The sequence below is a fragment of the Typha angustifolia genome, chromosome 7, assembly GCF_048772165.1.
Source record: "Typha angustifolia cultivar Huaian chromosome 7, ASM4877216v1, whole genome shotgun sequence".
NCBI classification, from domain to species: domain Eukaryota; kingdom Viridiplantae; phylum Streptophyta; class Magnoliopsida; order Poales; family Typhaceae; genus Typha; species Typha angustifolia.
Window position 1 is genome coordinate 13,266,640 of NC_133245.1, and position 62,984 is coordinate 13,329,623.

At 40.4% G+C, this 62,984-nt stretch overlaps 6 protein-coding genes and 1 pseudogene across 7 annotated transcripts; 4 read left to right on the plus strand and 3 right to left on the minus strand.

The window, feature by feature from the left end:
• Positions 1-4,478: 4,478 nt before the first annotated feature.
• Positions 4,479-7,835, minus strand: LOC140762341 (uncharacterized). The gene is made up of 2 exons (XM_073100077.1): positions 5,721-7,835; positions 4,479-5,647 (listed from the first exon to the last, which is right to left on the minus strand). The coding sequence occupies exons 1-2, from the start codon at positions 7,699-7,701 to the stop codon at positions 4,518-4,520; spliced, it is 3,111 nt and encodes a 1,036-aa protein (XP_072956178.1). The 5' UTR covers positions 7,702-7,835; the 3' UTR covers positions 4,479-4,517.
• A 14,954-nt stretch (positions 7,836-22,789) lies between these two features.
• LOC140763255 (protein NRT1/ PTR FAMILY 5.2-like) lies at positions 22,790-27,141 on the plus strand. Of its 2 annotated transcripts, XM_073101360.1 has the most exons (4): positions 22,790-22,976; positions 23,125-23,342; positions 24,557-25,110; positions 26,040-27,141. In XM_073101360.1, the coding sequence occupies exons 1-4, from the start codon at positions 22,856-22,858 to the stop codon at positions 26,908-26,910; spliced, it is 1,764 nt and encodes a 587-aa protein (XP_072957461.1). In that variant the 5' UTR covers positions 22,790-22,855; the 3' UTR covers positions 26,911-27,141. The 2 variants fall into 2 exon arrangements, with proteins under 2 accessions (XP_072957461.1, XP_072957463.1); XM_073101362.1 differs by lacking the exons at positions 22,790-22,976; positions 23,125-23,342 and adding an exon at positions 23,397-24,391.
• A 2,161-nt stretch (positions 27,142-29,302) lies between these two features.
• LOC140762781 (protein NRT1/ PTR FAMILY 5.2-like) lies at positions 29,303-34,337 on the plus strand. Its single transcript, XM_073100727.1, has 4 exons — positions 29,303-29,511; positions 29,905-30,122; positions 32,122-32,693; positions 33,211-34,337. Exons 1-4 carry the CDS (start codon positions 29,391-29,393, stop codon positions 34,088-34,090), a joined length of 1,791 nt encoding a protein of 596 aa, XP_072956828.1. The 5' UTR covers positions 29,303-29,390; the 3' UTR covers positions 34,091-34,337.
• Positions 34,338-35,995: 1,658 nt separating this feature from the next.
• On the plus strand, positions 35,996-37,469 carry LOC140763524 (protein NRT1/ PTR FAMILY 5.2-like; annotated as a pseudogene).
• A 503-nt stretch (positions 37,470-37,972) lies between these two features.
• Positions 37,973-44,119, plus strand: LOC140763274 (heterogeneous nuclear ribonucleoprotein 1-like). Its single transcript, XM_073101386.1, has 2 exons — positions 37,973-38,306; positions 42,625-44,119. Exons 1-2 carry the CDS (start codon positions 38,085-38,087, stop codon positions 43,720-43,722), a joined length of 1,320 nt encoding a protein of 439 aa, XP_072957487.1. The 5' UTR covers positions 37,973-38,084; the 3' UTR covers positions 43,723-44,119.
• Positions 44,120-47,063: 2,944 nt separating this feature from the next.
• On the minus strand, positions 47,064-54,864 carry LOC140762577 (uncharacterized). The gene is made up of 2 exons (XM_073100451.1): positions 52,714-54,864; positions 47,064-49,425 (listed from the first exon to the last, which is right to left on the minus strand). Exons 1-2 carry the CDS (start codon positions 54,747-54,749, stop codon positions 47,130-47,132), a joined length of 4,332 nt encoding a protein of 1,443 aa, XP_072956552.1. The 5' UTR covers positions 54,750-54,864; the 3' UTR covers positions 47,064-47,129.
• A 1,932-nt stretch (positions 54,865-56,796) lies between these two features.
• Positions 56,797-60,516, minus strand: LOC140763563 (protein unc-13 homolog). The gene is made up of 5 exons (XM_073101811.1): positions 59,871-60,516; positions 58,851-59,732; positions 58,267-58,725; positions 58,001-58,187; positions 56,797-57,904 (listed from the first exon to the last, which is right to left on the minus strand). The coding sequence occupies exons 1-5, from the start codon at positions 60,381-60,383 to the stop codon at positions 56,958-56,960; spliced, it is 2,988 nt and encodes a 995-aa protein (XP_072957912.1). The 5' UTR covers positions 60,384-60,516; the 3' UTR covers positions 56,797-56,957.
• Between the last annotated feature and the right edge of the window lie 2,468 nt (positions 60,517-62,984).

Here is a 62,984-nt window from a genome sequence, read left to right on the forward strand (position 1 = left end):
AGGCCTCACCAAACAACCTCTTGGTAGGCTCATTTCTACAACCTTTACATGTAGGAAATCTATGCCATCTACTCAAACGATCGAATTAACTGGCCATCAGGAGATAACCACAAACCTCCTCAGTGGCCTCATCCCATCTAGCTTGACTCATACTTGTCTCTGTCAGAGAATAATTTTGTTGGTCTTATCCCTCCAATATTTGAAAACTTGCACGGCTAAGATCACACAGCTGTGATCCTCGATCTCTTATCCAACACCTTAAGTGGTGGAAAACTACCAAACCAGTTAGGATACTGCAGTAAATTGCATTATTTGAAGCTGAGCGAGAAGTAACTCAGTGGAGACATACCTACCCAAATGGGTGATCTTAAGGATCTACAACTCTTACTAGAACTCAGCGACTACTTTCTTAGTGGGAAGTTGCCAAAACACCGGGGTTATCGGCCTTATCATCTACATGCATCCTGGCATGGCATCATAGAAACCCTCCAAGTAGGGCCCTCAAGTATCTGCTTAGATTTTTAGTGATTCGATTGACCATGGTGAATTTTTATAGAATTAAAATCAGGGTTTCATATACTAGTCGGCTTAATAATCAAGCCGTTCGCTCGATTGCTAGTCGTGCTATTCAAAAACAACTAGCAAGGTATGGACTGAAAGCTGCTGATACTTTTAAGCCTAAACCTTTCACACAACAATTTTTCTGAGTATGCAGACCAATCACTATCGAACAATTTCATAAAATCAGATTGTGTCAACGAATGAACGAAGATATTCATCAGGGAATATGGTGATGTAAAATTTACTAGTAAATTGCTATCATAAATTACATACGACTCTTATGTATCCATGGTCTAATAATTTTGAGGAGATGGAGTCAGAGATTACTAAGATCTCTGCAATCTTAAATTTTCATGTTAGTCCTTGTAATTGCTAATATATCCAGTTAACCCATATGTTTACATTTTTCTTACTCCATTGTCTGTTTTAATGGTTTTTTTTTTTGTTGAATGTGGAGCTTTATTCAGCTGGTCTATCCCCTAAGTAGGGTCAAGGCATCTGCAGAAAGATATTTACACAAGTATGGGGGAATGGGATTGTCGGATCCCAACATGACTGATTTTACCCCAGTCGACTGCATGATTGCCTTCACTTAGTATATGCATCAATAACTAAACTCGGAGCCTCCATGGACAATCGACTTCTGCCTTCATAAATCTAACCAACTCGTGAGAGCCAGACTTGAACTCCACACAACTAAGCCCACTCGTCAGAGCGCCCATCCCTCGGCGAGAAGCGTCGAGTCTCCTTGCGTAGGCTCCCAAGTCGCCTTCAGTAGCGAGCCATCAGCCTCCCTCAACTGTACTGCTTCGACCCCCCTAGTAGTCGCCATTCGAGAAAGCTCTGTCCACGTTCCCCCTTGACCCACCCTGGGGACAGAGCCAGCCAAGTACCCCGTCATGACTTGGCTAGTAAACTCCTATTGTCCACCGGTTTAGCATAATCCTGCGCTAGCTGGACTGCCCGACGTGCCACTGCTCTTGGCTGGTCTTCTTCCCCCATGTGTTGTGCTCTGATACCAAATTTATTGTGCTAAAATGCTGAATGGATGGATGCAAAAGCGATTTTCAATTTCTTCAAATAATTCCAATGTGATAGCAATATATTTGGATAAATCAAAATATTAGCAAACTAATATCAATACCAAAAAAAATCTTTAACGAAGGTGCTAAGGATAGAGAACTTCTAAACACTCAAAATAATCACAAATAAGAACTCCAAATGCAAACCACAAAAAAAAAAAAGAGAGACAAGATATGGTTCGACGATGTGCCTACATTCACGGGCAGAGCAATCTTCAATGCACTATGCAAATCATCAAATACAAAGAGTTTTCAACTCTAGTATCACTCTAAACAATAGTCGCTCTTCTCTCCAATGTTTTCCTCATGCAAAATGTTCACACTCAACTCTAAAATCAAAATATTTTTATTTATATGGCTGACTAAAAGTTACTGAAAATCTAACCTAGCATGGCATTAGAACGCCCCAAAACTCTAATGTGGAGCGTAGGAGGGTGTTCAAATGCTTGTGGGGCCTGCAAAGTGTAAATCCTCTTAAGAAATTGCATTTGAACGCCCCTCGAAAAATTGCACTCGAACACCCCCAAGGGCCCATTCGAACAACTCGAGATTGTCCTCTCGAAAAATTGCATTCAAACGCCCCCCAAAGACCTATTTGAATGTTACGACACAACAGATCTAAAAAGTCTAAATTTGAATCAAACTTCTTACACCCTGAACACCCTGGCATTCCGAAACCTCCTTCACATATTTACAAGAGAAAAAGAGGTGCTCTGTACTTTCCGTAGGAATGCCACATAAGGCACAATTCTATTGAGGCCCAATCCGGATCGCATGCAGATAGGCCCTGGTTGGGAGTCTGTCCCAACTGATCTTTTGTTTTGATGGATGTTAATTCACATTAGTTGAAAGAGGTATGGGAAATAGTAAAATACCCACTGCAGCACCTGACAGGAACTTTCTACGGTTGGTAGTGGGGTACTTCCGGACTTAGCAGCCAATGATTGCCTGCCTAAACAGTTCCTTTTTTTCTTTTTGTGGTGCTGAAAAGTGTTTTGAACTGTATAGGCAGCCAATCATGGGCTACCAAGTACCATGACTACAAAAAGATTTCTGCATTCAGACTTGCAGATGATTAGGATTGTCCTTTCCATAAATGGACCCATTAGGAATTGGGTTTTAGAGTCCAGACCAACACTGCAACATCCATGTAAACAAGTTCAGTTTTCGGTTGTCATCTTGTTGTTATATTTAGTTTTGACGAAGCATAAGTTGCCCACATTCCAATACAGTTTGAAGGGTCTGAATCATAGAAGGAATTTAAAGAATATAAGAAAAATAAATGATTTAGATGGAAAACTCTTAACATGAAAAAAGAAGTCAGTTATTGTATTATTATTTCTCTATCAGTATTTTTAATTATCTCAAGTTACCATTTGTGATTGCATCTACTTTATTTATTAGCTCACGAAGCATTTTATTCTATCAAGATATAGCATTTTATTACTATCAAAACATAGCATAACAACGTAGATATCCACTCTATAATAATGCAAACTAAATATTGTCAAAAATAATTTTGTTATTACTAATCTCGCATAAACTATATTCAGTTTACATCGTGAAAGCTTGTAATACACCTTAGAATTTGGTAGACATTTTAGTTATTTGAGTAAATTCATAACCTCTGTATATGCCAGATAGTTAGAATTAATTGTACATTCTGTAATTTGTCTTTATTGTCAAGTTTACTCTACAATAAAACACTATTATGTGACAAGTGCTCGCCATTTATGACATTTAAAACAAATAAATATTATAGAATAAGTATGTCGGATCCATATTCATAGTAGAAGTACACTAGTGTGGGATGTTTAACAAAAATAAATGACATGGGACCACAACACTCTAGATCATACAATCATTTAGGGGATCACAAACTCTTTTTGTTTCATAAATAAATTACACACAGGAACCTGGATGTCCATGTCATTAGACAAAAGTTGACCGAGCTCAACACAAAGAGAGCAAAAGTTTAAACCAGCTAAACTTTTGTGACATTCCATCTCCTATATCTAGAAAAAGGATGTTGGAGGATAAAAAGCGTGCATGTAGGATAAGTAACTTCTTTCAAATAGGTTAGATATTGAAAACATTACCTTAAAAAAGAAGAACTAGAGATGACTTCGAGATAAAAGGAGACACTACGAAATCTCTCTCTCTTTTATCTCAGCTTGGGACAATGCTTCACCTAAACCTAATTTGAGAAGACGACGTATTATAAATTTTACACTAAAATAAGGTCCCTCGTCTACTACAAACTCTGCTACCTATAATATCTAAGTGAAAGATTTGTTTCAAGGGGTCGTTGCCTACCTCCTCATCTCCTAATTGTGCATTAATACTTATGATTATTGTTATTTGTTTGATATTGTGCCTTAGAGTTGTTCTTTGTCTTTAACTAAGTATTGAGCTTGTGTCTAAGATCATCGCCCTATCTCAGTTTTCTCTTCTAGTGCATCAATTTGTAACCTGAATATTGAAGCTTAATGAAATGATCACTCTACATACTTTCTCTAAGAAGATTATGATTTTGAGAAGAAAATTAAATAGAAATGAGAGAAGAGGGATTTGGGTTGAGCGAGAGTAATACCTTGCGTAAAATGGTTATTTTCTCTAACCAATTCACAATTTCTGTTCGATTTCACCGTTCAATAGTTTAGGGATTGCTAATGTCAGGTTTTTTTTTTCTTCGGGCTTTCATTGTGATACTATGCTATTGTCCGGGGAGTACAAGTATAATTTCTTTTTTCTTATCTTTTCTTCTTAGAGAAAAGAGACATGAAAAATACTATATCTTAGAATTACAAAGAGTTTAGAGGAATTTTAATCCTTGCATCTTTTCGTAGAAACTGATTAATTCCAAGATACTCATTACAACATCTTTAATTTTCTGGAGATCTCGACTTGCATATTATCAATGAACAAAATATATGCAATTCTCCAGGATTTCTTAAAAAACAGAACTCCAAAAAATAACCAAAACCCAAACACAAATCCAACTACAACAAAGACATAGATCCATACTGTGTCATCTCTGTCGCCACTTTCATTGCCTTTGCTTGGTGGTTGAGCAGAAGCCGTATCCATTGTACAATTCTTGGTCAGTGGAGACCCACACAATTCATTGTTGCCAATGTAGCTTAGGTTGCTAAAGGTTTCTAGTTGATTTCCTGTTGGTATTCTTCCCCTCAAATTGTTGCTTGACAGGTTCAAGATACCAAGAAATGACAGTTTAGAGATACTAGGAGGAATTGTACCTGACAACTGGTTACTTGACAAATCAAGGAATTCTAGCCATTCCAAGTCTCCAATACTTTCTGGAATCCCACCAACCAAATGGTTCATCGATAAGTTCAGAAAGAGTAATCCAAAAAGATTGGTCAACTCTGTGGGGATCTCATGTGACAGTGAATTGCTTGATAGGTCGATGCCATTAACAAGTGCAAGATTTCGCTGGAACGATTGCTCTGTCCCTTTCCATTCTACTGTGATGCTGTCGATGTAAGTGAAAGGGGAGTTACCTATACCTTTCATCATCCCTTGTTGCCTTATGGACATGGAGGTAAGGTTGCTAAAACCATTTGGTATACTTCCGGTGAGATTATTATGAGCAAGGTCCAACAATTGTAGATTGCGAAGTTTTGACAGCTGTGGAGGAATGGCACCGTGGAATACATTAGAACGTAAGCTAAGGATCTTGAGTGATGGAAAGCTATCCCCTATCCATGTTGGGATTTCTCCGTAGAAGGCGTTCTGCCCGATGTCTAGAACAGTTAAACTTCTGTAGGATTTTAATACTGAGGGAAACTCTCCTGTAAAATTATTGTTACTCAAGTGTAACGATTCAAGAGGATGAAAATTAGTTCTCTTTGAGCTAGGGATCCTTCCGAAGAGATTATTGTCTTCCAAATAACATTGAGGAAACTTTCCTGATAACCGATTGCTTGAAAGGTCGAGCATTATCAATGACTCCATAGTACATATGAGTGAAGGAACAGTCCCTACAAACATATTATCAGTCAAGTTAAAGAATGAACAAATATTGCAACTTATTCAATTCTGGTGGAATCGCACCTGTCAACTTGTTGGAGGCTAAGCTCAGATATTGTAGATTGGTAAGGCTCCCAAACGCTGCAGGAATCCTACCGGAGATGCTATTGCCATCTAAGTGCAAGTAACTGAGATTCTTGCATTCTCCCCAGTCTGACGATAGTGTACCGGTCAGCCGATTTCCGGTAAGATCCAAGTATGACAAATTTGGATGAATTCCAAAGGCTTCAGATATGTCGCCAGTGAAGTGATTCCATTCTAACCGGACCCGAAGCAGCTGTGAGCAATTCCGCAAGCAGGGCGGCAGCCGACCGGAGAAATTGTTGCTCTTCGCGGTGAAATACTGGAGGGCGAATCCGTTGCATAGTCCCTGAGGCAATTCACCTGTAAAGTTATTGTTGTCGAAGCTAACATATTCTAACTTTCCATTCTGGCCTAACTCTGGGGGGATTCTACCACTGAGGTTGTTTGTAAAGACTGATATGGCCTGAAGATTTGGAAGCTGGGCAATGGTGGTAGGCAACTCTCCTTCCAATTGGTTGGTATCGACGTCGAACTCTGTCAACGCCATCAGGTTCCCGATCTCCGCCGGGATCGCGCCAGTGAGATTGTTGTAGAAGAGTGCTAATCGTTGAAGCTGTTTCAGGTTGCCAATGGTCTTCGGGATCGGGCCGGAGAGCGAGTTCACCGTTAGATCCAGGTTGGTCAAGTTAACCAATTCCCCGATCTCCGGAGGGATCGGACCGGAGAGGTTATTGCTGTAGAGGAAAAGGATTGTTAGCTTTGTAGCCAACCCGATCTCCGGCGGAATTTGCCCGGTGAACGAATTGTTTTGTATCTGAAAGAATATGAGTTCAGGCCAGTTCTTGAACAAGTCCGGTGGGATCCCTCCGGAGAGCAAATTGCCCGAGATCCCGAACTCCCGCATTCTGGTAAGATTGGAGAAGGATTCCGGCAAGCCGCCGGAGAGCTGGTTATTGGACAAGTCAACAAAATTGAGATTAGAACATCGGCCGAGCTCTGGAGGAATGGTAGAATTCAGCCCTGCTAAGTTAATAGTAAGGCGTTCAAGCATCCGAAGCTGGCCGAGAGAAGAAGGCAGCTGCCCACCTAGTGGGTTCCCAAAGATTTCCAGTATCCGGAGCCCCGAAACGGATCCAAGCACCGAGGGGATCCCACCGGTGAGGTTGTTTTGCCCAAGACGGAGGTCGCGGAGCCCCGAGAGCTTCGCGAGAGAGACCGGAATCTCCCCAGAAAAGCCATTGGTGGTAAGGTTCAGGTATTGAAGGTTGGGTAGATTGGATGGCAATGAATCCGGAATTGGGCCTGTGAGATTATTCTCTGAGAGATCAAGGTAAGTGATGTTTCTACACTCGAGTATAAATGGCGGGAACTCCAGAGTTAGGCTGTTTAAGTATAGAGACAGGTGTTTCAGGGCCGGCATGAAGGAGAACTTGGAGTAGTCTGGAGTCTCTAAGTAATTAGCTCCGATGTCGAAGTAGACTACTCTTTGGAGACGGCTAAGTTGGTATGGGATGGCACCAGAAAGGCTGTTGTTGTAGAGCCGGAGGTCGACGAGGTTTGTGAGCTCGCCGATCTCTGGCGGGATGGATTGGCCGAAGTTGTTGTTGCCAAGGTCTAACGAGGTGAGCTTGGAGAGGGCGGACATGTTTCGAGGAATGGATCCTAGGAGGAGGTTGCTGTTGAGGTTGAGTCTGGTGAGGTTTCCAAGGGAGGAGAAGTCCAACGCATCCAACGTGCCGTTAAGGTTGGAGTCGGGCAGTTCAAGTTGCACGACGCTGCCGGAGGAGTCGCACTGGATTCCGAACCATTTGCACGGGCTGCTGGAGTTGGAAAGAGACCACGAGCTGAGAGAGGTGGGTTGGTATAAACTAGACTTCCATTTCAGAAGTGCTCCTGCTTCAGTCTCTGCACTTGTTGTGCAGAATGATGAGAAGAAGATGACGATGATGAGGAGAAAGAGGAGGGTGTGGAGCGGTTTCATGGTTAATGGAGAGAGTTGTTTGCTGCAGTGCTCTCAAAACTTTTGGTTTAACGAGGGGAGGGGAAGGCAAGAGCAAGTCAGACTAAGGTTGGGGAAAGGTATGAACTGTTTCCGCGTGGACAACGACTAACGGATTGATTCGCGGTAGGAAGTCTGGATAGGAAGACTGGCGACTTTGGTGTGCCGTGTGGGTCAAGAAAAGCACTTATTACTGAGCGTGATGTTTTTAGATCTCGGATTTAGCCGTTTCCACACTCTCCAGTCATTTTTTTTTTGTGAAAAGGAAGCTGATTAGCTTATATATTAACACTCCCAATCAAGTTAGGGGCAGTGTCAAAAAAGAGGAGCTTACACAACTCTCGGGGGAGCTCCTCAGCAGGTTCAGGTTGGAATGTTGCATGGCCCTCTTACTCTGCTAGGCAGCTCAATTTGCAACCCTAAACCTTAACCACCCCGAGACTCTCCATTAGCCAAATACACTCACCCACAACCTGTCGCACTCTCCACGGGCTGACGGCCTCCGAGCGCAAACATTGCACCACCTCACTCGAGTCGAGCTATAGCTCGAGCTCCATGTGTCCTTGCTCCTTTGCCATGCGGAGCCCAAGTCGGACTGCATGAACCTCTGCTAGCAAGGCCGAGTCGACCGGAGCCGGCTCCCACGCCATGGCAAGCAAGCCCCCGATATCGTTTCCCAGGACCGCTCCGGCCCCGCCGTGGTTGGCCCCTACGTCCCAAGCTCCATCTGTATTGAGCTTGACCTTCCCCGGCTCCGGCCCCGCCGTGGTTGTCCGAGGAGGCTCCGGTCCATGCTCATTGCTATATTCCTCCACCTGTCGCACTGCAGCCCTTGCAATCACTCTCGAAGGCTTAACCACTCCCCTATATCCCACCTAACACCGTTGCTTCCAGAGTGCCCAGGTGGTGAAGGCGATAAGCGCCTTGGTGTACAGATCCCTGCTCCGATCTGCTTGCTACTTAACGTCCAGCCAGTCCATGTTGACCTCGGCAGATGCTTGCATGGTGTCCAGAGCCACCTCCTTGACCTGCAGCCAGGTTTCGCGACTATACCGACATGCGAACAAAAGGTGGTCGACTGTCTCCGGGAATAGTCCGCAAAGTCGACAGCAGTCATCCACCCCTAGCCTGAGGCTCCGCAAGTAAACCATCGTCGAGATCCTATTCCATGCAAGCTTCTAACAAAAAGTCCTAACCTGAGGGGCTACCCGCAGCCGCCACAACTCCTTCCACCCGCTCCAAGCCTCACCAAGCTACGGTAGTAGGAAGTCGTAGGTGGCCTTGCAGCGTGGCTCTCCCTTTGGGTGCGACCACCATTTCCACTGGTCCGATGTGGTGGTGGCCCCCATAGGGAGCGAGTTTATTTCAAAGGCCAAATCCCACCCCACTGCACTAGCCAACCTTTCCGTCTGACCACGGCTTGCATTTACCAAGCCCTCCACCGTCAACTCCTCGTCCAGTAACGCCGGGTGTATTATCCGCAGTTGCTTCGTCCACGGAATGGGCGAGGTCCATGGCTCGACCGTTGCCTTCGTGGTTCTCCCGTTCGCCACCACCAACTTCTCGCACCCGAGCTTTAAGGTGTTAGCCACCCGACAGAGGGATCTCCACACCCAGGAAACCTTAGCGTTTCCTCTAGTCTCCCATGGATTCAAAGCACCATACTTGTTAGTGACAATCTCAACCCATCAGGATCTATCCACATTTAGCACCTTGAACACCAGCTTTTCCCCATAAAGCCGCCCGGGCCAATTTCATCTTCCTAATCCCTAGTCCGCCGACCTCTTTCGGAGTGGTGACCACCTCCCAGCTGAGAAGGTGGAGCCCACGGCCCTTGTCGTTGTGCCACAGGAACTCCCTCGCGATCTTCTCAATAGCATCCAGCACCGAGTCCGGGAGCCATGTACAACTCATCCAGTAGCTCGGACTAGCAAGTAGGGTGGTCTGAATGAGGGTCAGCCTTCCGGCAGTGGAGAGGATGTTGTGTTTACACCCAGCAAGCTTCTTCCTCACCGGATCGACCAGCGAATGCCACCTGTTCCGGGTCGACGAGCTTGGGCAGAAGCACCTTGAGCCTCCAGACCAAGATCTTGGAAATGATCTTATAACTCACATTGCATAGCGAGATGGGCCGAAAATCTTTAACCTTGCTTGGCTGCTCACACTTCGGAATTAGTGTGATGAATGTTTGACCCCACTACTGCGAAAGAGTTGCATGGGTGAAGAAGTATTCCACGGCTTCGCAGATGTTCGGGCCCATCTCCGACCAAGATCGACGATAGACCTCGGCCTGCATGCCATCTGGCCCAGGCGCCTTACCCAGTGGCAGGCTCCACAGTGCCTCCTTGATCTCTTCTCTGGAGATCGGGGACTCAAGCATCGCGACCTCTTCAGCGGAGATCAATGCCAGCTCCGGCCACTCCAATGCATCACAATTGATCCCATTAGCCTGCCCCCAAAGCTCGGAGTAGAAAGTGTTGAAGGCTGATGCAATCTCCAGTCACCCTCGACGCAGAGGCTTGAGATCCGATTTCGTTTTTGCCGGATGGTTGCTGTGAGGTGAAAGAAGCCCGTGTTTTGGTCCCCCTCTTGCACCCACTTTAGCCTCAACCGTTGAAGCCATTTGATATTAAGCTGCCGGCTTACCGTCGTATGCTGGTTGTAGAGGCACCTTAGACTGATCAGTGCAGCCTCACCTAGTCCTCTATCTGCATCTTCTTCTTCCAAGGCAAGGATCTGAGCTTTCACTTCCTTCAGCTTGGCTTCCACGTTGCCTACAACCTCTTTGCTCCACTTCTTCAAGTTTTGCTTGAGGATGCAATTTTTATGCAAAGGCATTCAAAGGCCCTCCCGTGGCTCTGCAGGCCCAGGCATCGCTCACCACTTGATGGCATCCCTCCAACTCTAGCCATAGTATTCAAACCGAAACGGCCTTTGCAGTTGGTTCGCCATCCTCGGCATCATGAGCAAAGTGATCCAAGTGTTGCACCTTACTACAGGGGTGCCGACTCAACCACTCCGAGTTCGCCACCGCTCAATCTAGCCGACTCCATATCCTCCTGCTACCTTGTTGGTTATTACACCAAGTGAAGGGGATGCCTTCAAACCCCAAATCGTAAAGGTCGGTCCTCTCAATGAAACTGACAAAGGCCCTAGCCTTCGCATCTAGTCTCACTGTCCCGTTGCTCTTCTTCTCCTCCAAAGAGACAATGGCATTGAAATCCCCGGCAACTAGCCAAGGCACCTATCCCACCTTGAGAGTGTCCAGCTCTGCCTACAGCTCCCTTTGCCCCTCAAGGTTGTTAGTAGCATAAACTACCGTTAGGGTCCATGTGGCCCCTTGCACCGGCGAGATCACGAGGTGTGCTGCGTACCTAGACACCGCCATGACATCCACCCATCCCAACTCTTTCTTCCACAGTAGTATAATACCACCTGATTGACCGATCGTCGGGACGGTGAACCATTGCCAGCATCTCCCCAAGGCCCTAGCCACCTTCCTGGCCTTGTCCCAGTCAGCATGAGTCTCTAGGAACCCGATTAGGTCGAGCTTGTGTTCTCTGATTAGGTACCGACAGAGGTCTAAAACTTCTTTCTTCAAGGTTCCTCTACATTCCAGAATATGGCTGTAGACATTAGAAAACAATTGGGTAATAGTGTTAACATATTCGACCTTTTTTCGAAGATGAAACCGGCTCCTGTTCCCTCGGAGCGTTGTCCTCCATGGCCACGAGACCTTCTCCCTCTTGCTTGCCATGGGCTAGCAGTAGCAGATGCTAGTTTGCCAGGTCCACCTCCATGGCCCCTTCATTTGCACCCCTCTGGCTATGTGTGAGCAGCAATCTGACTTTGTCCACCATGGCAGAGTGGCTGGCCTATGCGCTCCTTTGCATGCCGTCATCGGGCGTGGAGCTGACCGTTGCGACACCATCCTGGTAGAACCCCTCCTGATAATCCCCACTTGCAAGATTTTGCCTGGCTTTGCTCCCCACTGTCTGCACAGTGGCTGTCTGGGCGGGTCGGTGGAGACCGGACCCCAGGCAGATGGGAAGGCCGTTGATGATGACCCCTCCCAAGTCCGCCAGGACGTCCACACTTGTTGTGTGTTCAGGAGCCCTCACCTCCACTTCACTGTTCAGCATTAAAATGGCCGCCTGTGTGTCGCTTTCGAATGGGTCGTTGTAGTTCCCAACTACATTTTTCCCTGCTCTACTAGTCATCATGGCTTTTGCTGAGTACGGCCCAGCTAAAGTCTTCCTTTGGCGGGAGAATGTCGCTCCATGCTGTTGGTGGTTTGCACTGGCCTATTTTGATGTGCTCAAGATGGTATGGTTACTTGCCACCTTGGCCTTACCCTTATTTGTCGTGGTCAGCACTTTTTGTCTCCGCTATATGGTTTGGCTGACGTGGGTGATCTCCCTTCTCGTCACGTACTCACCTTGTCCCATCTGCATGAACTGACTCCACAGCCTTCAGCTTTTATTGATCGCTACCACCCTCATTGGTTTGCTCGTGCCTTTGCTAGCCACTTTCCGGCACTTCCCTTGGAACCCCTTGGCCCAGATGGCTTTTAGGGAACCCGCTTCCATCAGCCCGCCTCCTCTCCTCGGCACAGCCATCCACGTAGTATGGGTTTGGAGCACTCCGCACTGCTCTTCTTCTATTCCGTTGCACAGTGCATCAAGGGCCATAAGTGGACACACCTTCCTCTCGGCCGCTCAGCTCCCCTTGGCCATGTTCCTCCACGCCCGAGCTAAACTCGGCCTGTTCTCTTTTCCTTTTTGTGCTCAGGGGCTTATCAGTTTGGCAGTCCACCACTCGGTGCCCCACTCTACTGAGTGGTAATAGAAGAGCGGTATGCTCTCGTGTTCTACACATTGCTCCAGTTCATCCTCCTTCGAACCTAGCCAAATCGCAGTCTTGAGCGGTTTACTGAGGTCGATCTCTATATAGTCCCTTGCGAATCTGCTCCTAGTGTGATCTAACGTGGTTTCGTCAACTCGGAGCGGTGTGCCAAAGTACACCACCAGCGGGATAAGGGACTCTAGCTCCCAATACTCCTTGGGCAAATTTTGCAGTTGGATCCATACTGGTGCCGTCGTGAAAGCTTCCGCAGATGGCTGAAAGTTGTTTTGCCACAAGATGAGGTTCAAAACCCTCCCCATTATGGTCCACAGCCCATTGACCATAACATATTCCAGATCTTCTTTCCTCTCGAACCGAAACACCATGAATCTGTCCTCCATGTCTGAGACGGAGAACTTGTCTATCCCTATCCACAGCCCCGCCAGTATAGTTTTGAGCCTTGACAATGGGATACCCCCTCCAAGGAACTTGCCAAACAAGGATAGTTTCCATCTTGCTCTGCACCTTTGGAGGACTTCTGGTTCCAGTATGACACAGTCCTCCAGCTGATCTTTAAGTTTTGCGAGGATTTCCTCCGAGATGCGCCCATTTGCCTGCTTTCTTCTATGAGTTGCGGTAGCCACCGACGCCCACGATGCGTTCCTGTCCGCCCACTTGACCCCTCCGACCGACCCCTAGGTTGCCTCACCCTGGATAGCCTCCCTAGTAGCCTAGCTGGCTTCATGCGGTGCGGTGCCTCCGCTGGCAACGAGGGTACACCTCGCTCCTTTGCTAGCTTGGACGATGACGCTCGATAGAGAAGAACGTCTTCAACCCCCTCAGGCGTAGGAGGGGCTGAACCTTCCATTGGTTGGCAAAGGAGGTATCGACATATTGTTGTACAAAGCCGTTCGTGTGTTGAGTCCTTGTGCTCACAACAAGGGTCTTCACCAGCTTTCTGCCGGTGTTGCATCCACTCTCCGATCATCTTTGTCCACTTCTTTTTTATGCAAGGGTTACTTTTGTATTAAAGCGGATTCGAATCAGATTTATCTTAATACGAATATAACCCAATTATCAAACGAATTATTTTTAGTAGACACGAACACGACTCGTTTATTAAACAGGTAACACGGCACGATCCGTATAACCGATTTATTAAACAGGTCATGTTAACACGATACCATATCTCGTTTTTTAAACAGGTCGTATGAACATGACTCGTTAATACGACACGATAACCCATTTATTAAAGTATCGTATTAGCACAATCCTATTAACCCATTTAACACAACATGTTAACCCATTTAACGCAACAAGAATGAAATTTGCTATATATAAAAATCAATATTTACAAATTTACCCTATATAAATAGTCTATTATATAAACAAAAAATCTTTTTTAAACTCAAAACATATACAACAAAAGAATAATAATTCTAAGCATTCAACCATAAATTCAATTTAAACCAAATTCATACACAATTCAACCATCAACAACCAACATTAAGTAAATAAGTTTAAATATTAATTTTACTTCTAAGTTACAACTTTCAAATCTAATAATCGACAATTATAATAAATCTAACATATTAAGTTCACAATTCAATCACCAACATCCAATATTAAGTTCATAATATATTACAAATTATAAATAATTTAAAATAAACAAATAATAACATTGAGCTCTCTGTTTTATTGTTCAAAGATCATGATCCTTTTAAAAAGAACAAAAGAGAGTATAAATAACTAAGAAGATTAAGTTATAATGGTACTAGCAAATTGAGATAGTTAAAGTATTTTCTGTTAATGCTCGAATCGAGGTGCAGAGCTTTCAAATGTCTTCTAGGACCTGAAATAAAAGAGGCCGAACTAAAAATTCAATAATCCATAAATCCTAGCAAGCGACGGCCTATGGGATGCCATGTCGAATGAAGAGGTCTGTGGTGCGGCCCGCAAACGGGTCCTACTATGGCACAAAAAGAATGGCATTACATCTTCCTCCACCCAAAGAGGCGAATTCATTGATCCTGCTGCTCAAGCAGCTGCAGAATACCTGTCAAAGCTTGCTATCCAAAAGGGTGGCAAGGACAATATCACCGTCATTGTGGTTGACCTGAAAGCGCAAAGAAAGTTCAAGACCAAATCCTAACTGGGTAGTTTGGACTTCATTTGATTATTATCTGGTTTAGGAAAGCCATATAATGTATGGGCTCAAATTTAATAGTAGTTTTATAACTTCATCTTTTTCCCCCTTCTCCTCATTTGAGTCTTGAAGGGTTCTACTCAGTTTATACTATACATTCTATTGCATACTAGGGCTTATGTTTCTATTGCATTAGGCCATAATCATGTAATTTCATTGTCTTTCATTGGGACCATGTACTGAAATTATATATTTCAGCTTGTACAGTACAGAGCTAGAGGGAAGAATTAATGTAATGCCATCTTCAATACTCCTTTTATTCCTGTAGTAGCTTCTTAAATTTTAGAATCAAGGGTAAACAACCAACTAACTCCATAATAAGGAAATTCTGATGCCAATATAAATCTATGACAAGTATTCAGTTTGATGAGTCTATTTTCATAAGACAGCTGATTATTTGGATAAAAACATGACCAACAAAGAAGAATTATATAGATGAAGATCTAGCAAGAAACAGATCCCACCTTTCATATATCTAGAAGACCATAAAAGCAAAATAAACAATAGAAAGACCATGAAGAGCAAGGGGCATAAGTGCAGAAGAGGGTGAGACTAACCATAGAGGTGGTCGAAGAAGAGATTGGATGCACCAGTAGAGTGGACAACTTCAAGAAGAGAGACAGTGCTGCTATTGCTACTACTTCCACCACCACCACCACCACCACCACCAGCAGGAGGAGGAGGCATTACTCTTTTTTTTTTCTCTCTCTCTATCCCTCTCTTTAACTTCTTTTTTCCAAACAGATGGGGAGAAGTTAAAGATCAGGTCATGAAATTTTGCATAAAGTTAAAGAGGAAGGGAGCGAGATGTAGCAACTAGCGATTGGGTCATTGGGTGACTAATTTCTTGGAGTTTCTTCCCCTTTGCCTGTTCTTGGTAGGGGACAGTCAGCAGGACTTCACATTGCAGTGGCTGCGGAACGGACGACGATGTCGAAACCATCGCCGGGGAGAGGGGGAGGGAGAGGTTGATGTCGTCATCGCGCTCGGCACGGTTGAAGTGGTTCCCCGAAGATGAGGATGGAGGCGTCGTACCCGTCGGAGAAGCAGTCGTGGAAGAAGAGGTGGAGGGCGTCGGTGGTGGGGCTGGGAATCTTCTTCGTAGTGACTGCGTCGGACACGATTTGCTCGGTGCGATGGCACGAGCCGGCGAATAGTAGGAGGTGGAGACGGCTGTGGGAGAGGGAGTTGGCTTTCTAAGAGGGTGGGAGATGGGTGGGGCGAAGGGTGGGAGATGAGTGAGGCTGCTGATGTTTGAGGGAGAGCGGGGAGAGTTAGTTTAGGATTAGAAATATATATATAGGCGGGTTTGCGGGCTGACCCGATCCGTATAGGTAAACGGGTCGGTGGTATAAACTTGAGCACGATCCGATTATTAATCGGATTAAGTGGCTTAACCCATTTACAATCCGAATATAATTATACTAAACCTAAATCTAATTAAGAGCTAGATTATCAGGTCTGATAAATTTTTGCCACCCCAACATTTGACCTATAGAATTCTTATGCTTGTCCTTTTTTAGAGAAAAAAATGTGTGCTTTTTGCACCTTCTTGAAGCTTGTTATGACCTTGCTTTCCAAATGATATATAGATTTTTTTATTTTTTGATAGACAATTTATTTCGTAAACGTGCTTATATTTTGATATAGTTATAATCGGTTCTTTCCTTACAACATTTGTTCTAGATAGCTAGACCGGCAAGAGTGTGAGCTATCAAGTTATTTTTTCTACTGGTATAGAGAACCTTGATGAAGGAAAATTATTTGATAAAGCTACGACATTCCTAGGTAATGGATGAGATTTGCCAACTCGTCTCCTCGTCACCGTCGTTGGTTGTGTTTACTACCTTCATGCTATCATTGTATATAGTACCTCCAGGCTTACCATTGTGCTTTAGAGCTTCTGTTAGACCGAGCAGAAAAGCGTGAGCTTCCCCCATGAGAGAATTTGTACAGTTGCTAAGGTAGAAACATCTATACTATCTTAGCTTTGATATTTTGCTGGAGATGAATACGCCAACCCCTCCATCGTAGCTGCGCCTCTAGGATGCGTCCACCTAGCATGTAAAGCTTTCCCCTTCTTCTGAGGTCTAAGTCTTGCATGGTCTTTCGCATAGGTCGAGTGTCTACATACAGCTTAGCATGTTGATGGGCATTTGTAACAAAGTAGAGTCGCTAATGAGTGAGACTACCAAATGCAGAGGCTGTAGTTTGTTCTCAGAAACCGTTGCATTTGTAGAGCACCAACAAATCACACATCTCTAGAAAAATGGCAGTGGATGAGGAGGTGTTCAATTGTCTCTAGAGAGTCAGCGCAGAAAGGACACTCCACACTAATGTTGGGCAGTCTTCTAGCTAGAGCCATTTGGACAAGGAGTGCACCTATTAAGCAACGCCAAACAAACATTTTAACTCTAGGAATGGCCTCGGCTCCTTTCCACACTTTCCTCCAAATGTCGGCAACCCTTGGGGTAGATGCCGATGCTTCATAGTCTCCCCTTGTGAGAGCAGTGTACACTGACTTTGTATTGAATATGTCATTGTCTGTAGCTATCCAACAGAGCTAGTTCCTCCTTTCCATTGATGCCTAATTAAGGAATACATTGACAATTGAGTTCTCAATTTCACTGGGGAAGAGTTGGTGCACCAGGGGCAAGTTCCATCTTGCTTCATGACTTAAGATCAGGTCCTTCACCTTTGTTACGTGGCTTGGGAGAGGGATGTCATTGAGATTAAAGGGCGGCAGCCAGGGCTCATGGGAGATAGAGATAGTTTCTCCATTACATATTTTGTATCTTACCATCTGTTTTAGAGCTGGTCTTGTGTTGAGGATGGAGCACCATGTCCAGGAGGCAGATGAAGGAGGCTTAGTTGACTAGAAGGAGCAATTAGATAGGTATTTTTCTTTCAGGAGATTGGTCCAAATACTATCCTCCTCAATGAGGAATCTCCACATTAGCTTGGCAAGTAGTGATTGATTGACAAACTGCATCTTATGCCGAGTCCTCCATGCATAACGGGGCGGCAGATCAAGCTCCATCTCCTCAGATAAAGATTATTTTTATTATTGTCATACCCCTACCAGAAATTGCGCATTAGTGAATTGAGCGATTACAGGAGCGATTTCTAAAAGAGGATACTGGCCATAAAGTAGACAAGTAGATTGCTCAGTGCTGCCTTGATGAGAACTGTTCGCCTTGCATGTGAGAGTTGTTTTGCCTTCCATCCTTCTAGCCTTCTCTTAAGCTTTTCCAACACAAACTTGTAGGCCTTGCTCTTGGAGTGAGTAAGGACCAAAGGGTTTCTAAGGTAATATTCTTGCCCCTTCAAGAGCTTGACCTTTAGAATAGAGATAAGATGGCTTCTTCTGCTGGTCTCGACTCTATTACTGAAGAAGATTACAGATTTATCGTTGTTTATGGCTTGGCCAGAAATCTGATAGTAGAGGTCAATGGTACTTCTAAGATTCACAGCCTCTCTCTGTGTGGAGCTACCAAATAGAAATATGTCGTCAGCAAACATAAAACGATTGATTAGAGTGGCTGCCCTTGAGATTTTGACACCATGTAGTTTCTTGTTAGTGAGGTCTTTGTCGAGGAAGATCAAAAGTATGTTTGATCCTATAATGAAGAGGTAAGAGGACAATGGGCAACCCTGCCTCAGTCCTCAAGAAGGTTTTAAGTAGCTATCTACACTTTTGTTGATTCCAAGAGTTAGGCTAGTGGTGGTGATCTGGTTGTTTACGATTTGCCTACCGGGGATGAATGCACTCTGGCTCGGAGAAATGATTCCTTTCAGATGTTGTTTAATTCTGGCTGCTAAGAGCTTGGCGATTAGTTTGTAAATGGTGTTGCAGAGGCTTATTGGCCTGTAGTCACTCGTAATGATAGCATTGTCTTTCTTGGGGAATAGCACTATATTGGTTCTGTTAAGGCCTTTATCCATAATGCCAGTGAGAAAATAATTTTTAAAATGGCTATGACTTTAGTTCTTAAGCAAGACCAAAAGGATTTAAAAAATCTAGTATTCATACCATCAGGACCCGAAGCTTTGTTCAGCCCAAGAGATTCCAGAGTTGCTTCAATCTCTTCTTTAGTAGGGACCTTAAGAAGGTTTTGGGTCCACTCATCTTCACTAACTTGAATACAATTTATGTGCTTTTGTCAGCTTCTGGTGGTGACCATGGCATGGAAAAATCTGTTGTTCTTATCACCCCACATGAGCCAGCCAACTTTCACTATTTAGTGTCAATACTTCTCTTCTTTGAGGAGGAGACTATCGCGAGCGCTTATGAGGCTTTGCTCTCTTATCCAGTCTCTATAAGTTGGTCTATATCAATGAATTCACTATACCAACCAACTCACCGAGACCTAGTCACCTAGATCAATGACTTCAGTGTAGCAACAAACTTTATGTCTTGTAACTTGCTTCTAGAGATTTCACCGATATATGGGCCTTTATCGATTATTTATGGAAATCAATTTTCAGATAAACTAGCTTCGTTAGAAACTTTACACCAAGCTTTTGGCTGAAATATTCTTCTCTTCTCAAATGTTTCTGAGAGGATTAAGTTATTTGATCTGAAGTATTAATTGCAGAGCATTTTAGGGCATTCACTATAAAGAGGGATGCATCAAAGAGAACCTTGTGCTAGCAGCACGAATAGCATCTCCAGAATATTAATTAAGAACGACTCCAATGGGGCATTTTCTTGAATTCATAAATAACCATAACAATGAAGTTCAAAGAAACTATAGAATTTAAAACATTTTAAAGACATGAATACATCTCTCCCTGGCTAGTCAGCAATTGTTTCTCAATTCTCAAACATGAGCTTAATCAAAGACATAGACCACTATCTCTTCCTGTAGGTCTTGTACCACTAATGAGTAGGCCCAGTCCGAGTCCACTACAAATAGTAAGATTGAATGATTAATTGTGATATCTATCGTGATAAAATGCCAATTTGGTGGATGCTAATGGAAGCGATTTTTAAAAGTTGCCACCGCCGATGGTGGTGGAGAAGCCCTCTTGGCGAGAGGAGAAACCCACAAGGGGAGTAAAAGTTGCCAGAGGCGACAGAGATGAAAGGAGAGGAGAAAAAGGCCGTCGGAGGCTACAAGGATTCGGCACGGGAAGAGGAAAACACTAAACCCTAGGAGAGCTCTCTGCTAGGACCGGCTCCTACCGTCATCACAGTAGTCTTCTTCATGGTTTAATGATTGAGGAGATGGAGCAGAGGATTATGATCTTTGCAATCTTAAATTGTCACATATTAGTCCTTGTAGTTGTTAATATATCCGGTTAACCCCTATGATCGCGTTTTTCTTGCTCCAATATCTATTTTGATGGATGTAGATAGCTGAGTGACTAAATCAATCTCTCTAGTTTTATATTTTTCTGACATCATATGAATACTTCTTGATTATTTTTCTCTAATATTACGGATATGGTCATTGTTTGCAATTCGGGATAAATTCTTGCAATTCAAGTTCATATCAACCTTAAAAACTCAGCTATTTTTTTAGCAGAAAGACCACTTTAGCAAGAAAGCTCCACATCCTGGATGCCCTCAAAGCTAGAAGTCTTCAACTGGATGAGAAGTAACCTGGTTCCACTTCTTCTGCTAAGGTCTAAGAATTTAGCATTTAAGTTCATTCTAAATACATCTGAACTTGCTGGCTGGAAATTGAAGTTGCTTTCTTATGTTGGAAGCTTTGTACTAATAAAGGTTGTCAAATATTCCATCCCTTTATGCTACATGAATATTGTTCCGCTACCAAGCTCTTTTCTTGACAAGATGGCCTCTACTGTCAGAAATTTCTGGAGGAGCTGAAATAGATCTCCTTCTTCGAAGTTGGGATAGTACTTGCAAACCTTTCGATAGGGGAGGATTGGGTATCAAAGATATTGTCCTAATCAAATAAAGCTCTGATGGCTTGGAGGCTTATTTCAAACCTACTGCTTCATGGACAAGATCGATCGAGGAAAGACATTTTAGGAACACCTCTCTCTGGGATATTCTAGCTAAGTCTAAATCTCATGGACTTGGAATGCGATTCGTCAGATGAAAAGAATATTCTACATGAAAGTATCCGTTCTTATAGCACCACTGGCATCATAATTGTGATTTGGACGGTATTCAACTCCCCTGTAAAGTTAAATGGGTGAAGAATCTTACAGTGGGCTCGAACTGGAATTGGAACTAGATTAATGAGATCATCTCCATTTGTTTGCTCACAGCATCTCCCAGATTAACCTCAGACAAGCTTTGGTCAATCACTAGGACAAGCTGACCTATTCTAGTTCGAAAACAGGGTTTTTCTATTACAAGTCAGCTTACAAAGTGCTGACTAGTGATTATTGGACAAGCTCTCCTCTTCAAATAACCCCTCAAAGTTGTGGAACGCCATGGGGAAGAACTCTCAGGTGCTTCCTCGTGTAAAAAGGTTCATTTGGCGAAGCATTTCAAGAGCCCTCCCAATTAGAACGAAGCTTCACCGATTCATTTGTGGCGAGGAGGTAAGAGACTATTGATCGTCTTCTCGTGTTGTTCGTTTGCAAGATCATTGAAAGTAAGTTCGGCTCTGTTAATTAATGGAAACTATCCTTGGGATAGATCTTCTCCTTCAGTACTCATCTATCTACGGAGGACCTTAGCTTAGAGCTTCGGGATTCTCTGGACTCTGGTGCATGGAAAGCACTAGATGCCCTCTTGTTTTGCAAAGTCCTAGCTTGTGTCCCCTCAAAGTAGTTGAGAAAAGGCTAACATACCTCTTGATGGTTGTATCAGAACCTGTAAGTGTTGAAGACGAGTAACATGATTGCTGTATAAAGGACACAGGACTCACATCTGAAAGAGGTGGCTGACGTGGGTGCAGGTGCAGTTAGCCCTGATCCTACGAATTCTTATGCGTGGGTTGATGTCAGCTAGAAAGGAAATAGCCATGGGTGAACCAGCCAACTTTTGGAAGTTGTGAGGGTACCCAACTCGTGACTTAATAGGACATAATTTTAAGTTTACTCCTAAATAATTTATTATATGCAAATTATTAACGACGCACGTGGCTTAGTTTAGTAGTTTAATTCAGCTTAGTTTAATAGCTTATCAGTGTCTTATTTTAGAGAAGTAATTTATTATATGCAATCGGTAAACTATCGAGCTCTTAAATGATTAAAAAAATAACAAAGACTCGTGAGTGAAACTGAGGTTTTGTTGTATCATAGCCCCACATAAGAAAGGACGGAAAACGGGTATTTTTGCCTTAGACGTTTCAACCGAATTGATTCAGTGTATCTTAGGATTGACCCATAAGAGGATTATACTAAACATATAAGTTGGATCCTAACAAAATAATTATCTATGACTAAGACCCTACCACTCCAAATGGGACGACTCGCTTGCCTTTTGCCCTCTTAAAAACGGCCAAAGTCAGTTTACCCAGATAAAAGAAATAACCTATGAACAAGCATTCGATTTGGTGCACAGCAGCAGTCCACTGCTCATGCGTTGGAGCTTCTGGAGTATTTATGACACCACTGTCAGCCACTTTGGCATGAATTCACTCGACCAACTCACTTGGGTCCTTTTTAACTGGACCTATTTATTATATGAAGAAAGTAGATAATATCATTTATGTATATGCCACCGAGAGAGTAGATCAGGATAGCATTAGTAAGGAAGTTTTCATTTATGTCATAATAATTGACACCGTACTTTTCACCTATTATTTGACTGCCTGGAAAACACCTCCTCCTGCGTCATTCTTGGGTCCATTCTTCATCTTTTTCACGTTGTTTTCTTGACAAATTTTGGAGCTCTGTTACTGAAATTTTTTAAGATAATTAAAAATAGGCAACTAGTTGTTAGGCCCGGCTCAAACATTAGTAGGTGTACCTAATTGGCTAACTTGTGATAAAGTCGCATGGCAGACATGGAGTCCGTCCTCTTTTTATATTTTTGAGGAAATGTTTGAAAGCTCTGTCTTGATCTATAAATAGTGAAAATATAGGGGGGTGAAGCGCAATTTTGCTTAAAGCAGCAGCCTTTAAATACACTCAGAGAATGAAGGTCAGAGCATAGCAATGGCAATGAGCTTAGAGAGTGGTCAAGGTGAGTACACTTTGGATGGCACTGTGGATCTCAAGGGTAACCCTGTTCTTAGGTCAAAAACTGGAGGGTGGACTGCTTGCTCCTTCTTAGTTGGTAATGAATTTTTCTTCTTCTCTATCGACAGTACAAACCTGTCTAAAACTCTATTGTTACAATTTCATAGCCCTTTTGCTGCTAGTTGTTAGAAAGCTCAGTTGTAGATTGGTTTGATGAAGTTTTGTGATGCTACTGGTGAGTGCAGTGTATGAGGTGTTTGAAAGAATGGCATTCTATGGGATATCAGCAAACCTGGTGCTCTACTTGACCAATAAACTCCACCAAGGGACTGTTGATGCGTCGAACAACGTGACAAACTGGGTTGGTACCGTGTTCTTGGCTCCGGTGCTCGGAGCATACGTCGCCGATGCTCACCTCGGGCGGTATTGGACCTTTGTCTTTGCATCAGTTATCTATCTGATGGTAATTTCATCACCTGTTATTCAGAGATAATTTCATTATCTGCTTCTACCTTTACTAGTTTAAAACATAGAGGTAGAATGGCAAGAAATAATGATAGATGCCAGAGAATGGAATATGAAATTTGACATCAATCGTCCTCTGTCAATTTAAGTAGTTGGAGAAATCTGTGATTAAGGTGCCTCAGGAGGATGAATATAGTTTTTATGCCATTTAATCGAAAGACCCACCCATTTAATTTGAATTGACTCGGCCTAATGATGTGTTGCAAGCCTAAACGTGAAAGGAGAGTGTTACAAAATAGAATTTAATCCATGTTGTCTATCAGCTTAAGTTCCTATGTAACTGGTCTTTCACTATAATTACGATTATCAGTTATTTATTTACTAGTTCTCTGTTGCTCATATATATAGGTATGACATTTTGCTAGTCGATTTACATATTGTGGTTGACTAGTATTCCTTGAAAGATGCTTAATAGCATATGGACAATTGGATTAGATATCGGTCTTTTCACTTGATATAAGGTAATCAATGGAAAAAGACTTGTAGTTATTAGATACTTACAGGGTCTTCGTTTCGATGCAGCTCCTAGCTACTTTGTCCTCTAAATATCACAGATGAGGGGTTGAGAATTGCTTCCATCTACACCAATTACTTACTTTCACATAGTTATCTTATCTCCACCTACGTTCTAACCTTTGGTAACCACAGAAGATTAATCTATCAATACAAAAGGAGACATCAATCAACATTACAATCCTTTTAGGTCTTGCGTGTGCTTGTTTAATTTCATAGCCAGAAGGCTAGGAAAGAAAAACAAGGAGACTTCTGCATGGCATGAAGACAAGGAAAATAATTTATTTGAATAGAATTACCAAAAATTACTCTTTGTGTTTCGTCAATGCCGATATAGTCAATGATTTATCAAGAGATATACTCATATTTTGCAAAGTAGATCTTTTCAATTTCAGCAGTGATGAATCTATGTGCTTTCACTGATAAAAAAAACTTGAGTGCTGCTATTGCAAGTCATCTCTGCCAGAAATTCAGGTTGTACTTTATGTTGTCTGAATCTCCTGAGAACATTTAAAATTGCTCATTTATCTTATATTATTATAAATTTTGTGATACAATTCCATCTAAAATTTTTCTTAGGAACATTTAATGTTCTTAGAGCAATATGTAATGTTGTTAATGGACTTTGTTATGCTACAGGGAATGTGTATGCTGACCCTAGCAGTTTCTATACCATCGCTGAAGCCACCACCTTGCCAAACAAGCTGTCCACCAGCTTCAACTTTGCAACTATGCGCCTTCTTTGGTGGATTATATATACTTGCCATAGGAAGTGGTGGAGCTAAATCTAACATCTCTACCATTGGCGCTGACCAATTTGATGAATTGCATCCTAGGGAAAGGATGCACAAGCTTTCCTTCTTCAATTGGTGGACGTCTAGTATATATGTGGGAACTCTTTTTGCCAACACCGTCCTTGTCTATTTGCAAGACAATGTTGGTTGGTCTATTGGATATGGAATTCCAACACTTGGTCTACTAATCTCAATAATAATCTTCTTGGCTGGCACACCACTTTATAGGCACAGAATGCCACAAGGAAGTCCATTTACTAGGATGGCAAGGGTGACAGTGGCTGCCATTAGGAAGTGGAACCTTCCAATACCTGCAAACGAAAAGGAACTTTATGAGCTTGATTTAGAGGTTTATACAAAGAAAGGAATGTTAAGAATCGATGTTACCAATTCGATGAGGTTAGTCATAGTTTAATTGTTTTTAAAAAAATTAAGCATCTTTTGGTATTTATGCTATTCTTTTCTTGCATGAAGTTCCTCTTTTCTATAAAACCAGTTAATTTCCAGTTCTATCTATCATATATAACTCATTTTCTTGTCTAGGAAATTCATTTTGTTCTAGGCCTTACTGTCATGTCAAGCCATTTTAAATGCTAAATTTCCTTTTACTAATGAAACATCTAAAATTTTTTATATCACAAGCATGTCCATTTATATATATACAAAATTCAAACTGTAATTTTTTTTTGTACATTTAAAGTTTTGTCTATTCATTAGTCTGCCCTCACGCCCAAGCTTGGGTACTTCTAGAAGCATATTATTAGCTTTCATATACTCGGACATATGTTTTTGTTTTACATCTTGAACCATCACACAATACAGATGAACAAAACATCAGTGTAGGACAGTGAAACTTTTATTTGCTGACCAAAACAGTTGAAGAACTGTTGTGAGAATAAAAGGTTACAGAAGAGTTATATCTGTTGTGAAAGTATTGTATATGAGACTCCATAATGTGTTGGAATTTTACGTTCCATAAGAAATACATGACAATTAATGATGATTCTTTTGCAGATCATGATTTTCTTGTCGTTCTTCTCATACTGTTCTTTTTTATCTTAGTTCTGATGCTACAGATCACTATAACTATGTCTTTTCATTCATAATGCACATATATAATCTGTTTCATTCTAGCTATAAAGTATAATAACTGCATTACTTATGTAACACACACTCTGATCCCACCTATCTCTTTCATATGGACTTTCCACATGCCATCAAGTATTCATCCATGAAATTGTCTCGGTATTATTTACAACCATCGCATGATTTCTTTTGAAGGTCTAAAACAACTTTATTAAGTTACCCTTTCATATTTGCAAACATAGGTTCCTAAATAGAGCTGCTGTCAAGGGTGATTCAAATACCAAATGGGCTTTATGTTCAGTAACACATGTGGAGGAGACAAAAGGAATTCTACGAATGCTTCCAGTATTTCTTGCTATGTTCATTCCTTCCATAACCGTTGCTCAGAGTAATACCCTTTTTGTTAAGCAAGCTACAACTTTGAATCGGCACATCGGTCCTCACTTCCAAATCCCTCCAGCAAGCTTAGGAGCATTTATAACAATATCCATGCTTGTTTCTGTCATCCTCTATGACCGTTATTTCGTAAAGATCATGAGGACCTGGACAAAGAATTCTAGGGGAATCACGCTCCTGCAAAGACTGGGAGTAGCGTTATTTCTCCATATCGTAACAATGGTAGTCGCATGTCTAACCGAAAGGAGAAGGCTAACTGTTGCAAGAAGTCATGGGCTAGATAAAAGCGGGGGACAGGTTCCACTTACAATCTTCACATTGCTTCCTCAGTTTGTGCTTATAGGATTAGCTGATTCTTTCTTGATAGCGGGGATGATAGAATTCTTCTATGACCAAGCTCCAGAAAGCATGAAGAGTTTGGGGACGTCCTACTCACTGTCAGCTTACGGTATTGGCAACTTTCTCAGCAGTTTCGTCCTCTCGCTTGTCTCGGATATCACAAGCAGAGAAGGCAAGGGATGGATACTAAACAATCTGAATGCCTCACATCTGGACTATTATTATGCGTTCCTCGCCATCCTTAGTTTCCTTAATTTCATCTTGTTCTTATTCATAAGTTACAAATACACCTACAGAGTGGAGTTATCTGAATCAAGTGATGTAGTAAGAGGGGTTCAAGAGGCAACAACAGATGGTCACACAGAGTCGAAGAACTAAATTATGTAGTCTAAAGGGCATGTATCACTTTCAGGATCATTGTTTAGGAAATTAGTGGATACAAGAAGTTTCAATTTGTAATACTAATGATAGAAGTGGTGAATTAATGAATACAAGACAATTCAGTCAACTGTAAAATGCATACTATGATGTTCTGCATCTTGCTATTATCTGTACAAAAACTTTTAAGATAACATGAATGTAATTTGAATTCAATGTTGAGCTAAATTATCTATTATTCTACATCATGCTTTATTTCATTTTCCTCTTATAAATTTACAGTGTGGATATGACAAGGAAGGATTCCATTTCAGCTTGACAGACTGAGCCAAATAGCAGTCATCCAAATCTCAGGATAATAGAAACAATAAGCAAAGAACAGAAAAATAACAAGAATTAACATGTTTAGCGAATGTGCGTAGAAATTAAATAACAGAAAACAATGAGAAAAGACATGATATAAATGATCATCTTTTCCAATTATTACTTTGTAGAGACATGCTCTTAGATGTACTTTTCGAAAAATTTATGTTGGAGTGTTTGCATAACCTCTCAATGGCAGAGCATGAAAGTAAGGTTTTCTTTTCTTTTCTTTTTTCAAATACTTTCTTTGGCAGTTTTGTTCATTCTAATCAAAATTGTTAAAAGGTATGACATATATTATGCAGCTCCAAGGAGAATGAGAGAGAACCTTGTAGTGACATGTACTACAACAAATGCATTGACTAATTGGCTTCTTCTAGAATTGTTTGACTAAGATCTCATATAGACTTTTGGAGCATCTAGAATTGGACTTTCTGACCTTGTAGAGAAAGAAGATGTGGATTGATAAGTAACATGTATGACCTGGCAAAGATAAATCCAAACTTGGACCCCTGCAGCCAATTATTTTAAATCCTTTCCTTGGACCTCCATTTGCTCATTTGGCTTGGAACCTCTTGACTTTGTCAAGATAATAATGAGAACAAAAGAAAAGAAAAATTCTTTTGTGGGGGATCATTGCAGTGGGGCTTGCAGATCAAATCAGAAGTTATATCAAAGAATAGACATGAAGCTTTAAAATGTGGTGCTTATTTGACTATTGAATGCCATTTTGGTCAGTTATTAATCAGCATACAGTGATGGGTGGAGGTCAGTATCTAGTGAAGTTGAAAGTATCTTCATCCCCTTTCAACTTTAATTTCAAGCAAGTAGCTTAGCAATGAGAGAATCTTTTATCTCTACTGGGTATGTGTTCATCAAAATTGTTTTAGACGACATCTAAGATGAAGAAGAATTCATTGAGACTAGTGACACTAGAGCTCTCACAAACAGTAGGAGTAATGGAATGAATAACGAAAGTAGTATTTTAGAATAAACCAAAGACCTTGAAGGACGTTAAATAAGGAAAATGACGTCAATTGCTTGACAAATGGTTCCATTCTTATCTTTAACTATTTCTCCGTCGTCATCTCTTTGTTTCTCAAGAATAAGAAGAATAAGATAGTTGTTTTTAATTTTCTTCTCTCTCTTTTGCGTTTTCAATACCTCGGAGAAGATAAATAGGAAAAATAACGTTAATTGCTTTATGCCTCAATACTTATCTCCAATTTTTCTATGTGGGCACCTTGCAGCACTGAGTTAAGATCTATTTTTTAATTTTCTTCTATCCCTTATGTGGTTCATAAATTAAAATAAACTTTCCGCTTTATTAAGCTAATTAACTTTCTATCTCTTTCACAAGTTCTGCATATTTTTAAAGATATCAAATAAAACACCAACCGGATTTAGAGATAGAATCTTAGTATCGAATCATTGCTCCTGATTTAGAGGATTGGAGGATTTAAATATGACGTGGGATTCGAATAAACTCTTTCTCAAAGATGTAATATAGGTACTAATCCATATTCAAGCTAGATAAGTAAATCGAAATCTTGGATTACAAATTTACTCCTGGAGATTATTATGCACTTATATCATCAACTGCCGAGGAGCAACAAGGAGATGCACGCCTACCTACTTCAGAAAACCTTACTCCTAAAACCTTTTTCATGCCGTATGCTATGCCTCCTCGGTTAAGTTTCTAGAACTCTGATCACAAATTTTACTGCCTCCTAATAAGCAAATACCAACCAAGTGGGAAAACCTAATAATTCGAGGGGTTAAATGTCAAATTTTGGTAGTAGAAAGTATGAAGTTGTTCCTTGGTAGACCATACAAATTTCAAGCCCAAACAGTAGAATAACGTGGACTCCAGATTTTGAAGTGGAAATTAATTATCCAAAACTTTTTTTGAACTATTTTATAGGAAAATGCATGTACTATTTAATTATTAAACTACTTGAGGCCATATATTAATTGCTGTGTAGGAGACAAGCCAGTGATGAGTGATGGGTGGCATTAGTTGCGAAAAAATTATCTACATGGGTGTCTATAAAAGGACAGGCTCACAAAGGAGTAGCAACTACCCCCATTTAAGTCCTCAGGGTCCTTTGTGAGCCATGGCTGAGAACTCTGAGTCTGGGCTAGGGAAGTATACAAAAGATGGCTCAGTGGATCTCAAGGGCAACCCAGTCCTCAGATCCAAGAGAGGAGGATGGACTGCTTGCTCTTTTGTTGTGGGTAAGTTTCCACAACTATGTTTATGATTACTAGAGCGTTTACTCAGTCATCTCTTGAGATATGAGACTCCATTAGAGGTCTCCAAATGGAAGGAGGAGTCTTCAAGTCCACTGTCATGGAAGGTTGATGACTACCTAGTTACTTACTGTAATAGTTTAAGATGTATTAGTTGCAATTCAACTATTTCAAGTGACCTCTGTACCTCTTGTTGATTTTCTATGCCAAACTTTTTTTCGGTTCTGACTTTGTTGTCAGTTACTTAAAAGCTCAAGTTCATAAAGAGTGACATTTACTTTTTATGCTAGTACTACTGATAGCCACTTAACAACCTTACAATTGCTAATGATTTAGTATCTACTTATGGGATGACAACACTTGGGAATTATCTTGCAGTGTATGAAGTGTTTGAAAGGATGGCATATTATGGGATTTCATCAAATCTGGTGCTATATCTGACCACCAAACTGCATCAAGGCACAGTTTCATCAGCAAACAATGTTACCAATTGGGTTGGCACCATTTGGATGACACCAATTATAGGTGCTTATATTGCAGATGCTCATCTTGGCAGATACTGGACTTTTATCACTGCATCCATAATCTATCTTTCAGTAAGTTCATCACCAGAATAACTCTCGTTTATTATTTTGATAGTAGAATATATTAAATGCAGGATATATATTATTAGTCGGTAACCCAGGAATTTTAAGCTTAAGCTGTCCTTTAGGTTAACTAGTTATCACTAGCATAAGCTATAATATCACCTACTTTGAATGCTATGGTCCAATTAGAGGGTCGCAGTCTCATAATGGAGTTATATCATTGGGAATAGATGGATACCCAGCAATAATGTGTATGACCTAGTCACAGATAATGTTAAGATCTATGACTATAGGAGCATGATATTTTTATCCATAGTTTTGACAACTTTCTTAATATACAATTTTCTCTGTCTCTTTCTCTGTCTCTTTCTCTGTCTCCATTAGTATAAACGTCCAGAGAAATTAGTGAACTCACATGAGATAAACTGCTACAAGTTCTCCTGGCACAAATCTCAAAACATCGGCAATAGACTGCAAGCAGCACCACTTGCATTCCGGCTTCCTTGGAAGAAGGACAAAGATATAAAATAAATAAATAATAAGTGAACAGAGGCATATGCAAGTTATCCTCAATAGACAATCTCTCAGTTCTATGCAAGTCTCTTTTCTGGAGCTCGCATTCACGCATATGAGAACATTAATAAACTCGTACTGTGTGTCTAGGCAAGAGTGCAGAAAGGATTATTCATAGATTTTTATTTCAGTTTTCTTCTCGTCTGATTCTTCTCACCCACTGGCCAGTGCCAATAAAACTCTGCCTCGTTTTGTTGACACCTTTCTTTTAGTAACAAGAAGCGGGCTACTGGAGCCCTTGGACAAATAAAATCTTCCACTTGTCTTGATCTGGAGGTCTTTATCTTGCATAATGAGAAAGTTGTGTTCTTATGGGATTTTGCATGTATTTCCTTCAAAAAAAAATATATTTATATGTAATTGCTTCCTAATACTGATATTTATATTTCTACTTCACAAAACTTATGATTTTGAAGTTAACTAACTAATAAAGTATGAGTAATTTAGGCAAAAGAATTCTAGTTTTTATAAACATTGAAAAGAACCTAGAGAGATATCTATGTAAAAAATATATATTTTAAAAGGTGTGTGTATATATATCTTTAAAGAGGTATACCAATAAATAAAAATTATTCAGCATATATTAGCAAAAAAAAAAAAGAAATTCTTTTTCATCCATTTGAGAATATATGTTTAGTGTGTTAAATAACATGAAGTCGGTTCAGATTCAAATAAGCTATCATCCTCTGCTCATGTAAATTTTATTTTATTTTTTACATAATATCTTTCAGCATTCTTGCTCTAAAAAAATTTAAACTTAGGATGAAATTTTCTCATCTCTAACTATGAAAAATATAGGGTTCAATCCTCAAATCCCCTTAAATAGAAGGGCAAATATCTAACCTTGTCCACTCCTGCAGTCAAAACTCGTGCCATCTTGGATGGTCATGGAAGTTTGTGGTATGTTTCTAGGAGTTGAATAATATGCTCTGAAGATTCTAAAAGCCTTTGAAACCACGTTGATGCTTATCTAATTTTTTGACATTTTGGCAACTTTGTTGACCCTTTCTATAGAAGTATCTATGGAGTATGGACTTGATAGGACCAGGAGTATGGACTTGATAGGACCAGGCTATATATATATATATATATATATATACAACCTTTTCTCTATTCTCACTATGAATTAAAGGGGGTCCATAATGAACATGGATAAGGGTTGGGAACTTGGGATGGTCCCAACTTTGAAAGATATCTGATTCGCATGCCTGCCTCTCTAAACTCGATATTAATTGTATATAAATTTTCTAATGTGAGCTTATCCACATGCCAAGTGATGTCCTTATTATTGACTTACCAGATTCAGACAAGAATTATACTATTGTGAATGTGTAAAAGAATTTTGTTCTGAAGCTGTTTGTTTACTGTCCGTTCGTTTGTCCAATGAGTAAATAATTAATAAAATCTAACTCTTTCTTATATACCTTTCTCCCAGGGTATGATTCTACTAACAGTTACAGTCTCAGTCCCCTCTCTCAGACCCCCACCTTGTGGAGCCAACACCAGTGATCCAAACTGCAACCAGGAGGCCTCGCCACTGCAACTGGGTCTCTTCTTCTGCGCACTCTATATTCTAGCCATTGGCACGGGTGGAACCAAGCCCAACATCTCGACCATTGGCGCAGACCAATTCGATGAGTTCGACAAGAAGGAGAGAGTCCACAAGCTCTCCTTCTTCAACTGGTGGATGTTTAGCATCTTCTTTGGGACTCTGTTTGCCAACACTGTGCTTGTTTACATCCAAGACAATGTGGGCTGGAGCATTGGCTATGCTCTCCCCACTGCAGGGCTTGCAATCTCGGTTGCAATCTTTTTGGCAGGGACTCCCTTTTATCGTCACAGGATGCCATCTGGTAGTCCGTTTACTAAGATGGCCAGAGTTATTGTGGCGGCTATGAGGAAGTGGAGAGTGGAGTTGCCTAGTGATGCCAAGGAACTGCATGAACTGGATCTGGCAGACTATGCTAAGAGTGGGAAATTTCGTATCGACTCCACACCAGCTTGGAGGTTTGTTCTCACTCTGTCTTAGCATTTTCTATGGTAGAATTGTAGACAATAGAGATAGGGTTTAATAAGGGACTCATTTTCTAAAAGATTCTGCTCCGATACCATGTAAATGACTAATTGAACTAAAATCTTTTTAAAACTTATTGGGTAATAGACTACCAATGTATGTCATTGCTTAACAAAGTTCACACTCTCTCAAAATTGGTGATAAATCCTCATTGAGAAGAACAAGGATTCAATTCAGGCAGACTTTGTTTGAATAGTTTGAGCAATCATCAATTGCATGCCACGCGCATCGGATAATCATGATTAGCCCCCCGGCCATGTATTTTATCTCTGGTGCAAATGCCACCGTCTAGTGTGCACCCAGATCAAAAGTATCAATCGTATTAATTATCTTGGGAATTTTAGATAATGATTAACGTATTATATCCGCTTAAGTCTTTACTAAAGGTTAATAACGCTCATTATTGATGCCTAAGATTTCGTTTCATATATTCTGCATCGATCCATGCAGGATCCTAAACAAAGCGGCCGTAAAGACAGGGCCAACAACACCATGGATACTATGCTCAGTGACCCAAGTGGAGGAGACCAAGCAAATGCTGAAGATGATCCCAATCTTGGTCGCAACCTTCGTCCCAAGCACCATGTTGGCACAGATCAACACCCTATTCGTCAAGCAAGGCACCACTCTAAACCGACACATCGGCGCCCACTTCCAAATCCCCCCGGCTAGCCTCCAGGCCTTCGTCACGATCTCGATGCTCATCTCCGTCGTGATCTACGACCGATACTTCGTCTCCTTCATGCGTCGCTGGACTAAGAACCCGAGGGGGATCTCCCTGCTCCAGAGGATGGGAGTCGGGTTGGCCTTGCACGTATTTATCATGGCAATTGCATCCGTAACCGAGAACAGGAGGCTGCACATTGCCAGGGAGCACAACGTAGTGGAGAATGGAGGCAAAGTTCCAATCACCATCTTTGTGCTACTGCCTCAGTTTGCACTCATGGGTGTGGCTGATGCTTTTCTCGAAGTGGCCAAGATTGAGTTCTTCTATGACCAAGCACCTGAGGGGATGAAGAGCCTGGGCACGTCGTATGCTATGACCAGCTTGGGGATTGGGAACTTTCTAAGTAGCTTCATTCTATCAACGACTGAACATGTTACATCGAGGAATGGGCACAAGGGATGGATACTTAATAACCTCAATGCTTCTCATCTGGACTATTACTATGCCTTCTTGACCATCCTGAGTTTTTTCAACTTTGTATTCTTCCTCATCCTGAGCCGGTTTTATATGTACAAAGCTGCGATTGGTGAATTCGGCGACGAGTCCAGTGAAGAGCAGGAGGTTCCAGCTCTGACGAATGGTAATGGCCAGATGATTGATTAATTACTAGCTGATTAGCTGATCTAATAGGAGACAAGGGCAGGGAGAAACATTCTAATTTCTCTGATAAAGAAAGATTTACTTTCTTGAAAAAGATATAGTAACGCAGTGTATTCTAATTTTGCATAGGCTTATGACCTTTTTTTTTTTCTCCTGATATGAAAATGTTTCCCAGTTCAGGCCTCAGCTTGAAACGTCGGTATGAAAATATAGCCCCACGTACGTCTCAGGTTTAATATTTCTGGCCTAATATTTTGAATGTATAAAGCAATAACTTGTGGGGAAGAATTAGAATACCATCAGGATCTCAACTGCAGACCTTAAATAACCTGAGCTACCTCAAAGGGGATGGACTCTGTGGGCCTCCTTTGACCATGAATTGCTCAAGTGAAGTGCCTGCTGTTCAACCATCAAGCAAATTAAGGCAAGCAAAATGACAGCAAAGATGGGATGATATGGGTTTATTTCTTTCGCATTGGGATGTGTTTTTTTTTGGATTTTGGTTGTCCATTGGATTTCTACTCTTTAAGAAGTCCTGGAGGTTTGCATACTTTAACATTATCAATGAAATGCATGACAAGATCTTTGGAAAGTTAAAGATCATGTAATGACTATGTTTATATAGTTACTATTTTGGGTTTCTACAAATGAGTATTTGGGTGTTTTTGAACGCATATTTAGTATAATGTAGGGTCAAAACCATAAACAGAAGAATGTATGGTGTTATTTACAAATTCCCCCAGTATACATTGCTAAGAAATTATTAGACACAAGCAATCCATAAATATGTTTATATATTTGTGCTCCTAGTCATGCCATTTGCTTCAGTTTCTTCAATTCAATGGATTTAGCTAGTGTGACAAATATACCTTTTTACTACAAATGAAATTAAAGAGTACCCTAATATACTATAGCCCCTTAAAAATATTACATTTTTATTAAGCTAAGTATAATGATCCTCTACAAAGATATTTTAGTTATCATTTATTAGAACATATTTATACATTTATATCTAATTTATTAAATATTCGATGTTGATCTGAAAAACTATAGGTAATAGATATGTATAATGGGCTGGGCCATAGTAGGACATAGTGGGTCGGGCTATCGGTCCGAGTTGGCTTTGAGTAGATCAGGCTTAATGATCTTCTCTATTAGCTCCTTGAACTTGACTAGACTCAAATTATTTCTATATTATACTAATATATATGACTTATAGTTTGAGACTAATAAATTTTGATTTAATGGTTCATAATATCTCTTATACTCTTACAATTGATTTAATCGGTTCTTCCAATTTTATTCGAGTATTATTCAATTCAAGCTTAAATCAAGGTTGAGCCAACTGGCTTGATTAAGCTTAATTTGATTTAGGCTTGAATTGAGATTGTTTAAGGCTTGAGCTTGAATTAGGCTTCAATTAAACTCCGCTTGATTTAGGATCGTTTAAACCTCGAGCTCGGATTTAGAACCCCTACTAGGAAGTTTTATGCATGCTTACACATTTACACTCTGCTCTCAGAAAATGTAATTATATCCATCGTTTTCGCCATCCTTTACGTCGCAATCCCTATGTTTGAGTAATCTCTTTTATAACAAAGGAATTTAAGGGCGATTACATCGAGGTCGAGAAGCGGCCAAATGTGTCCAATGTCCATCCACAGAGAACCCCAAGAAAGTTGGCAATTGAAGTCATGGCTCTTCTCCTTGAATTTATGGCCCAGGATGCACCAAGGTGCTTGTACTAGTTTTGATGCTGACCTTATTGTCTTATTATGATGCCTAGTGAAGAGCTTGAACAATAGGAAAGAAAGAGAATGCCAAAAGTATTGACTGCAAAGAAACATGTCAAACTTCACTAAAAGAGAAGCATCCACACTGCATTCCCACCTCCCTTTACAGTAGCATATGGCAGTGGCAGAGAAAGGTATCAGGCCTGAGGAGGAAACTACCAAGGATGGCTCTGTCGATCTCAAAGGGCGTCCCTTCCTCCGATCTAAAGGAGGGAGATGGACTGCATGTTCTTTCATTGTAGGTGAGTCAATAAATCATAACAATGGAGAGAAAAGAAAGTCATCAATCGCTTTGTAATTTATACAGCAATATTAAATCATAGATAGCTTTTGTGGAATTTTGCAGGCTATGAAATGTTTGAGAGGATGGCTTACTATGGAATTGCATCAAACGGTCAAACCTCGTCCTATATCTGACTGACAAGCTTCACGAGGGAACAGTGTCTTCATCAAACAATGTCACCAATTGGGTTGGAACTGTATGGCTTACACCAATTCTAGGTGCATACATAGCTGATGCGTATCTCGGTCGATATCGGACGTTCATTATCGCCTCTGCAATCTATCTAATGGTATCAAACTTGCCTTCGTATCAACCCTTTTATTATCATCTGCATAGTTATCAAATCTAAAAGAGTAAAGATGAACAGGGCATGAGCATGCTAAGCTTTACTGTCTCACTCTCCTCACTGAGGCCTCCTACATGTAGTCCACCGCAATCCGCCGATTGCAACAGCCATGCGACGCCATTCCAAGTAGGCATATTCTACTGCTCATTGTATATAATTGCAGTGGGGACTGGAGGGACGAAGCCGAACATTTCGACGATGGGCGCAGACCAATTCGATGACTATGAGCCCAACGAGAGAGCTCAGAAGCTCTCCTTTTTCAACTGGTGGATGTTCAGCTTCTTCTTTGGCACTCTCTTCGCCAACACCTTGATCATCTACATCCAGGACAATGTCGGTTGGGGCGTCGGTCACGGGATTCCAACGTTTGGGCTTCTCATATCTATCTTAGTCTTCTTAGTTGGAACACCATATTATAGGCACAAGGTGCCATCAGGAAGTCCACTGACAACAATTGCAAGAGTACTAGTTGCTGCCATTAGCAAATGGAGAGTTCCTCTTCCTAATGACTTCAAGGAACTCAATGAGCTAGATGTGGAATACTATGCAAAGAATGGGAGGTTAAGAATAGACCATACCCCTTCATTAAGGTGCAATCTTATACACCACTATGATTTCACACTTCAAATATGAAGCCTTTTATCCAGATGAGCAATTCATCTTTAAACTTGCAGGTTTCTCGACAAGGCTTCGGTGAAGCGTGGCGCGAATGCTCCTTGGATGCTTTGCTCGGTGACCCAGGTCGAAGAAACGAAGCAAATGATGAAGATGTTACCAGTCCTAGTTGTGAACAGAGATACTGTTTAAGACTCTTACATTTTAGATCTTCGTATCTCTTTCTGAACAGAGATACTGTTAGTTGAATTCTAAATCTAAATAGAATTTGAAATTTAAACAGCACCCAATCTGAAAATGGCTGAGAAAGATCACTTCAGAGTCGAATTTAGATTATATCCTGAAAAGAAGTCTCTATTTTTTATTTTTATTTTTGTTATGAAGCTTTTAAATTAAGTGTGTTTTATTTTTGACTGGATGCACAACTTTTGATAATAAAATATGCATAATTTATATAAAAAATGCATATAAGACTTCAATCTTATTATTTTAAAAATTAAAAAAGTTTTTAGTTTTACTTTGAAGAACCAATTAAATCCAATTATATGTCACATGATTAAAAATTTTGATAGCTATTATGTATAATGAAACATACGAAGATGATCATATAAAATCAAAAATTATTTTGTACGAATTTATTCAAAATATAGGCTTATATATACCAGAATAAAGGGAGAAAAACACGTAGGTATATCTAAGAATATAACGAACCATTTTAGGATCAGATACAGTAATATCCAAAACCATTATTGTATCGGATCCGGATCCACAACATGAAATGTTTCTCCCACAATCCCTTACTAAAACCCTACATCATTAAAATATATAAAGAATTTATCCTACTTATATCTCCTCTTCTCGTATTCCTCCTCTTGTTCTCTTCGTCGCCTTCGTTGGACATCTCGATCTCCATATCTGGAGGAAGGAGCGAAGAGAGATAGCGAGAAGGGATAAAGCGAGATGGACTCGGATCAGGGGAAGTTATTTATCGGGGGAATATCTTGGGAAACTACGGAGGATAAGCTCCGGGATTACTTCGGAAGCTATGGGGAGGTATTGCAGGCGGTTATCATGAAGGATAAGCTCACGGCAAGGCCGAGGGGCTTCGGATTCATCGTCTTCGCGGATCCCGCCGTCCTCGATCGGGTCCTCCAGGACCGCCACACCATCGACGACAGGATGGTGAGTGTGGTCGCGTGTGAATTTTGACCTTATTAAGTTGCTTCTTCGACTCTTTTATTTTTTTATTTTGGGTTTTGGGTGTTCTATGATTTGGGTTCATGGGGGTTTTGTTAAGACATAAGGTTTGTACAATTGTTGTTATTTTGATATTTGCAGAGAAGAATTATCCGTTTGTGATAGTGTAGGAATTGTCATATCATTCTTTTCTGGCTTGATAATTGAAATCTGTGCTTTTGACAACATCTTTTTTCGGATTTAGAGGCATCGTGATTGTAGGATGCATTGATTTTTTTTTTCTGTACCTTTCTATGGTAGCTGTTCTCATTGTGATCGTCTTTGCGATATTGATGAACACTCTTATGGGTCTTTAGTTGTTTGATTCTTTGTTATAGGTTCTTAAACCTTTTTGTTGCTACCATTCTATTTTGACGCCGGTTTTTAACTTATAATCCTTGTTCTTTTGCTTATTGCTTGTTGTTGAGGATCAAAGAATTTGTTTATTTTAGTTTCAATGTTTGGTATTATTAGTATTATACAGTATGAGTGACACTGCATTCCTTTTGACTTATGAAGGTGTGAAACTAGTATTGACATTAAAGTTGTGTTGTGAAATGCCTACTTTCAGAATGACATGAAATGTTTGAGCTTACAATGGTCTTTTCTGATTCTTTAGAAAGATCTTTTCTTTAACACAGAAACGTACTGGTTCTGAATGTTCCATCTTTTTGGCAGATATTTGCTATGAATTTTGCAAGTGAAATGTACTAGAGAAAAAAATTGGTAAGTATGAGTTTTACAATTGCAATAACAGAACCAGTATGAAATAGAATTAGAAAAATCCTGCCTTCATTTACTGTAAGATGATTCAGAATCTAGATTTTAGTTGGTTAATGAGACAGATTTCATAAATAATTTTTCTCTGAGATTGTAGGTGTACTAAACTGCCTTTCAAGCTCTTTATGAGATAGATAGAAGTGTATTGCTTGAATAAAAGCTGATCATTTACATGTTATTGCTAGAAGTGTATTGCCAAACTTGGCTCATCTCATAAACCTATATTGCGTCACGTAAATTTCTGTGTAAATTTAGTAGGATATATTAGATAATTTCTATCTGAAAAAAAATGTGAACAAAAGGAGACTGGGTGGCACCAATTTTTTTTTGAGATTTTATTCATTATGCTCGTCTTTCTAAAGTGGCCAAAACAAATAGCGCAGCCGGGGTGGCACCATGACCTTTTTCTGCAGAAGAAAGATCTTATCATTGGAATTTATCATAATAATTTTTTTTTGATACGCTAGATGTCAACTTGGTCTGCTTTATGAAGTACTAGGCATTATGGAGAGTGATTCAGGAATGACAAGATAGCCTGGAAATTAATTGCTTTGTGTGACCTTGATAGATATTTCTATCTCACAGGTAGAAATAGGCTCCAGTTTACCACTGATAATTTGGTGGTTTAAGATAGGGAAGAATGCTATAGTTTTTAGACCTTTTGGATGTGAAATATTGGTCACTCTTTTGTCCACTACAAGATTAACAATGGCAATAATTTGCTTTCTTAGCATAAAGGTTGTCCTTGAGTTATAAGTGAAAACAATCAACAATTGATGGGGTTGTCCAAGGAGTGGTTGCATGAAATGGTTTGTCTGTATAGGGCACCTGCATATTTTAATCAATATGGGTTATTTAATTAATCACAAAGAAAATCCATTATGTGATATTACCTTATCCAATTCTAGTTTTCTCATGAAAATTTTGTTTTTTCTTGTGCACAATCTTTGATCTTTCAACAATATATTTTTTTTTTTTGACAAAAGGCTAAGCTTTCAACAATATGAATTATTTGATTCTTTCCATCCATAGATTGTATTAAGTAGTATTAGAGTGAAAACCATTCATTTCTGGAAAGTTTCTGTTCATCAGTGGCCTTACAAACTAAACTCTATTTGAAAGCACAATGTTATACTATAGGGCTTGAATTTCTCCACTATGTGTTGTGACAGACAGGTTTTGGAAGCAACTTATATTATCTAATAGATGCAAATATACCTCCCATTTAACTCCTGTAAAATACTAAAAGTCATGATACTATTTTACCTCCATATTACTCATTCTGCTGGTGTAAGATTGATTTTATCTGATGCTATATTTTGTAAACTTGAGCATCCAGAGCTTTAAGGTAGGATATATCAGAATTCAGAAGACTAACTGTGGTAGTGAAAAGTACTGTAATGGTTGAAAGCCGTGTCTTAATACAAAAAAATTATTCTAAGAAGAAGAAATTATAAAAGGAAGAAGATAATTCTATAGAGTGGAAGAAAAGATATCAATCCATTGCTTGAAATTAAACAAAGTTCATTCCATAGATCCCTAATAATAGGAACTAAACATCCTTAAACCAAGGTTGTTAACATGGTTCCAAGTTTCGGCAGATCTCAATCCATAGTCAGCTAGATATAAGCAAATCGGCCAGATCGGCAGATATCCGATATGGGCTCTCCCTCTCTCTTCTCTCACTCCACCTCTCTTCTGTCTCAATTTTTTTTTTTATTTCACCGGTGCTCCATCTCTCACATTTTTCTCTATTATCTCTCTCTAGCGTCTCCCTTTCTTCTTCTTCCTCTCTTTCTTTTCTCCAATCTCTTTCTCCGACTATCTCTCTCTCTTCTTCAATTTGCTACAGTAACAAAGAGAGATAGAAAGATAAGAGAGAGAGTGAAGAGAGAGAGGGAAAGAAAACTTAGAAAGAAGAAATAAAAAAATTAGAGAAAACGACAATAAGAGAGAGAGAGAGAGAGAGAGAGAGAGAGAGAAAGAGAGAGAGAGGAGGGAGAGAAGAAATAAAAATATAAAATTTGCCTTATGGCAATAAGAGAGAGAGGTAGAGAGAAGAAGGAAAATTAGAAAAAAATAAATTTGCCTTGGCATTAATAGAGAAAGGGAGAAAAAGAGAGAGAAGGAGAAAGAGAAGGGAGAATCAATTCAATATTTATTAAAGTTTTGAATAATTTAATGTAATTTTTAGTTTTTAGACTTCATTTATAAATAATTATCATTTTTTATCATTTTTCTAAATTTTTAAAAATTTCTTATATTTTAAATAATATTTAAAATTTATATGATTAAAAAATAGTCCAATTCGATATGGTCGATACGTATTGTTTTTCCTAATGGCCGATCTCGATTCCGATAATGAGTTTTGAAATCTTGGTTGTTGCTACCCGGAGGGACTTTCAATATCCACACAATGATCTTAGGGCTTTGATTAAAATATTTGCCTCTACATAAACTTCTATTTATTAGTTACATTGGTCCAAGTCCAAGACTTAGGGGGATGAGCCCAAATTAATTCCAGCTCCAGTGGATCTAAACTTCCATTGTCCAGTGGAGCGAGACAAAAATGCTAAGTATAACTGAACTTTATATAACTTTAGCTTCATTGATTACAAGCTATGTTCACCCAATGGACATGATCATATGATTCAGTTCTTTCTCCCAGATTGTTAAATTTTTTGCGTACTAAAAGTAATACTGCATATCTCATTTGCAACTACCCCATCTTCCTGTGTATTACACTCTTACCTTGCTATGTAAGGAAATCTTACTTATCAGTAGCATAAATGTTTCATCTGTGGGATCTTGAACCTTTCAACTTCTGTACGATGATTTTATGGCTTTGTTAATATTTTTGCCTCCAAATAGGACTTCAAAACTCAAAAAGGTTGCAAAGTATACATTGAAATCTCCAACTAAAAATCAACTATTTATAAATATTGAAAGAAAATTGACTTGTAGAGTTAAATTTATTTCTACAGTTGTTATTCCTTTTCATTTTCTACATTACTATTTTCTTTAATCTATTGCATATAATTTATAAATGACTTGTTTGACTTTGGACTACGATAACATGGTGTCTGCACTCTCCTTATCTTTCTTATGGTGCCTAGTTCAATTTGATATTATAATGACTTCTTGGTATAAGAATATTATCTTGTTTTAAATGACTTCTGCTACTTGTTCACTTGCATATTATGCATCCGTAGAGATTTCTCTTGGTAGATGTGATGCATATTGCACTTGAGTTTATGATAGACCAAACTTTACCTAAGCCATTAAGATGGACTTCATTTGTACTTATAAGTTATTTTACCATCTTCCAGATGGTTATATACTTTTCAAATGGCTCAGTACATAGTAGGATGAAATTTTAGGCTTTTCTTTGCTTTACTTTCCTCTCTTCTGTTAGAGATATACCCTCGTTACCTGGAGAGATGGCATGAACTTTGTCTCTTAAAATTGCTGTTCAAATTTCCAGGTGGAAGCAAAAAGGGCTCTGTCAAGAGAGGAACAACAGACTGCGAAGGCTATGAACCCCATTGTTGGGAGAAGCTCTGGTAGTAGTGGTGGTAACTTTAGGACAAAAAAGATATTTGTAGGTGGGCTTCCACCCACTTTAACTGAAGAGGGATTCCGTCAGTACTTTGAGAACTACGGAAACGTAACTGATGTTGTTATCATGTATGACCAAAGCACTCAGCGTCCCCGAGGATTTGGATTTATTTCTTTTGATTCGGAGGATGCAGTTGATCATGTGCTACAGAAGACCTTCCATGATATTATTGGCAAAGTTGTGGAGGTTAAGCGTGCCCTCCCAAGAGAAGCAAACCAAATGAGCGGTGGTGGATCCTACCACACTAATACTGGTTCTACTGTCAATACAAGCAATTATGATGGTAGAGTTGATTCCAATAGGTATATGCAGGCACAGGCAGCTGGTGGTGGTTATCCAACTTATGGTACACCTGGGTATGGATATGGTACAAACAATGGCATTGGTTATGGAGGCTATAATTTTGGGGGCTATAATGGTTCTAATCCTGGTTATGGTGGACCTGCTGGAGCTTATGGAAATCCAAATGTTCCTTCTACAGGTTATACAAGTGCTCCTCCAGGTGCAGTTAGAAGTCCTTGGAGTAATCAAGCTCCGTCTGCTTATGGCTCTGGAAGCTACGGTTCAAATCCAGCTTATGGAGCATCTGCTACATGGAATTCCCCTGCTGCAGCTACTGGTCAGTCTCCCAATGCAAGCACTGGATATGGGAATCAGAGTTATGAGTATGGAGGGTATGGTGGAGTAGAAGGATCGTTTGGTAGTCAGGGTGGATATGGGGCCATTGGAGGCCGAGGCGGTAGTGCTAGCAATCCTGCTGCTGAGCAAGGAGAACTCGGTGCTGGTTCTGGCTACATGGGTGGTGGCTATGGTGATGGGAGAGGGAATTCTGGTTATCCAGATGCATGGAGGTCTGATCCTTCTCAGGTTGGAGGTTATGGAACTAGTCAAGGAAGTGGACCTCCTGGTGGGTCAGCTAGCTATGGTGGAGGCTTCAGTGGTGCACAAACCAGGCAGACTTAGTAGCAGTTGTTATGGGGACAGAAGGTGGATATTAGAAGTCGTTGCTCAAGTATTTCCTATATATTAAGCTTCTTACATATCAAGGGGGATGATATGTTGCTGACTAAAAACAGATGCTTGGACTGGTTGGAATGCTCGAATCTCTTGGTAGTTTAATAGTAGATTATCTTCCCCTATAATAATAAGTAGCTATTATGAGGAGCATCCCTACATCCAATAACTCCTTGTGCGTTCTTAAGTTTTAAATGATGACATTTTTGTCTGTAGGCTTAAATTTGTTATGATTTGGAGATGCTAATTGTCTTGCTTTTCCTCTAGTTTAAAAGCTAGAGCAGCTCATTCTAAACATTTCTCTTGTTTGTATTTGATATTTGAGATGAAAATTTGAGGAAATTTACCATCTCATCAATATTTTATGTCAGATTAAAAGATAGTTTAGAACCTAAACGTCAAAGTCATAATTAGGGCACTTGCTCGCTGGCATGGATTAAAAGTTGCCTAAAGATGGACGTCGAGGTAATCAAGACTAAAAGTTGTCTAAACCTAGATAATCAAGACCAAAAGGTGTCTAAACATACAAGTATGGCTGTCAATCTAGCTTGTAGTTCGAGTTCGTGATAACTTAAGCTCCTTAAACTATTTAAAATTTTGTTCAAAATTGACTTACTCATTTACTAAATGACTGCACACAAGCCAAAATTTAAGCTCGAAATATAAACTAGCCGAACACGAGTAAGGCATTAGCTTGCTTATATTTTGGTTCGATATAGCTCAATTTTATGTATATAATAAATTAATAAGTAATCTAACAGTTGGATTGCTATTAGTTCTCAATTAAATTAGCTATTGTTTTTTTTAAAATTTCTCCATAATATCACAATGTTATAATTTTTGAATTCGAAAGCATCTAACTTGTTTTGATTATTTGTTAAGTGAATAGACTTAATAGAATTCTAAATGAGCTAGATTTAAGCCGTTAAGCTAACTGAGCCGAACACGAATTGGCTCGAATTGGGGCAAAGCCCAAGTAACTCGTGGTCGATTCATTGCCACCCCCTTACATACAAGTTACAATAATGTTATAATAAAAAATTATTCGAAGTTTCTTCTTCTTTCTCTTTCCAAGAAACAAACATCAAACATAAAACAGAAGCATAAAAAGTCATGATACATGATCAATCCTTTCATTCCATGTAGATATTCCAACAGATGACTGATCCTAAGGTAAGCATTACATAATTTTCAGAATGAAATATATGCAAATCTCCATGATTTCTTAAAAAATAGGACCCCAAAATATAGCCAAAACCCAAAAACAAATCCAAATGCAACAGAGAAATAGATCCATATCATGTCTCCATTTTCATTGCCTTTACTCTATGGTTGCATGGGCTGAACAATCGTTGGTCAAGGGAGGCCCACATAGTCTATCATTACCAATCTAGCTTAAGTTGTCAAATGTTTGCAATTGACTTCCTAATGGTATTCTTTCTCTTAAGTTGTTGCTCGATAGAATTAAGATAACAAGCTTCGTTAAGCTAGAAATACTAGGAGGAATTGTACCGGGGAGTCGATTCTTTGACAAATCAAGGGATTCTAACCACTCTAAGGTACCAATCATCGATAGAATCAGGTATATGTTTAGACTGGAAATCACTTGATGAATCCATTCTACTGAATGACATCAAGTCCAACACGAGCATAGACAAGTTGACTCCAAGTCCTCCTGCGTCAACTTGGAATTATGTGAGCTTTAGCCTTTAGTGGGCATATATCTCTCTTTCTTTTCTTTTTCTTTTTAAGTATGGCATCTTTCTTTCTTTACTTTTTTTCCTTAAAGTACGGCGTCGTTCTTTGTGTTTCTTTCTGCATCTTTCTCACTCTCTTTTAGCATAATTACTCTCCACTAATATGTGATGGTTTCCCACGGTTGCGGGCAAAACCTTTTGATTTCGGACGAAAGTTCAAACCATGGTTAGAATGCTCGAATCTATTAGTAATTCAATAGTAGACTATCTTCCCTTATAATAAGTAGCTATTACGAGGAGCATATCCCTACATCCAATAGCAGCTTGTGCATTCTTAACTTTTAAATGTTGCAATTTTTGTCTATAGGCTTAAGTTTGTTATGATTTGGAGATGTTAATTTTCTTGCTTTCCTCTTGGTTAAAAGCTGGAATAGCTCATTCTAAACATTTCTCTTATTTGTATTTGATATTTGGGATTATTGTTATGTTATTGGTGCTCATTTAGTTTAAGAAACTATATAGAAGCTTTTCATCCTTTGGCCATTAATAAGGTGTAAAGATGTTTTGACTTAAACTTCTTCTCTACATATTGGTGGACATATTACCATTAATATGTGATAATAAGATGTTTTACTTGCATTATGTGAACCACGGAACATTTAGTTAAGCACTTGATAAGGCTAGACATGTTAGTGTTTTTGCATGCAATTGTTTCACATGTAATAATTAGTAGCTAACATAGATAAATGCATTGAGCTAATTCAACTGGTGTCACACGACATTAACTTGATAACTGTTGAATGCTTCAAAATGTGATGGATAATATTCTTGTTGCCATTAGTACGCATTCCACTTGGCTCAGAAATTTAACAGTCCCAATTTTCAGATGGAGTTACTGTTGCATTGGGAGGTGGTATGTGGTAGCTAATAGTTTCTATGTCCATCCGTAGTTTTTTGTTAACTTCTGATACTGTCACACAACTGAAAATTATACTGAGGGGTTTCTTGGAGCTGGTTGCATGGTGGAACCATTGATATATGGCCTGCTTTCATTTCATCGCTGGAAAAGAATGTAATTCAGGAATAATTCATCTGTTTTATCGATGGTTTCAATACTTGATGCAAATGATAGTTGATAACATTTGATTTTAATCATAAAGTGTTTGCAAACTTTAGTTGATATCTTATGATCCATATATGACTTGCCTGAGATGCGGCATTAGAGCAGTAGCTCATGCTTATGAGTTATGGCTGTGTAGCTTAAAACATTTTGATGAGGTTATTAACTTATTATTAGACAATTAAGATTATTGCCACATTGTTATGTTGCTATTAATGTCAATCTACGATATGTCATGTCTCAAGTTATCTTTGGCAGAAGATGAAAGTTGGCATTTTTATTACAGCATTTCAATTAATATCTACTTGGGAATTTTCATTTCAATATATTGTATGGCGATCTAAATGGTTTACTGAGTGCAAGTAGTCCTTATAATTTTCTTCTTCTTGTTAGATTATGGAACACTCAACCTGGGAGTTAAAATTAATTGTTTTATATTTCAGAGAAATGATAAAAAAAAATGAAAAGAGTCCTGAGATACAAGATTAATTCATGCATTATTTGTGGAAACTCAAAACATATGACTGACTGAAGCGAAGTTACATGATCTTCAATTTTTCTGAGATCTTGACTTGCATGTTATCAATGAAGGAAATATATAAAAATCTCCATGATTTTTTGAAAAACAAAACCCCAAAAAATAACCAAAACCCAAAAATAAATCCCAGCACAGTAAAGGCATAGATCCAGATCATGTCATCTCCATGGCCACTTCCGTTGGCTTTACTTGATGGTAGAGTAGAAGCTGCATCAGGTGAACAACTCTTAGTCAATGGAGAGCCACAAAGTTCATCGTTACCAATGTAGCTTAGGTTGCTGAAGGTTTGCAGTTGACTTCCTGATGGTATTCTTCCCCGTAGGTTGTTGTTTGATAGATTTAAGGTATCAAGAGTTGTCAAGTTAGAGATACCATCAGGAATTATACCAGAGAGCTGGTTGTTCGACAAATCAAGAGATTCTAACCATTTCAACTGGCCAATCAACATTGGGATTTCACCGGTTAGATGATTTGTTGATAAGTTTAGAAAAACCAAACCTGAAAGGTTTGTTAACTCAGCAGGAATCTCACCAGATAGAAGATTACAAGATAAGTCGATGCCCATCATGAGTGCAAGTATGTTTTCGAATGAATATTGTTCCCCCTTCCATATTATTCGAATGCTCTCTCTATAGCTAAGAGGATGATTTTGAATTTGACAATAACTTGGACTACAAGCTTCTTCTTTACCACAAGGATCAGCCACATAACTCGAAACTCCAGCCCCTAAAACATCACAAGAACCTCCTCTTTGTTGACAAGAACTTGGACTACAAGCTCCTTTTTGAATAGAATGATCATAACTCTCACCTATGACATCACAATAACCTCCTCCACTTTGAGTATTAAGTGAAGCTTGAGAGGAATAATGTGTATTACGATAACAATCTCGATAGCAACAATGAATTGAACCGTTACTTGGAGTAGTAAAGTAGTCTTTTCCAACGGTCTGTAGTCTTTTGGCCATGGAACTAAGATTCTTGAAGCTGTGAGGTATGCTTCCTGTAAGATTATTGTTTGCAAGGTCCAAAAGTTGTAGGTTACTAAGATGCGATAGTTGTAGAGGAATGGTACCATTGAACATATTGGATCGTAATCGAAGGATTTTGAGTAGTTGAAGGTTGTTGCCTATCCATGTTGGGATCTTGCCATAGAACATATTCTCCCCAAGGTCTAAAACAACCAAATTTTTACAGGATATTAGTACCGGAGGAAACCCTCCTGTAAAACTATTGTTACCCAAGTGCAGTGATTGAAGAGAATGGTTGGTAGTGCTCGTTGAATTTTGGATCCTCCCAGAAAAATTATTATTTTCCAAATTCATGAAGCGGAGAAGATTCATATTCCACCAACATTGAGGAAGCTCTCCTGATAACCGATTGTTTGATAAGTCGAGGAGTTCCAAGGAACTCAAAACACAGAACATGTCTAGTATTTGGCCGGTGAGCCTGAGTCCAGACAAATCGAGCAACTTAAGTTTGGAAAGGTTACCAATAAAAGAAGGAAAGGATCCTACTATGCTATTGCCACTCAAGTTTAGGTAAGTTAATGAAATCAATCCGCTTAGCTCTTGTGGAATCTCTCTAGTCAGGCAGTTGTAAGCGAGGTTTAGATCATTCAACTCGGTCACGTTTCCTATCTCCGGAGGAATTCCACCCTCTAAATTGTTGGAGTATAAGTTCAACTCAGTAAGGCTCTTGAGAAGCCCAATTGCACGAGGAATCGATCCAGTGAAATTGTTCCCCGAGAGGTACAATTTCACCAAATTGCTCAAACTTCCAATCTCTTCTGGAATAGGTCCATAAAGACAATTGAAACTGAGATCAAGTTTGGTGAGGTTAGGTAGAGAAGAGAAGTGCAATTCATCAAGGGTGCCGTTGAGTTGGGAAGAAGATAAGTTAAGCCCCACAACGTTGTCAACGAGGTGGCAGACGACACCAAACCAGTTGCATGGGCTTGTCGAGTTGGTGAGGGACCATGAGTGAAGAGAGCTAGAATTGCTCAACTTATTCTTCCATATCAAAAGGGCTTGTGCTTCAGTTTCTCCATTGGTTCCCAAAGAGGAGAGGAGGAAGAGGAGGGTGAGTAGTGGAAGGTTAAGGTTGAGGTAGAGAGAGTGGAAGTGTATTTGCTCCATTGATATATAATTTGTGGGAAATGAACGATACTCACTACGCTTCTGCTTATATAATTCCTGCCACTGCCACTGCCACTGCCATGGGTAATAGATTGACTCCAAGTCAAGTTTAGCCTTAAAATTGCCATTGACTAGTTGACTCCAAGTCCTCTCCTGCCAACTTGGAACTAAATGAGCTTTAGTTCCAAGTTGTTTTTCAGGATAAAAACTTTAAACCCCTCTTTGTTTTGGGTTTAGGGACTAAACATTAAAATAATTTTATTTTTTTAATTATAATTCAGTCCTCAATAAATAATTAAATAATAATATATTAATTTTATTATTTTTTAATTTAATTTTAATTTTATTCTTGACACAAGTTAAATTGATTATCACATCACAGTCTCAGTACTAACACCCCCTAAGACATAAATCAGGTCCCTGTCAACTCGATCGAAAATGAATATTTAAGTCATTTATATATCTATAACAATACTTGAACTGTAGACAAATCCTACAAGTTTAGGATGAACTCCTAGTCTTCTAGCATAACAATTCAATGAGTCAATTCTAGTGAATGGCTTCAAGGGAATCATTGGCATAGACTCGTTAAATCCAAGTCCTCCTGCGTCAATTTAGAATTAGGTGAGCTTTATTAGTGGACATCTTTCTCATTCTTTTCTTTTCTTTTCTTTTCTTTTTTAAAGTATGGCATGTTTCTCTTTCTCCCTGCATCTTTCTCTTTGTCTTTCTCTTCTAGCATTTATTTATCTCCACTAATGTGTTGGTTTCCCATGGTTTAGAGAGTGTTCGATACTTCTCTACTTTTGATTTGTACCGACAAAAAAATCCTGCTTCTTCACTTGGACTTTCCTTCTTTAAAAAGAAAGAAAATATTTTATTAAATTTAGTTAATTTAAAACTTTACTTTACACTTCACTTTATTAAAAGCTACTAGCATCAATGTTGATAGAGAAAATCCCTAAGGGGAAAATGTTTTGCAAACCCTAGCCTCCTTGTCCCAACTCCCAAGCCTTAGCATCTTTCATGAGCCAAACTTTTTGGTTGTCTACGGAGGTGATCATTAGATGAGTCAGGTCAGACTTTTTAAACTAACCAAGCTTAAATATTTATTCACAGTCCGACCCATCAATCACTTGGGCTGGATCAGGTTGGAATACTATACCTCGTTATCACCTATTAGCTCATGAGATATCAAGCCTAGGCCGAGCATTATATAATGAGCTGAATTTAACAAATATTATATTTTATTGGGCCGAACATAATGAGCCTTCATTAAAGATATCTTAGTTATTTTTTATAAAAATATACTTATATATTAATATTCAGTTCACTAAATAAAAACAATGAAAATAGACATATATAACAAATTAGGCCTAAGACAGGGGTAGTAATCCATGGGCTATTGAAATGAGCCAAGTGGATAAAGGCTTAACCCATGCTACCTATTATCATCTCAGACTCGATCGGATTGATAGTCCGATTAAAACCGGGCTAGTGAGGTCTATCTAGATTGCATCGAATTTGGACTAGTATTAGTCCAGTAGTTCAAAGTTCAAATTGTTGGGCTATGGCCTAACGTGAGCCCAGCTTTTATTTAATCACTTGAAGACTTATAGTAGGTGATTTCTTATCAATTGGTAAGCAGACTCGTCTCCCAGTTGAAGACTCGCTAGGTGACCGTCACCAATAGTAAAATGCCTCTCCCTTCGACGACATAGCTAATGGTATACTCCACTAATAAGTCTACTAAAATTTCAGTAACCCAGTCAACAACTTCCAAATGGCAACTCTTTTGGATGCAATGTCCTGAAGACCAATTTAATAAGTTTGAAATCGTCAAAGAAACTTTATTTTACTTTAGCATCACTTGATGATATTAATGCATACCTGATGAATTCATGAGTATAATTTCCTGCAATTTAATTTGAATTATATCTCCCTTTTCATATATCACGCTGCCATTCTCTTAGGAGATTCATTTATTTTTGAGATAAAAATGTAGTGTTCGACAGTTCAATCTTTGAAGGAATTCAAGTCCAATCTAATTTAAGCATGAGAGGCTGGTCAAAGCAGCCAAATGGTTAGATCCTATCAAATCATATTACAAGTTATGGGTTTAATTACTTCATATGTAATAAATTTTTTTCTAGAATCTTATATATGCATGATTTAACTTATTTTAATTCATTTCATAGAAGAGTCTGTTCACTTGCTTAACTTAGATATCAGATTGAGCTAGTGCCTTTATCTAACTCATAATTAGCATAAAGACTCATGATCATTAACAAAAAATTTAAGAATTAAATAAGCTAAGTACCAACGAGAAGAGATAAAAGACACAAGATTAGGAGCGACGATCAACGAGGACCTTAAGCACGGCTCACTCAACCTGAACTTGATTTAACCTAATATTGAATCGAGCTCGAGCAGCTTGATTACTTTGACAGCCCCACTAAGGTTAAGATGGCTTACCACATCACTCACGAGTTGTATTGCCACATCTGCACTGTTGAGCTAAATGCGTTATGAGTGAGAGAAGATGAAGCAAAATTTTCACCCCCAAATTCTACAAGTGGAATAGTAATGGCAAAATCAATATAAGTTTGGGAAAAATCTAATATGGTGTTAATAGTGATGGAATAACAATAATCAACTCATAGTCACGTATTAGATATTCTAATACAAGTAATCACGAAATAGAAGTAATTTAGAGAAAGAGAGAGACAAAATTTATGTAGTTCAACAATGTGCCTACATCCACAGACAGAGTAATCCTTTTCACTATGCAAATCTTACAATTATAAAAAGTTTAGCAATTTTAATCACTCTCAATATAATAGTGGCTCGCCCTTATAAATGTTCTCTCAAGCATACAAGCCCTAAAACCTCAAATCAATCTTTATAGGACTGATTTAAGTTGGGAAAATCCCGCAGGACATTCAAACGCCTGCAGGCCAGTTTGAACGCCCTCGGAATACCAATCCGGAACGCAGAATGGCGATCGAACGCCTGCAGAGTGCGAGTGCTCTCAGGAATTTGCATTCGAACACCTCTTATAGCCTGTTCGAACGCCTACAGATACAATTGCTCTCTGGACTTTGCGTTCGAATGCCCGACACAACAATTTTGAAAAATACTGAAATATAAATTTAAGTCAAATCTTCAACATGCACGTCCTTGTGCTTATCAAACTGAATTTATGCCGTTTAGATACGAATCAGCGTATCTCCATGAATGTTTATTTAATGAATCAATATTAACCAAAGTGAAAGTTCACACAGGTACTTCACATAAAGCAATTGTTTCAGCACGCTTCTCTCTTCACAGTCAAAATTAGAGCTACAAACAATCTACTCATTTACTATTTACATCAGATAAGTCTAAACGTTTGATACAAGCCTTCGTGATCTGGACTACATATAAAAATCATCAGAGTCTCTTCAACTTTTTCGAAACCTCCTCTTGCATACTATCAATGAAACGGACATACACCAATCTCCAGGATTCCTTAAAGAACAAAATGCCCAGGAATAACCAAAACCCAAAAGCAAATCCCAACCCCACAAATATGAAGGACCACATCTTATCATCAGTTCCGTCAGAACCATTAATTTCGCCTGGTGGCTGAGTGGAGGGTTCATCACCTGGACATTTCTCAGTCAACGGAGGCCCACACAGCCCCTCATTGTTACTGTAGCTCGATGGGTTGTCAAGTGTCTGCAATTGATTTCCCGTCGGTATTCTTCCTGACAAGTTATTGTTGGATAGATTCAAGAAGCTTATGAATGTCAAGGTAGTTATGCTTGGAGGAATTGCACCTGAGAGCTGGTTACTTGACAAATCAAGGAATTCTAGCCATTGCAACTCTCCAATCTTCTCTGGGATCCCACCAACTAAATGGTTCATTGACAAGTTCAGAAAGAGTAAGCCTGAAAGACTGGTTAGCTCTGTGGGGATCTCGTGTGAGAGGGAATTTCTTGATAGGTCAATGCCATTAACAAGTGCAAGATTTTGCCGGAATGACAGCTCTGCCCCTTTCCATACTATCATGATGCTCTCCATGTATGTAAAGGTGGAGCTATCTATTTTCACCCCTTGTTGCCTTATGCTCATGGAAGTAAAGTGGCCAAAACTAGGAGGTATTCTTCCTGTGAGATTATTATGAGCAAGGTCCAAGAGTTGTAGCTTACCAAGTTGTGGTAGATGTGGTGGAATGCTACCGTTGAACATATTGGAACGCAGGCGAAGGATCTTGAGCGATGGAAAGCTTTCCCCTATCCACGTTGGGATTTCGCCGTAGAATGCGTTCTCCCCGAGGTCTAGAACAACCAAATCATGGCAACTCTTTAGCATGGAAGGGAATTCCCCGACGATACGGTTGCTCCCCAAGTGCAGAGATAGAAGGGGAGGCATGCCGCCGCTTGCGGCCGGCACCGGCCCGGAGAGATCGTTGTAATCCAGGATCATCATCTCGAGGGCCTTCACGTCCCACCAACACGGTGGGAGTTCTCCGGATAACCGATTCCTCGAGAAGTCGAGAGCTTTCAAGGAGTTCATCCTGCACAAGAAGGGAGGTAGGCTGCCATGCAAGTAATTGTTTCTAAGAAACAAGTACTCCATGCTAGGGAACAAGGTGATATTGGATGAGTTAAGGCCGGTAGGATCGAGGAATAATTCTAACATTGGGCTCGTGAGATTGAGCCCGGATAAGTCTAGAGACTTGAGTTGCGAAAGATTGCTGATAAAAGAAGGGGTTGGGATAGATATGGAGTTGTCGCTCAAGTTAAGGACGGATAACAGTCCCAAATTGATTAACTCTTGTGGGATAATCCCAGTGAGATGGTTGGAAGCCAGGTTCAAGACGCTTAGCCTGGTCATGTTTCCTACGGTACGTGGGACGGAGGAAGTGAATAAGTTATCCAAGAGATACAACTCCACCAAGTTGGTCAATTCGCCAATCTCATCCGGAATTGGCCCTGCCAATCTATTCCTGCGCAGGTCTAAGTGAATGAGTTGCTTAAGGCTCCCTATGGAACGTGGTAGTGAACCATTGAAGGAATTGCCTGAGAGATCCAAAGAGACGAGCCTGGAGAGAGCTGAGATGGATGCAGGAATTGGGCCTTGGAGATATGGGTAGTTACCGCTGAGGTTGAGATGCGTGAGGTTAGATAGAGAAGAGAAGTCCAGCGCCGCAAGAGTGCCGTTGATGCCGGAGTCCGGTAAGTCTAGCCCCGTGACGCGGCCGGCTGAGCTGCAGACGACGGCGGACCAATTGCATGGGCTTGTGGAGTTTGTGAGAGACCATGAGCTGAGAGAGACTGGATTGCGCAAGCTGGATTTCCATCTAAGTAATGCTTCTGCTTCAGTTTCTGCGTTGGTTTGTAGAGATGAAAACGAGGAGAGGAGGAGGAGGAGGAGGAGGAGGGATAGGAGTTGGATTTGCATCATGGACTCATTTGGTTGGTGTTGAATTATGGTCATATGTCTAGTTATATTAATGTTCGGATGGTAGGTTTTGGCAATTCGAAATTGGCTTCTCTAAGTTAAGTCTAAGATGGATGTAGAAAGAAGAGATCAAGAAATGATGCAGATGAGAAGTTTTCAAATCTGGATGGCTTGTATAAGGGCCTCCAGATTCTCTGAACCTGGTTGTTAAAATTTATTTCCTAGGTTTGTTGCGTTGTCTTATTGGATGGAAATCTTTCTACCTAAAGATGTCAGCCTATCCAATTACAAGTTGCAGATCTTTCCATTATAAAACTTTTAAGGCTATTTGTTAAAGCAAATCCAAGCTAATTCTACGAACAGAGTTAGAAGAAGTCAACCTGACAATCAAGTCCGCAAAAATATATATTTCTTCGTATCAGTTAACTTTTAGTACTCAATATTTTCAAACGGGAAAAATGTACTTTTTGCCCCCTGTAACTGTTAGTATATGTCACTTATTAACGGAGACTTTTTCTTCAGAATCCCTCAATTACTTAATTTTAAGCATCAATCGTTGCAAACCGACAAGCTGGCCCTTCTATTAGTTGACTTTTAGATACCGAATATGTCCAAAATTATTTTGTTCTTTGTATTTTAAAAAGTCTTAAATCAGTTTCTATACTTATGACTAAAATAAAGTCGTTAGTTTTTTCATTAAACTTAACTGAATGGTATAAAAATGACCAAAATACTTCTATCTTATTTGTTAGAGAAAATATACAGATTTTGATGTAGTGCAGCAAATTATTAAAATAACCATAGTACTTGGTTAAATTTAATAGAAAAACTAACGATCTTATTTAAGTCATAAGTATAAGAATTGATTTAAAATCTTTTGAAGTATAAGGGAATAAATTAATTTTAGTTATAAGTAAAGGAGGGTAAAATGTATTTAATGTCTTAAAAACATTCAATTTAATTTTGCCTTAATAACAACTAACAAAATAAAACAATTTTTTTATTTTTAAAAAATAAAAAATAATTCCTATTTTATTTTAAAACCTTGCTCTCGTAGAATCCCTTTATCTCTTCCATTCAAGAGGAACGCCCTTTTATCTTTTCCGTTCAAGAGAGGTGCAATTCTTTCTTTCACGGGACCCACGTCCTTAACTATTCTCTGTTGGATTAGTCTCTCCGGTACGTGGGAAGTGTCCTCTCGTGACGCATCCTTAATTGCTGTGTCAAAGAAGTGTTGCACTATAATTCTCACACATTCAACTATGTTACGAAGTGAAGAATTAGACTAGGTCTTGCTAAATTTGTTACATTAATTCAAATTTATTTAGTGATTCTTACTAAGAGGCTTTTTTTTTTTTATTGATACTACTTTCATTTCAAAATCATCTTCAGGAAATAAAATAAAGATCTGTATTATATAATTTGACATAATTCAGACTCTCACGTTTATCCTCTACAAGAGCATATAGGGTTCAAAAAAAGCTTAAAAAACACAGCTTAATAGTACAAGAATTTGTGAGAAATCTAATAAAAGGATGACATGAGTTCTCAAGTTTGGTTGAGACTAGTTTCTCTCTTGTATTACTCTTCTTGTGATCTACATAATAAAATCGGCTAGTTCTTCCTCGCCCTTTTGTGTTATTTTTGTTCTTTTCTTCTCTTATTCATTCACCTAAGAAACTCCTCTAATACCATGTTAGAAGTGGAAAGATTTTATCTTAATTCTCTATTAAGAGATGGATATCATGCTGCACCTCGAACACGATATAAGTACATGGATACACACACACACACACACAGACACACACACGTTAACATGTTCAACATGACATATTTGCAGTTCGGTACCTATCTTTAAGGTATATTTGCACATACAAAAAAATGTGGACTATTGACCATTCGAGCTCTGCCAACCCTGCCTGGTCCTGCCTGATAAGTTCACAGCCTCACAGGTGTCGAATGATTGGTCTGTATAACTTCACAAGGTCGAAGTGGAATTACTCATTCCATTAGTAGTATTTTCCCATTTGACCACGAAGACATTTAAAAAGAATGAATAATTGGATTTGTATCTCCACAAATATGAGAGAGTAAGTACCAAGTACCAAGTACCACTCTTCCTTTTTATCTCTTTCTAACACGTTGGTACAAGAGCAAGAATGTTTAGCTCTACTTTGGATGGAAAAAAACAAATGTATCGCTTTTGCTGCTGCTAAGTAGTGCACCTCCAACTCCAAACTCCTTTTACCGCCTCTTTGCCAATTGAAACGTCCTCTTCAAGAACTGGTTGGCCGTGTCATCGTTCCGATGACACAGCACCCTCAGTATAGTGTTCGGCTCCGCCCGGCTCCACCTGCCGGTCGTCGGCGGCATTGGCACCTTATCCCCCGCCCCTCCGAGCCCGCTCGCCTCGCAAGCCGCGATGCTGAACTCCTCCACCAATTGCTCCGTCGCCTCCCCCATCAACTCCACTATCCCCTCCACCACCTCCGCCTCCCGCTCCACCACCTCCTCGGCCACGAGCCCCTCCCCGCACATGCAGAACACCCGCTTCAGGCTTCTGAAGTCTTCCAATATCGTCTCGTGGTCTGCCCTCGCGAAGGCCCTCTCGCTCCCCCCGGCGAGCAGCACCATGAGGAACCCGTCGAACGAGGCTTTCATGACCTCCTTCACAGCAAGCGGCTGCGCCCGGTCGGTGAGAACCGTCACTAGGAGAGTGAGGTTTTGCTTCAGGTTGCGGAGCCCCGGGCGGATCCTCGAGTTGGCTACGTCGTTGATATAGAGCCCGTCGTAGAAAGAATGGTGGGAGTCAAGGAAGATGAGGCGGTAGGCCGCCACTTCCGATACGTATGGGATCGCCGACTGCACGGTGGAGCGGGCGAGGTCGAGGTGGTTAGCGGGGCCGAGGCGGCGGTTGGAGGAGGGGGATGGGCCGTGGGAGGAGAGCGACTTGTCAAGGGAGTGGAGGTGGGAGAGGAGGTAGTGCAGGGTGTTGAGGCGGATATAGAGGCGCTGCGTGCCGCGGCTCGTGGACGGCCGCGGGTTGTGGCCGTACACCGACGAATCTCTTCGAGGGCAACGATCACGCCATCTGAACGGCGCCAAAGCCCTCTTCCACAGCCGGATGAATCTTGATTCCTGATTGCACCTTGTCAAGGGAGGGAGGGTCGGGATATAGCTCTGCTTGGCCCCTTGTACATACAACAACACATACGTAAGTTGAATATCTTTTTAAGTCTTGGTAGATATCATAGGGAGGACTTGAATGTTGTAGGACAAGATCATACCACACGTTGCAAGAAAGGTAGTGTAGTCATGGAAGATGGATTCCCAGCCATCAGCAAGTTCTCGAACCATGTCATCTCTGGCTCCCACTGGGATCTCGAAGAACTCATCCACAGTCGCTTTGGCTAGCTTCACTAGATCCACGGCAGACTGGGCATATGGCTCTGTTTTGGACCTCGGTATCCAGCTCTGAAATATGTAGCCGAATTCAGAAGTTGAACAGTGAACATCGTTTTTGTAGGCAAATGTATCAGCAATGTGCACTCACCTCTGTTTCCTTTGCCCTGTTCACGCACTCCTTCCCGATTCTTAGCCTCTCCTCTATCCATGTCTTGAGGAGGCCCACCACAATAGACTCCACTTCATAAGGGACCATCTCCGTCACAATTCCCCCGCCATGTTCGCACTTCACGGAGTCCTCAATAACCATCTCTATGAGGGCGGCCTCTAATGTTCCGGCAGATTGGAGGACGCGAACCAATTCGTTTGTAAGACTGGTGACTTTAACCAAATACTGCTTCAATACGACACCGAAGCAGTCGTGGAGGGAAGCCACCGCAAAGGCGACTGGAACGGTGTGCCATCGCTTCAGCACAGGGCTAAATGTTTCCTTCTCGTACAGAGCCAACTGCTCTGTGTCTCTCGCAAGTCGCTCAAGAATTTGGCTAGGATCTTCCTCTACTTGAATTATCATGCTATCAGCATGGCCCATTCCATTCTCCAGTATCTACAATTGGCATTCCATTGTTAGACAATCAATCAAAGAGTTCTGAAAATGAAAACAGAAGATGTCTTCATGATAACATGGTAAGGGAAAAGGGTACTAAAGAAGTGAAATGCAAGATTTTGTACCTTGCTAAATGCATTCCTCATTGAAGAATTAATGTAGTACTCCACCCGGTTGGCTGAGGAAGTAATCATCCCACTGGTGTCCAGCTCCACCAATCCAACTCCACTTCCAACATCTTCACTGATGATCTTGACAGTGGAGAGAGCCAAACAGAGTACGTTCTCCAAATTGCCCGCTGAGCTCTTATCAAAACTCTCATGGTAATCTAACATTCTCTTCTCAGCCCATTCATGCATCGTAACTAAGGCACTAGAGAGGACCTTGAAGTAGCAACTATCCTGGTCAGCTCTCTTTGCGTCGTTGGCCACCTCGGCCAGCATTGCTAAGGCAGCACAGATTAAGTCCGGCTCCACTTGCCCTGTGACGATATACTGCTGGAAGAACACCCAAGTGAAGCAAACGTTGTGTATCATCCTATTGATCCCTAAAGTAGACCATGTCTTCTTCATTAGCTCGAGGAGCTCATCGACCTCATCTAAGACAACAGTCTCTTCACGGAGATCGAATACGGATCGGAGGAGTGCTAAATAGAGGTGGATATTGACCGGGTAGCCGTCAGCCCAATGACATATATCAGTGGGAGTACCGTTGGAGGTGTCCCATGCTAAGGAGACCACAGAGTTGCACAAATTGCGCATGGCATCAGAATTCTTGCTGGTATCAATGGGCTTGACGTCACCTGATCGGATGACATCCCGTAAACAAAGTGCAGCAGATTTTGCTCGGTCTATGGGGACTGATGGGTGCAAGATAAGCCCTGCTTCGAGGATCTTTAGCTGGCGCCGTTGCCATTGGTGGTACTCTTGTAGGTCATTGAATTCAGATGGCTTCAGCTGGCGAAGAAGCTCAAGAGGAAGGATAATGGTCTCTGCTCTTCTGCTTGTCTGTTAATGGAAGCAAGAAGAATTGAAGAAAGCCGTGATAGTTTGGTCCAAATTGATTTCAAATTTAAGCGATGGAACCATGTAAGATTCTAGAATAATTTGGAACGTGTGCGTGCGTGTAGGAAACGAGAGGCTCACCTGGCCGACGAGGGTGCGCATGAGGGTCTTCCGAAGACGGCTGTCGCTCTGCTCAGTCACACGCATCTGCAGCCTCATGATCTCTGCTGACGTCATCGGCCGCTTCACCTTCCCTGGAGAGCTTTGGCCCCCAGAACCAACCGCCGCCGACTGGGTCATTGTCCTCATCGGCGGCGACGACCGCCTCGTCTTCAACCCAAGGGCCTTCTTGATCCTGCTATTCACTACCATCATCCCGGTCCCACCCCTCGGCCCCCCTCCTGTAGGTGACCCTTCACCACCGCAACTACCACCGGCGCTCTCCGCAAACCCATGGGAATTGAGGGCTCCATTCCTACAGCCCCCAAAACCGGGAGACGAGCGGCAAGAAATGAAGAACAGCTCGTAGGCGGTCTCGCGGAGATCGACATGGGCGAGGGTGTCGAGCTGTCCGAAGGGGCAATCGATCTCAATGATGCAGTCAGCCTCAGTGTCCGACCGGGAAGCTGAGGAGAAAGAAGGCTGACGCCCCATTCAGCCAGGTGGGTCCGGTGGTCGACCGGGGCACGGCCAAGGGCCCCGTCAGATGGAAGGAGAGAAGAACTCCCACGTCATGGCAAATGTTTGTGCCTATATTCTAGCTGTGGTTACTGGAAGGGAGGAGAGAGAGGAAGCAAAGAGATACGGAGAGCCTATTGGCTTTGGGTTTCTTCGCCAACGTTGTAGGGGTTGCAACAGAAATAAAAGAGAGCCAAGAACGTTTTGTGGTTGGGGTGGCTCTGAGGGCCTGGCATCGAGTTGGAAGATACGTTTGCTATTTTTTAGCAACTATTTCTGTGCCATTGCATGACAGAATAGGATTCCTAAATGTGGTTGCTTTTCATTTTTCTTTTCTTTTTTTTTAATTTTAAGGGAAGTCCCGCAGGCGGAACTGTGCACTTTCGATCTCGGTTCTGAATCCTTCAGCTGAGGGTTTAAGAGAAGGACAAACAATTGTCATGCATGCATGAATATTACAAGAAAATATCTTGGTTCAATAAAAAATATAGCTCCAAAGAATGTGTTTAACTAATGGGCTACACGCCTATACTAAGTGGGCTAATTTTGTTTTTTAAGCTATGCATAGGCTCGATAAAGAATTATGACTAAAAAATAATTTTGATATATGTGCAAAATATATTTATAGAGGTCAAACTCATGTTATAGATCTCGGACAAGCATGGCAAAAGATATACTTCAACATGCTTTTAACTTATATATATATATATATATATATATATATATATATATATATATATATAGGGGTTACTTATGTCAACACCTCCTAAACTATATCCGAATTTTATGGAGACCCACTAAATTTTTTTATATTACAATATTCTCCATAAACTTTTAGATCTAAATGAAATAACAAACGGATGGTATACAACTAATGACTATTATAACCCTAATAAGTATATCATATTATTAATTTTTAAATAAAAATAATTAAATGTAATTATATAATTATCCTCAACTAACCTCCTCCCTCCTCTCCACCGTCATTCCCTCTAGATATTTGCCTCCCTCTCATCCTCCTTCCTTTCTCCGGTAACGAGCAGTTTTGTGCTCTCAGGGGTTGTATTCCTCGCCCTCCACCGATGCTCCGTGCAGCGAAAGAGGTGAAGTCGTCGGAGAACCCTTACCGCTCTGATAACAACAACATGCAGCTCGAGAGGCTACAATGGCGTCATGGAGTTCAGTTTCGTAGATCTTGGCTTTCTTAGGTGATCCGCTGGTTAGGCTAGCTGTGTGCCATCGTCTCTACTGCTGTCTTTGCCGTCGGAGAGATCGAATCGCCAGTCCCGCCTCCTCCTCTGGGTCGCCACCACCTCCTCTGCTTGGTAGGCCAAGTCCGGTAACTGATTATATATGATTTTCAAGATAGAGCCAAATCCGAGTCTTATCCGTACTCATGATCTTCAAGATAGAGTCAAATCCAAATCTTATCCATACTCACGAAAGTCCAAGATTTTCAAACTTCGTTAGTGCATTCGAACGCGGCCCAGATGCATTCGAACGGCATGACTCGATCTCATCAACTTTGCTCCAATAATTTTGCAATTTTTCAAACCAGAGATTTTCTAGACTTATATAAAGCTCATATACATGTAAAATACACTTAGAATATTTTGTACACAATTATCAACAATTAAAAAACCTAACAGCCTACCTAATTTTTCTTACAGTACACTAATGGGAGTGACATTGAAATTTGTCAAAAGTTTACGAGGGATGTTGTAACCTAAAAAATTTAGGTGGTTCTATGAAAATCGGGTATAATTTAGGAGGTGTTGACGCTATTAACCCTTTTTTTACGAAGGTTCAATATGTACTTGTTCAGCGATGCCAAGGTGAAAAAGTTGGACTAGAAAGCTTCCTTTTTTTGGGGAAAATTGGCTTGGAACTAGCTTTTGTTTTTTAATCATTCATGAGCCCGAATGATAGATATAGACTGAATAAAGCGTCAACTCTCCTTAAATACAGAGGCACTTAAGTTTCACTAAGCTTTTAGCCAATATAGTAAGCTGCCTAATTTAGGCTTCAAGTCATATGCATCGCTGAATAATTGCTCCAAACCAAACACCGTCGAGACTTGCTCCAAGCCATTGCGCTATCGAGATGCTCCCCCAAGCCAACCGCACTATCAAACCATCAACTGAGTCGAACTATTAAACCAAGCCAGCAAACCACTTTCTACAATATTGTTTGAGGTTAGAGTTAAACTCATAACCTCCTTGGTCATGGAGAAAGTACCTACCAACTACCAACTCTACTAGAGTTACCTACGACTCACCTCTAGGTTATGGCCCTTGTCATAGATACCGAGCACCCTATTTCCTCTCATAAAGCACAAATCATAAACCACTTATTTTTCTACCGTAGAGTAACTACTATTCTTTGAGATTTTGTGAGCAACCCGCTTGATAATTAACCTCAATTTTGAGGATAGGTGGATGGATGGATTTTGTCTCAATAAGAGTGACGAATTGCTTGCATTCCAAAAAGATAGGCTTTAGGACTATATGGCTGTCTTACCGTGACATTCTAGAAATTTTACAATACGGTTCTATTTAGCAATGAAAGAGAAGATCT

What these genes read in the sequence shown, in the direction of transcription:
- LOC140762781 (XM_073100727.1), top strand. Translation starts at nt 29,391, where the DNA reads ATGGCTGAGAACTCTGAGTCTGGGCTAGGGAAGTATACAAAAGATGGC. An exon ending in TGCTTGCTCTTTTGTTGTGG is followed by an intron (nt 29,512 to 29,904) that starts GTAAGTTTCCAC and finishes ATTATCTTGCAG; the next exon opens with TGTATGAAGTGTTTGAAAGG. An exon ending in CATCCATAATCTATCTTTCA is followed by an intron (nt 30,123 to 32,121) that starts GTAAGTTCATCA and finishes CCTTTCTCCCAG; the next exon opens with GGTATGATTCTACTAACAGT.
- LOC140763255 (XM_073101360.1), top strand. Translation starts at nt 22,856, where the DNA reads ATGGCAATGAGCTTAGAGAGTGGTCAAGGTGAGTACACTTTGGATGGC. An exon ending in CATCAGTTATCTATCTGATG is followed by an intron (nt 23,343 to 24,556) that starts GTAATTTCATCA and finishes GTTATGCTACAG; the next exon opens with GGAATGTGTATGCTGACCCT. An exon ending in GATGTTACCAATTCGATGAG is followed by an intron (nt 25,111 to 26,039) that starts GTTAGTCATAGT and finishes TTGCAAACATAG; the next exon opens with GTTCCTAAATAGAGCTGCTG.
- LOC140762341 (XM_073100077.1), bottom strand. Translation starts at nt 7,701, where the DNA reads ATGAAACCGCTCCACACCCTCCTCTTTCTCCTCATCATCGTCATCTTC. An exon ending in AGCCTCCAACAAGTTGACAG is followed by an intron (nt 5,648 to 5,720) that starts GTGCGATTCCAC and finishes ATATGTTTGTAG; the next exon opens with GGACTGTTCCTTCACTCATA.
- LOC140762577 (XM_073100451.1), bottom strand. Translation starts at nt 54,749, where the DNA reads ATGACCATAATTCAACACCAACCAAATGAGTCCATGATGCAAATCCAA. An exon ending in CAAGAGGAGGTTTCGAAAAA is followed by an intron (nt 49,426 to 52,713) that starts GTTGAAGAGACT and finishes TTTAGTTCCAAG; the next exon opens with TTGGCAGGAGAGGACTTGGA.
- LOC140763563 (XM_073101811.1), bottom strand. Translation starts at nt 60,383, where the DNA reads ATGGGGCGTCAGCCTTCTTTCTCCTCAGCTTCCCGGTCGGACACTGAG. An exon ending in TGCGCACCCTCGTCGGCCAG is followed by an intron (nt 59,733 to 59,870) that starts GTGAGCCTCTCG and finishes TTCCATTAACAG; the next exon opens with ACAAGCAGAAGAGCAGAGAC. An exon ending in TACCTTTCTTGCAACGTGTG is followed by an intron (nt 57,905 to 58,000) that starts GTATGATCTTGT and finishes TGTATGTACAAG; the next exon opens with GGGCCAAGCAGAGCTATATC.
- LOC140763274 (XM_073101386.1), top strand. Translation starts at nt 38,085, where the DNA reads ATGGACTCGGATCAGGGGAAGTTATTTATCGGGGGAATATCTTGGGAA. An exon ending in ACACCATCGACGACAGGATG is followed by an intron (nt 38,307 to 42,624) that starts GTGAGTGTGGTC and finishes TCAAATTTCCAG; the next exon opens with GTGGAAGCAAAAAGGGCTCT.